This window comes from Gouania willdenowi, chromosome 20 (assembly GCF_900634775.1).
Source record: "Gouania willdenowi chromosome 20, fGouWil2.1, whole genome shotgun sequence".
NCBI classification, from domain to species: Eukaryota; Metazoa; Chordata; class Actinopteri; order Blenniiformes; family Gobiesocidae; genus Gouania; species Gouania willdenowi.
The window spans coordinates 27,337,588-27,409,676 of record NC_041063.1 but is presented as its reverse complement, the minus strand read 5'-3'; the positions used below and the strand labels follow the sequence as shown (position 1 = coordinate 27,409,676).

The 72,089-nt window shown below is 36.5% G+C and overlaps 2 long non-coding RNA genes across 2 annotated transcripts; both read left to right on the top strand.

The window, feature by feature from the left end:
* The first annotated feature begins 26,585 nt into the window (after positions 1-26,585).
* Positions 26,586-31,041, top strand: LOC114453994 (uncharacterized). Its single transcript, XR_003672502.1, has 4 exons — positions 26,586-26,653; positions 26,747-26,767; positions 27,256-27,357; positions 30,932-31,041. It is a non-coding gene; the product is annotated as an uncharacterized LOC114453994 (long non-coding RNA).
* Positions 31,042-48,398: 17,357 nt separating this feature from the next.
* LOC114453936 (uncharacterized) lies at positions 48,399-67,065 on the top strand. Its single transcript, XR_003672492.1, has 4 exons — positions 48,399-48,474; positions 50,147-50,304; positions 64,607-64,695; positions 66,936-67,065. It is a non-coding gene; the product is annotated as an uncharacterized LOC114453936 (long non-coding RNA).
* The last annotated feature ends 5,024 nt before the right edge of the window (positions 67,066-72,089 follow it).

The window sequence follows — 72,089 nt, the reverse complement described above, 5'->3', positions numbered from 1 at the left end:
AATATAATGTCTGTACATACATAAATATTGCAGGTATTACACACTGCCAAATATAAAAAATAAATCTATTTTTTAAATTTAAAAAAATCGGTTTAAAAGCGACACCCAAAAAATTGTGATGTTTCATGAAATTAATTTTTTCAACACAGACACAGGTCTGTTCACCCATTCCACCATGGAGTAGAAGCTGTGTGACCACCTGGAGCTGTAGGACACGCCCTTTATAACCAGGAGGAGGTGGTAGTAGCACTGAGCTAGGTTAGCATTAGCCGCTAATCACACCAGCTTTTTTCACTGGTGGTTTATGTTTATGCTTCAGCAGGAAGTGAAACTCACCGAGTTGGAGTTAGTTTGCATTAACTCATTCAGTTCAGCCATTTTTGAGCATTTTGACTGATTTTAAAGACCCACAGAATATTTTCTACTATGACTATCTGAAATCTGACACCAGATTCTGAAAGATTGAAGCCTCTACTTTCATTAAAAATATGTTTCTGGTTCGTATACACAACACAAAAAAGAGAAAATTAACTATAAACTACAAAGCAGAGCTATTCACTCGTCACTTTAGCATGTAAGGCATAGTACAACAACTTAGACTCTACTAAATATATCTATAATTACATATCTACAACTACACACATTTCAGTATACACACACAGATTTACACATTATTCTAGGTTTCTTTTAAAACACTAAATACTTCATAAATCCACAGAAACTGTCAATATAATCTGTATAACGTACAGCGACCCTTAAATGCAACAACACATGGATTTATTTTTTAAGCCATTTGCTTTTGTGTATATAGGATTTGTTCACAATTATAACTATGTTACAAACTAGCACTAGTACAGTGCCCGTCTGAAGTATGTATTCATATAGTGGGAGGAGCTTAAGTAGAGTTGTCATTTATGGCCAAAAGAGTTTGTGTTTGAAGGTTGTATGTACAAAGAGGTGTATTTACTCTGTAGTGTTATAAAGTGTTTATTTGTGGGTAAAATAGTGTGTGTGATTTATCTGGTTTAATTCTATGAGACATGAACATGATTAATGTCTTTGTTTTTTTTTACTCATTCTTATATTATTCTTGTTTGGAGTATTTTTCTGTAATGTATGTTTTTTGGAGTCATTTTGTGTATTTTTCTGTTGTGTTTTTGTGCATTTTTTGTACAATTAATGTTTTTTGTTGCCATTGTAGTGATTCTGGAGTCGTTTTGTGTATTTTTTTAATGTTTTTTGGTGTAGTTTTGTGCATTTCTATTGTCATTTTGTGTATTTTTTGTATAAATATTTAGTTTTGTGTATTTTGAGTCAATTTCATATTTTTGTTGTCGTTTGGTGTATTTTTCAATAATATATGTTTCCAAGTGAAGTGAAAATCTGACTATTGTTCTGGTACTTCCTGTGCACATGCTCAGTTCTGTCACTGCCGGACCTTTTTCTACATGAGCGTAATGTGACTGTGTTTACACTGTGTTACAATAGCTGAGTGGTGGACTTAAGGTCCTTTCCTTTCACTGATGTGGGTTCGAATCCCACTTCTGACATTTATATATATATATATATATATATATATATATATATTTCATTTCAATATGTTTAACACGGCAAATTCCACTTCTAACTCTGACTTTTTCTTTCTATCAGGTTTTACAGAGATCAACGTCTCCTGTGTTTACAACAGCATCTGCATCTTATCGTGTAGCTTCAGATATGAAGCAGATGTTCTCCACTGGGATTATATAACATGGACAGGACATGTCAATGTCCACTCTTATTATGAGAACAAAGACCAGTTTGAGGATCAGGACCCTCGTTTTAATGGTCGGACGTCACTGGTTGAGGATCAGGTCACTGGGAGGAAGACATCACTGATGCTGAAGAATGTGAAGGTTCAGGATGAAGGAAAATACAAATGTTTTGCTGACAGTGAAAAACATGGATATAAAACATCAACTGTGGTCCTGCAGGTGGACGGTAAGAAAGTGATCCAATAATCAATAGTGAGAGGAGCAGCAGTGTGGTCTCCAGCAGCTCTGTGTGACTCTCCTCTCTGTGCATGTGTTGTTTTGTAGCTCCAGTCCAAAGAGTGGACATGGTCAGAGCAGGAAACAGCGCCACCTGCAGCTCAGAGGGAGTCTACCCTAAACCTGAGCTCACCTGGTCCTCCAGCCCTCAGTCCAGCAGCACAGTCCAGCAGACTGAGGAGAAGCTCTACAACATCTCCAGCTCTCTGAAGCTCTCTGACATGGATGGAGATCTGCTCCTCAGCTGCACCGTCAGCACTCGCCTCAACAAGTGGACGACCACGACCACGTGGAGGAACCCCAGTGAGGAACACAACACCATCAAGTGTTAGGACAGGGCTGTCACACTCACTTTAGTTCAGGGGCCAAATACGAAGCAGTTTGACCTCTAGTGGGCCACAGACTTTATGTTGGAAAACCAGTCATTTCAACATTATTGTGCTCTAGTTTACACTTCTACGTATACATAAAATACTAAATATGTAAAAAACTGATCATATCCAATCAATAAGTGACAGATATCAGTCCCAACAGGATCTGTGACTAATTTATATTTAATTAAGTGAAATATTATGTCATCATTTGAGGAAAATTGAAGGATTTTAAGTTTTTTAATTAATTAACATGAAAAATTACTGTGTGTGTGTGTGTGTGTGTGTGTGTGTGTGTGTGTGTGTGTGTGTGTGTGTGTGTGTGTGTGTGTGTGTGTGTGTGTGTGTGTGTGTGTGTGTGTGTGTGTGTGTGTGTGTGTGTGTTTCAGTTGTAACCACCACCAGCAGGGCTCAGATCTCCTGCTCCTACACTAACACCTCCTTCATGGACTTCAACCTGCTGTGGAGGTTCAAACACACACACGTCATCATGAGGTGGAACAGGACTGATGGACAACACGTCTCAGCTCAGTGGAAGAAGCATGTTGAGGCTGAGAAGGTGTCAGACGTTCTCCATCTACAGGACTTGTCTTCAGATCAGGAGGGAACGTACAGCTGTGAGCTGAGCAGAGCTGAGGAGACCACAGCTACTCACACACTGCTCAGGGTGGACATCATGGACACACAGAAATGTGAGTCTGGAAACATCTTCTACAGTTTGAAAGAAATGTAAAGTTTCAAAGTGAGGAGCACATCATGAGCCTCAGATCATCTCCAGATCTTCATCTTAAAAGATCAAAGTTTCATTGAAACTGTTTGAAAAGTGACTTTTGAAGATGATATATTTGTGTAAAGAAACCATTGGAGCTGTGATTTTTTTAGTCCAGGAACATAAAGTAGTTTTGTTTAGACGTGTAGGGTTAGGGGTTAGGGTGATATCATTGATGTAAAATCAGTCTAACCTGGGACTGTGTCCATGGCTCCATCAGACCTTTGTTAGATAAAGCAGGTGTAGAACATGGACTCGTTTGGACTGACACTGTTTTCTATTCACAGACATAAAAGCTGATGTTTGGTCCGTGGTCGTTGCGATGGTGGTCCTTGTGATTGTATTAATCGTGGTCCTTGTTTATCGTTGTTGGAAACACAGTAAATCAGAGTAAGTCCAGCACTACTGCACTGTATGAAGTTACTAACAGGAGGAATGACTGGGACACATTCATTCACTCAGTTTTTGTTCCTTCTTATCTCTGTCATCTACACTAAACACCAACTGTTTTAAGATCAACTAGTGAATTGTCAGGTTTTTATTTGGTAAAATGTCTTCATTTGTTCATGATTTATTAAATTCTAACTGAAAGGTTTGAACCAATTTGTATTTGAACATCATTATCACATGGGACTGTTCTACCTGTATAACTTATCTGTGTTATTTCTCCTTCCAGTCCAATGAGAGGACAACCTCTAGAGAGGGGGCGTGTCCAAAACAAGTAAGTGTTCTTCACTCCAACACTGAGTCAAAGAAATGAAAGAACGTCTCCTTCTCTGATCAAAGCTGTGATTTAATGATAAATGTGCTGCAAACAGAGCTGGAGTCTGATGTGAACATGTTTATTATTCTATTCTTTTAGTGAACAGGAGATGGAGCCGATGAGGAAAAACAACAGTGAAAAGATCAATAAATATCCTGAAACAATGAAGGACGCTGTCTAGTGACACTCTGGGTCTGATGAACTCTGATTGGTCAATGCATGACATAATTAAAGTACAGTTACTATCAGTTGACGTCAGATGTTCTCAGGTCGGCTTCAAGAACCAACATTTGAATTCTTGGATCCAAAACAAGACTCAGAACTGAACCAAAACATTAATATTAGTTATTTTAATTTATAATTTAAAAAGCCAAAAATGTTACATTCTAGTGACATCATCCATCATCCAGGGATGTTCATCAGTGTTAGAACAGATCAAATGATGGTCCATCATATCTTCATATCTACTCTGTGTTTGATCCACTGTGTGTTTGTTTCAGGTGTTTTTCTTTGTCCTACAGCTTCCTGTTTATTCTCTTGATAGTGGAGTTGTTTTGATCCTAGTGTTACATTTAAATGAAAAGTTACTGTATTTTATGATCCCTATGTTCCTTGTATTGTATGTAATTCTTCTGTATATTGTTTCGTGTCCCGCCTTGTTTTATTGTTAAGTGTAATATTTTATTACATCAGCGTGTCTAGGGACAACAGATTATCCTATGGCTATAATCTGACATATTTATATTTTTTTGAATGTTCATTGATAAGTACTGTCGATACTTTTTTTTTTTTTTATAAATTATTTTTGCTCATGTATATTTATATTATGTTTATTTCTATATCTACCGTTGGGTCTTCTACACGTCACTCTTTAATTTTTCACACAAAGGTTTTATTTCATCATTTATTTCACTGGTTCTCAACCTTTTTTTGGTCGTGACTCCATATTTATTATTTTAAACATTACTTTAAGAATGGTGTGGCTGATTTCTTGTCTCGTTCCAATGAGGTCTGAATTTTGTAAGGGGGGGGGGGGGGGGGGGGGGGTGACAAAGTGAGTCTTAAACTCCACTTGTCCCTGTAGTTGAACAGCACACACTCTGTTCCACAGACACATTTACTAAACTACATTCATCCTTACCTGCTCCATGTGGCACCTTAAAGGGGAGTGCTGTCAACATTTCCTGGTTTTATACTCCAGACTGGTGAGGTCATTGGTGACCTCACCAGGAGCTACGCCCAGTAAGGGGAGGGGCCAATGGGTGGGCCTGAGAATAAAAGGCAGGTGTGTGCTTTGTTCAGGGTTGATCTATTTGTGCTTGGTCTTTGGAGGAAGACACATCATGGTACCAGCACTCTGTAAATATTTGGGAGGCACTGTAAATAAAATGGACACAGATTTTGCAACTTCCTGTCTGAGATGTCTCTTCATTCACTTTAAATAGCCACTGAAAGCCACACTACCTTACAATCATGTTTATGATAGTGTTACAAGTAGCTTTATGGTCAGCTCAGATACTTTTATACTGTATCTGTAAAAAAATATATAATTTTTACTTGTACTATTATTATTATTATTATTATTATTATTATTATTATTATTATTATTATTATTATTATTATTATTATTATTATTAATGAATTAACTTTTTATTTATTTTATTTTATACTGTATTTTTTATTACAAAAATATGATTTTATTCAGAACTTTGTTTAAAAAAAATTTACTATACATTTGAGGCGGCCCCATATGGGGTCACGACCCAAGGTTGAAAACCCCTTGGTTATTTATTAAGGTTTGAACACAAAGTGTTACTTTTATAAATACAAAATCTGTTTCACAACAAAACAATTAATTTACATATTTTCAAAGTGTGTGAAGATGCCTTTAAAAAAACAATAAAATTAAAATAATTGTGTTTAGTTTGTTTTTGTTTTGTTGTTTTTGTTCATCATAAATTGTTTGATTTTCAACTGTTGCTGAAGTGTAAACATCAGTTTTTAAAGTTTTTACCAGATTACATTTTAACACCAGAAACATTTACTGCAGATGTTCTCTGATGGTTCTGTGTCTCACCACTGATGGAAAAACTGATTTTGGTCAAACTAAAAGTATGATTTTTGGTCAGATATTATGACTTCTTTATTTATGGAAGGAATAAAGTAAAAAAAAAAATACAATACTTGTAAAATACTGCCTGGTAATAATATTCTCAAAGAAAAAATACATTAAATATTATAAAAATAATCTCCTCACAGCTTTTATCTGCTGCTCTGAAAACTCTGATGACAATTGTTGCAGCTGCAGGTCAGAATTAAAATTGTTGAAATATTCTTATATGCTTCCTAAAATCAAACACTTTTTTTTTTTGTTCTGCACTTTGTTTACATTTGCTAAAGACATTACTCAGATGTTGTATTCAGCACTTTTAAGATCAGGTCAAAGATTACTCTGATCTGTTCAACTTTTATTTTATATAAACTGTGAAGTTGTAACAAAATACTTTTGTCAAATAAAAATGTTGGACACAAATACGTCTCTTTCTTAAATCTGACAGTTTTTATGAGGTATTTCTTACTAATTTATTAAGTCATTTAGTCTTTCAAAACAAATCAATAAGATTGAGTGCATGAATTCATCCATATCAATTTCTAAATATATACATATATATTTGACTTTATTTAATTAATTATGATGGAGTTAAAAACTGACTGTTTTTTATGTTAATCAAACTCAATATTTTTTTACCTTTTTCTTCAAAGTTATCCTAGAAAAATTTAACATAGGAAAATTAAAAAAAATTAGGTTTAATATAAAATATGAGAATATAATGGTAATTATAAGAATAGCAATAACATTAATGCAGTAGTTGTACCAATAATAATAATTTGAATAATAATGGCAATAAAATAACATGAGAATTGATTAGTCAGCATGAAGGCTGTAAAAGGTTGTGTCTCTCATTTCTTCCTTTTACTTCATCAGACAAAGAGAAATTTAGTAGAAACATCATTTTGAGAGAGTTTTTATTTCTTTTTTTATTGATTGTGGAATGAGTGACAATAGTTTTTGTGAATTTTAAAGAAAGTTTTCAAGACTTTATCTTTTCTGACTTGTGACTTCAGGAAGTCACAGAGTAAGACAAGCATCCCCAACATTTAAAGCTTTCCATTTATTTGACTAGTCAGCATTAAACTACACTTCCAGTCCAGATTTTGCTCCAAGTCTGTATCAGCTGATGATGTCCATGATCAGATCTTTTACCTCCTCTGCCATCGCTTTGTCAGAAAGTTGATGAACCTCTTAAACACAGATTTCTTCTTTGGAGGATCTTTCTCAGGTTCACTGATGTTCATGCTGAGATTTCTTTTCAACAGTTCAGCTTCTACTTTAGCAGAGGCCTTCTTCTCCCTCAGCAGCATGATTTGAAAATGAAGGTTCTCCTGCTCTTTCATGGCCTGAACGTGTTGTTCCTGAAGTTCTCCTTCCTTCTTCTTCAGCCTGGTCTGAAGAAGGTGGATCAGCTCCTTGTCCTGTTCTTGGAAGTCGTTCAGTTGCTTGCATTCCTCTCTTGTTTCTTCAAGCTTTTCCTGTTCAGTAGTGAGACAGGCCTTCAAGGTGGAGATCATTTTTACATGTTCAGCCTCCAGATGAGCTTTATTTTCCACTTCCAGGACTTGGATGGAGACCGTACGCTCAGCTGTTTCCCATAAAACGCTGACGCGGGAGATTTCCTCTTCTTTGAGGTGAATCATCACATTGGTTTGCTGTTGTTGAGCATCTTTTTCTGTGGCCCACTGCTCCTTCAGCACCTTAAAGTCTTCTGATGATTTCTCCAGTGTCTGTTTGAGGTGGTCAATCATCTTTCGTTGCTGCTCAAAGATGGTCTCCTTCTCCTTCTGTGTGTCCAATAATCTGGCCTTGTCTTTGTCCCACTGGGTCAGTTGGGCCTCTAATGCTTGTTGTGACAGGTTCATAGACAGTTTGAGGTTTTCATTTTCCTCCTTCAGTTGGTCCAGGACAGAAGTATCATTTTGGACCTGAGAACATTGGAGGATGGACATTTCTATCGGCTGAGAGCCAAGGAGTGAAGTGTTCTCCTTTTCAGGACTCAAACCATGTATTTCCTGGTCCTGTTCGGTCTGTGTGTCCTTCAGATCCTCTGTTTCTACGTCCAGTGAAGGACCAAGCTGTGTGAGCTCTTTGTTCATCAGCTCCAGATCTTGTAGTGAGATGACTGTCTCATTTTCCACCGTGGAAATGTTTTTGTCCTCATTATCCAAGCACAGACTCTCTGTAACAGACTCTGGGTTGTGAGCCTTGTTGTCTGCTACTGATTCTTTAACTGGTTCCTGGTGTTTAGAAGATCCATCAGGACTTGGTGAAGGTTGTGAATCAAGGAGGGAAAAAAGCTTTGTCCAGTCAAAGTCTTCAGTGGGAGCCATCACTGGATCATCTTTCTTTTTTCTCTCAAAACGGCGCCGACCTTGTCTGTGAGCGTTCTTAGGCATTTTAGTAGTTAAAGTTTGAGGATTTAACAATGTAAATGTTGCTTCTCAGGCTTTGAACTGCTTTGTGTGTTCTTTCATCTTAACATGAAAGACTTACTGAGTTCTATTTAAAATAGAAGAAAGAGTCAACAAACATGTTCCAAAATCATCACCATAGCAACGATTCAGAGTGAAGCAGAATTTATGCTACTGCTAAGCTAATCTTTTTAGCATCTTTTGAGTCATGTTTTATATGAAATAAAGTGTCACAATAAAACACATAAATACCACTGAGTTTTGAAGACTCTCTGTTCACTTCAAAGAGCACAGATCATTTAATTCAGGCCGTTACTATGGAAACGTTGAACGTATCCATAAACTACCACTTTATGCATACGCAGCGCCCCTCATTGGCCGGTTTAGGTCACATGATAGGTGCACCACATGACTAAAAGTACAGGAAAGGTCAGGCAACGTCATCGGTTGTACCCATAGTCAGGGGGGCTACAATGTAAAAAGTTTTTCAACGATGTAGTTGGTATGACTATTTTAAAAAGAATATCTACTCAAAAAAATAAATTTCAATTTATTTTTGCGTTTGTGAAAGTTGCAGATAAGTAATAAGTGTGAATATTTACCAAACTTATCATTTTACTTTGTAAAATTAATTTTACTGAACTTCTCATAAAAATGATTAAACAAACTCATTTTTTCAGCGTTTACCAAACCTAAAACTATTGGACACGCCCACACTGGAGGGTAAACTTGTCTGGTGACGTCACCGACACCTGCACTGAATGTTTCAGTTGGACTGAGACTCAGAGACGACAATACATCACGGCAGACATGGAAGTAAGTGTTTTTATTTCTCTAAATCAGCTTTTATCTGAATGAATGAGTGTGATGCAATATTTAATCACAACTTTAATGCTAAAGCATGGCTTGTTCACCCCCTACTATTTTTTGTCCATGTGCGCGGGGCTAATGCTAACATGCTAGCTAGTCATTAGCCACACAGTTTGTGCTAAATTATTACAATATTCATTTATGCATGTTTTTATTTATACTTTTGGCAGGTTTGGTCCTCCATAGCGGGGGTTAATGAAGTAGAATTAAATAATGTTCTTTATTCATCAACATAGAACCAATGCTTCATCACTGTAGAGTAGAGCCGATGCACCGACGGGTGTGTGCATGGATTTCACTATTAATTGCGGTATTAAATCATTTTAATGTGTCCTAAATACCGTCAATTTGACTGAAAATATACAGGTGTTGTGCAAAAATCTGTGACCCGAAAAAATGTGACCTCTGCGGTAGAGAAGAAGAGTGTTAAACCTCTTGGTAGCTATTAAGGAGGTATTTACTCCCCCTTAAACATGACGCTCCGGTGGTTGAAGTAAATGCAGACTGTAGAACAATTACAAACGTGTTTAAGGGGGAGTAAATGTCCGCTGAGAAGCTGCAGGGGCTGGAACTGTCGCCACCTGCAGTCACAGATTTTTTCGGGTCACAGATTTTGGCTCTACACCGGATGGCGGACAACGGGGCAAAACCGGATCGGTGTCATAACGGAGCGGAGACGGATCTAGTGGAAACCCCCAGTCAGTCACGTGGGGCACCTATCACGTCACCTAAACTGACCAATGAATATTCTGGCAGTCTATTTATACGTTTCCGTATGAATAGCCACAGCCTTTACACATTAACAGTATCAGCAGCTTCCTGTCTGGGTTCTTTCATTCCTTACTTTACTGTAACAACAGTGTTGTTGTTGGTTTAGGTTTAGAACATATAAACTCCACACAGAGCTCAGTCAACTCTTCCACTGATACAAAGTGGTGGAGCCATTTTAACAGCAGAGGGCGCTCTAGCAGTGCCTCTGCCTAATTATCCATAAAGAGTCACTGATGAGCTTCAGGTGTGTGGTGCTGGAGAACAAATGGTTTTTAATGTGTGGAATGTGACCATCGTATGGACTTTACCGTGTTTTTTAAACCCTGCAGTAACTACATCATCCTGGTTTGTGGACATTACATCTGCTCATGCTGCAATAAATGGAGTGACATATCTGACCAGACATCATCGCTTTTGATATTTCACGTTATTTATTTTTGGTTACAATAGCATCCACTCTACACAGCACACGTAAACCAACAACAAAAGCACCACTACAGAAAGTTTAGATGCTGAGCTCTGATTGGTTGAAAAGCTGGTGATGGTTTCTCAACATTTGAATGTTAATATGAATCAGAATCAGAAATGTTTAATGTCCAAGTACAGTTTTAAGGACAGTACAAGGAATTTGTCTTGGTTGTTTACTGCCCTCTAGTGGACACACACACACACACACACACACACACACACACACACACACACACACACACACACACACACACACACACACACACACACACACACACACACACACACACACACACACACACACACACACTGTAATCTGATTAGAGACACTAAAAATATGAGCCAAAAAGCTGCGAATCTCAGAATTCTGACTGTTTAGGACAATTTTAGACTTTTTTGTATTAATTTGTTTTGCTTCTTTTTTTTTTTTTTTTTTTTTTAAACCTAAGTTGTTATTTTGGGACTCTAAGCTCCTCCCATATGGTTACAGGTGACTGTGTGAAGCAGGAAGAAGCTCATAAAAATGAACTCTGTATTTTCTGTGAGAATGACGGGGGAGAGACTTGGAGGGACGCCAAAATACAGTAAAATCATTCAAATCTGACATAGATTGTAAAGTAATAATAATGTTGCCATCAAAAAGCCTGGTCTCAGTGTTTTTGTAGTTTTATAGAAGGAAACAATGTTGAGGTGTCACTAAAGTTAAAAAAAAAAAAAAATGCTTCAAAGTCACTAATAGTTTTTTTAAGAAAAAGATGTTTTCTTAGCTTTTTGTCACAAACTGGTGATTTGTGTGAAACTTTCCTCTATTCAACTGATGATTACAGAAGAACAAACAAGCTGGAAACAAAATAATTTTTATGATCTAATTAGACTTTAATCTTTCAGAATTCAGATTATCATAGTACAAAATATTCTGTGGGTTTTTAAAAATCAGTCAAAATTCTCAAAAACAGCTGGCACTGAATGAGTATAGGGGTGGGAACCTCTGGGTACCTTAAGATACCATACGTTATACAAAGCTCACCATAACAATTATTTCACGATATGACGATACTGTGATTATTGATATATTGGTCAGAAATCCATCTATGATAATCTGACATAACAAGAAAAAAAAGATTAAGTGAAAAAATACAATTTTTATTAAATATTTCTGAAAGACAATTAATATAAAGTGTCCTATGAACAGTGAAACTATTTTAGTGCAACATTTCTGTAAATAAGTGTCAACATACCATGTAAATAAGTATCTCCAATAGTGATTTATGAAAACAATAAATAGGGTTTTTCTTACCAGTGACATCATTATAGTGAAATATTATAGTAAACAATATATTGGTTCCTTCAACAAACAGTGACAATTTTTCTGTGAAGACGTACCTGTACATTTTAGTGAAAAATCAGAAAAAGTTTTTTTAAATTTTTTTTAAAAAAATCGATACTTAGCGTGAGCATATCGATTATCTATCGAGATATCGTCACACTTCTAGTTTAATACTGTACATGTTTAATTAGCTAAGTTTACGCTAACTCTCTAGCTATCTTAATCAACTTGAACCACATGTAAAAACTTTGACAAATGTTTGTTGCACAATATTGAACATTTATTTTATTACAGTTTCACAGTAAACATTTATATCATATAATAAATTTAGGCTAATCCAGGAATAATCCTGTTATCCTGGATGTTTTAATTCTCCTTTGGTGAAATAATCCCTGGATTTGTCCTATATTTTAGAATTTATTTAAGATGCAATAAATCTGTTTTAACAGTAATAAAAAGTACATTTTAGAGTAATCTTATTTAAATCCTTTAAAGAGTTAACAACACATGAGTCACACGTGTCACTATCCTCTCCTCTCATTGGTCGATCTGCTTCAGCCTGTGAAATCCAGACCCAACAACATCCCTACACCTCCATGGACTCCATGAGTTTTTAAACTTTACAGAGGAAAGCTGCTCACTGACCTACTATACTGTGTTTGTACTACAACAGAGGTTCTCAACGTGTGGGTCCAGGTCCAGAATTAGGTCCTAGACTCATTTTCAGCGTCTCACAGACAAAAATAAACTAAAAACATTTTTTATTTTATTGTGACGTCTCTCTTCCCTCCTCTGACAGAAGTTCAGTTTCACAAACTATTGACAAAAGTTAAATTAATTTACTTTAAATAAGTTTATACTCATACTCTTAGTTTTTTATTATTATTTTTTAATTATTTAGTTAGAATTTATACAAACTGCACTTGTTTATTTATAGTTGTTGTTTTTTTCTCATATTTTCAGTAAAATGAGTGCAGACTGTTATAATAATGTGACTTATGATGTGATATTCTCTATTATCTATTAATCATTAAACAGACTGTGTTTCACTGCATCATTTATTGGGTGAACATAGATATATAATGTTAGTAGTTGATGCTCTCGTCCTCTGTTGGACGTTGTTTCTCTTTGTTTTATTCTTTATTCTATGCTAGTCCAGTCCAACTCTTCATCTGTTCACTGACGCTGAGAAAAGTCTTTGACTAAACATTCAAACGACATGTTGAGATAGTTTCAGAGCAGGAAACACAACATGTGATCATCACCAGTTCATCAACTCACACATTCCTCTACCAAAGAGCTACATTAGAGTTAACGTCTGAAAACGGCTCAAATCTGGATCTGATCCACACATTTATGTCAGCAGGAATAAAATATATAAATATAACATTATATTGGTTCACAGAAGTCATCCTGATTAATAATGAACTTCTGAACAAACTAAAGGAAATCTATTAATGTATGAGAGAGAATCATTCTATCTGTGTGATCACCTGACTTTATCACTTACATTATTATTGTTATGACTATTATACAGAATGTTTGGATGAATTATTGATTGTTGTATTTTATTGACAGAATGGTTCATATTTAAGGAGATTTCAGTTGACTCCTGATAGCGAGAGGATAAAAGACCACATGGAGTTTACTTAAAAGCTGAACAATGCACCGTGTCACGGTCTGAGTTTACCTTCGTACTGAGATTATAACCCTAACGTAATTGAATAAACAAATAAAACATGTCCGTTTATTAATATTGTATATATCTGCGCTCTTACTCTCTGACTGTATTGTAAAAGTTGAGTGTTATAGCACATGTTCTCCCCTTGACGGCGCTCTCGTACTGTATAGTGTTTAACACCGCAGTAGTTTTGTGTTCAGAGAATAAAGTGTATCTTCAGAGAGAGGACGATGATGATCAGACCTGATATAAGTGTCGTTCATGTGCAAACATAAATAACTCCTTTAAGCTCAAACACCTTAACACCGTTCACTTTAAATACAAAAATTAATTATCTTTTTTTTTTTTAGCTAAAATATATTTTCTGGTAGTGTGCATGTGCATATATGAGCATATACAATCTCAGTATGATGCGCACTCAGTACATGACACCGGAGTCAAGCTCGTCAACTACAGCAGCAGCCAGTGTTGGCCCACCTGACAAATTACAGTGAGTCCCACTCCCAGCGCTCCCAGTTTGTCTAACATCATCACAGATGATGTCATCAGCCTTTCCTCTAAGCAAACACGTTATTATTCAACATATGAACTATGTCTGTACTTCAACTCAGTGTCCACTGACTTTCTGTTTAACGTTAGGCTCATAACACGTTGTGTTTGTAAATTAAATGTTAAACTTAAGCTTTAACACCAGATTTAAAAAGTAGAGTTTTGTATTCACACAGGAACACAACAGATTGGTTAGCTCAGGGGTTTACTGCAACCTGTGGCTCAGGAGCCACATGTGGCTCTTTGACTCTTTTGGAATGGCTCCCTATAGATTTATAAAATATATTGAAATAAAGAGGTTTTTATTTTTATTTTTTTACAAAGGCTATTAATGATTAATAACAGATAAAATCATGACAATATTCATCTCCATTATTATATAGTTTGATACAATATAATATTTTGGCTCTGATGTTTCTCTTCTTTTGTTACCACAGATGTGGAGGTTTCCTGTGTTATTGCTACGAGCTGCATTTTACCGTAGCTTCAAGGCTTCCAGTGAGATCATCATCCACTGGTTACGGCTGGTGGACGGAGTTCACGCTCATTCGTACTATAACAATATAAACCAACTCGCACATCAAAACCCACAATTTGAAAACAGGACGTCATTGTTCGACAGACAGATATAAAAAAAGGAAACACTTAGCAGAACATTGGCATGTTACCAAGAGTCACAAAAACCAGAGCAGATAAACCAGTTGAGGACCAGGACCATGAGCTACAACCCTAAGACAGAATGGAAACATTGAGCAATATGCAAGCATATCGCGATATGATGAAGCGTTTTTCAAAAACTCAGATTATCCAATGATCAAAGAAGTGTTTTTAATCATTATCACCTGACCAGAGGTTATTGCTGATCTGTTTGTGTCATTACTAAATATGATTTATTATTTATCTTCTCACTGATTTGTCCTGATTTTCTATCTGTATCATTGTTTCCTGAAGAAGATTCAGTGATTTTTCATTTCTACCAAACATCAACATTGATTTCCTTCTAATGAAATCTGAAACCAAAGAAAATGCAGAATCTGACAAAAAATGAAATGAAAACTAAAAACCATGTGATGTAGTTTTGTAGGTTTTTAACTGAAAACTATCTAAAGAAAATGTGTGCATTAGTGTGCAAGAGAAAGAAAAGAACAAAGTCATGCATTTAAAACACAGTTTAGATGTGGTACGGTCATATCGCTAAGACTCAAAACTATGTACTAACATTTCTGACATTCTGCCATGAGAAACTCAGGACACTTTGAAACAGAAAACTGTAACAGTGCCAAAAAGTACAGCACAAACATAATCAGACTAGTTCATAACAGTTATTATGGTGACAGTGATTCTCACCAGTGAGCTGTAAACCACTGAACACTAGATGTTCTTTAACCAGTTTAAATGAGACCATTGAAATATTGATTATTTAAATATCATCAGTGTTTTAATGAATGTGTTCATAAATGCACTGAAACAAACACATTCTTTTCATTCTTGTTGTAAATGAGATTTAAACACATTTAGTTGATCTTTAAAGGATAAAGGTTTGTTTAGTTTAAATGTGAAGTAATGCAGTGATGATACCACAGCGTGTTGCAGATGTTCCACTAACCCAGGGGTCCCCAATCCTGGTCCTCAAGGGCCACTATCCAACATATTTTAGATGATTCCCTCTTCCAACACACCTGATTCAAATGATGAAGTCATCATCAAGCTCTGCAGAAGCCTGATAACCATCCTGGTCATTTCAATCAGGTGTTGGAAGAAGGAAACATCTAGAACATGTTGGATAGTGGCCCTTGAGGATCAGGATTGGGGACCCCTGCACTAACCAATCAGAGAGCAAAGTACAGAGCAACAGGGACAACATCACTAGATAACCTTAACCTGTTTCTAATAACAATAGAATGGTCACATGTTACTGGTGTTGTAGAGCAACTACAATCATTTCCAGTGACGTACAAAAGAAATAAAGGGAGGAGTTTTTAACCTGAGTAATTATCTGTCAAATCTGACAGGTTGATGAATCTGATCCAATATGTCATAAGAATATTTCCTGCAGTGACTCTGTTTAGTGCAGGTGTGGTTTGTTGATTTTTATTCCAATGATCTAAACTAATATTGATGATAAATGTTTAATGCAGCATTAAATGTATGTTTTTAAACTCTCTCCATGGCTTTGTTTCCCAGCATGCTTTGCTGCATATGACAGTGGGTTTCATCACTGTTGAATGTGTTGATGATATTTGTTCCATGTCTAAGTTCATCCCTTCACTGATGTTCTAAATACAGTTCTGATGTATTGAAACCATGTTTTTGTTCTCCAAGATCATCAACTAATTAAATAAAATTCTATCCACACGAGACATTTGTGTGAAGAATCTCAAGCAACAATACATGAAGTGGAAACAATAAACCAATAGAATATTTACATAATTACACAAATGTTCATATTATTAGTAATATGTTTTATTTTTTTACATTTTCAGATGAAGCTTTTTTTTGACAGTGTTATTTTTTTTAGTTTGCAATTCACAATTTTTATTTTTTACACATTTCTGATTCCATAAGGAATCAAACTCCTTCTTTCTACTCAGAGTTTACAAAGTTCCCTCTAAAGAACAAACATGTGATGAAGAACTTTCTGTAACATTGGATGAAAAATGTTAAAAATGACGTCAAACTTTACTTGAAGTTTTATACATAAAGGCTGACATTACGCTGTCATTATGACATGAACACCTGTCATTAGCATTAATAGGGTGTCATGAAGGATGTCATTAAGTGTTGTTTGTTACCCTAACCCTTTGTTACCCTAACCCAAAAAATGCCAACATAGCTCCAAAGGTGTCACAATTTAGCGAATAACACCTAATGACAGCCTTTATGACACCTTATTAATGCTAATGACAGCGTGACGTCAGCATTATGTATAAAACTTCAAATAAAGTGACCAAAAATGAACCATAGTCTAAGTTTTACAGAAACTGTGAAGATCATCATCTATCAGATCTGCTGCTCGTTCACATTCAGGATAAAGATCAGTTTCTCTGTATTTGATTGATTTACTCTGTAAAACGCTGAGTCACACAGAATGAGTTTATACAAACATTCCAAAGCCAGTTTGTCCTGCTCTAAGAGTTGGTTTTGTTCCAACTCACAATACCAAGCAAACAAATCAGTCCGTGTGAATATAATCATAGAACAGTTTAAGTTTTACTCAGACGTTTGAAGGTAACTCCATGTCCAGTGAAGACTGAGATGTTCCTGGGAACCATCATGGATTCTAAAGTGACTTTGATTCTTCATCAGGATGAGGTGAGTGAGATACTGAGATATTTATAGAGTTGATCAACTGTAGCTTCTTTAAAACGCTGAACCATAAACACACCATGGTCATCTTCACAAGATGATGTTTAGTTTCCATAGGTTTCTCTGTGGGTCTCCTCTTCCTCTGGTTCTTCTAAAGACCCCCCAATATAAGTCCTTCAACAGCATATTTGTTGTTTTTTTGATTCAGATCTTATAATTCATATCTATCCTACAGTTTTTATATTTTGGTATTTACAGAATTATTGTTTTTTATTGTGTTGCTGCAGCAAATAATGATCATGTCTGGGATCAATAAAGCAATATTCTGTTTATTTATAGTCAAAATTAAGACTGATAACTTTTGTCTTTTTTTTTTTTTTTTAGACCTCTGTCTCTTTTTTTTTTTTTCCTTTTTTTTTTTTTTTTTTTTTTTTTTTTTGAGCTAGAGTTGATGTGTTACATCATCACTCTTCATCACTCCTGAGATAAGCCCCTCCCACATGCTGCTGGTTCTTATCCAGGACTTAAAGCTCAGATGATGAAGTTCTGGATCAAAGATCTGCTGCTCATCGTCCTGAACATCTGTGCAGTAAAGGGTGAGTTACTGGTTTCCAGTGTGTGGAGCAGATGTTGGTCCTTTGTTGACTGTAAATAATCCTCAGTGACTGTAAGAAGCAGAGAAACAAACTAAAGATATTCAGCTACTGACATAACTTCATCACTTTTCCATTCTCCACTGCTTCCATCACGTCTGTCCTCTACTCTTTAATTATTGTTGGACTATCAAACTACAGCAGAGGACTGAGATGTGCTGTGGACATGTTGGAAGTTCTTGGTTCAGGAGCTTCTAACAATTAGTAACAACTGAAGTTTAATATGAATAATAATAAATAATAATTTAACAGTGAAACCAACCTGTGATCATAGATGCAGCTCTGCTGCCACCTAGTGGTGACTGAGGGTAATTACAGGTGATTGGCTGAAGAACAGAGAAGATCAAACAGATCTCAGAAGTTTCTAACTCTGACTTTTTCTTTCTATCAGGTTTTACAGAGATCAACGTCTCCTGTGTTTACAACAGCATCTGTATCTTATCATGTAGCTTCAGATATGAAACAGATGTTCTCCACTGGGATTATATAACACGGACAGAACACATCAATGTCCACTCTTATTATGAGAACAAAGACCAGTTTGAGGATCAGGACCCTCGTTTTAATGGTCGGACGTCACTGGTTGAGGATCAGGTCACTGGGAGGAAGACATCACTGATGCTGAAGAATGTGAAGGTTCAGGATGAAGGAACGTACAGATGTTTCATCAGTAATGATGATTATGGAGCTCAGACGTCTTATGTGGTCCTGCAGGTGGACGGTAAGAAAGTGATCCAATAATCAATAGTGAGAGGAGCAGCAGTGTGGTCTCCAGCAGCTCTGTGTGACTCTCCTCTCTGTGCATGTGTTGTTTTGTAGCTCCAGTCCAAAGAGTGGACATGGTCAGAGCAGGAAACAGCGCCACCTGCAGCTCAGAGGGAGTCTACCCTGAACCTAACCTCACCTGGTCCTCCAGCCCTCAGTCCAACAGCACAGTCCAGCAGACTGAGGAGAAGCTCTACAACATCTCCAGCTCTCTGAAGCTCTCTGACATGGATGGAGATCTGCTCCTCAGCTGCACCGTCAGCACTCGCCTCAACAAGTGGACGACCACGACCACGTGGAGGAACCCCAGTGAGGAACACAACACCATCAAGTGTTAGGACAGGGCTGTCACACTCACTTTAGTTCAGGGGCCAAATATGGAGCAGTTTGACCTCTAGTGGGCCACAGACTTTATGTTGGAAAACCAGTCATTTCAACATTATTGTGCTCTAGTTTACACTTCTACGTATACATAAAATACTAAATATGTAAGAAACTGATCATATCCAATCAATAAGTGACAGATATCAGTCCCAACAGGATCTGTGACTAATTTATATTTAATTAAGTGAAATATTATGTCATCATTTGAGGAAAATTGAAGAATTTTAAGTTTTTTAATTATTTAACAAAAAAAAATGACTGCAATTGTGTGATTTAAGCACCGAGAAATTGTGTGTGTGTGTGTGTGTGTGTGTGTGTGTGTGTGTGTGTGTGTGTGTGTGTGTGTGTGTGTTTCAGTTGTAACCACCACCAGCAGGGCTCAGATCTCCTGCTCCCACACTATCACCTCCTTCATGGACTTCAACCTGCTCTGGAGGTTCAACCACACACACGTCATCATGAGGTGGAACAGGATTGATGGACAACACGTCTCAGCTCAGTGGAAGAAGCATGTTGAGGCTGAGAAGGTGTCAGACGTTCTCCATCTACAGGACTTGTCTTCAGATCAGGAGGGAACGTACAGCTGTGAGCTGAGCAGAGCTGAGGAGACCACAGCTACTCACACACTGCTCAGGGTGGACATCATGGACACACTGAAATGTGAGTCTGGAAACATCTTCTACAGTTTGAAAGAAATGTAAAGTTTCAAAGTGAGGAGCACATCATGAGGCTCAGATCATCTCCAGATCTTCATCTTAAAAGATCAAAGTTTCATTGAAACTGTTTGAAAAGTGACTTTTGAAGATGATATAATTGTGTAAAGAAAGGCCAGACGTTGGGTCAGAATTCACAAAGTAATGATTTATTTTTCTTCATTATTAATCTGTGAACAAAAACCATTGGAGCTGTGATTTTTTTAGTCCAGGAACATAAAGTAGTTTTGTTTAGACGTGTAGGGTTAGGGGTTAGGGTGATATCATTGATGTAAAATCAGTCTAACCTGGGACTGTGTCCATGGCTCCATCAGACCTTTGTTAGATAAAGCAGGTGTAGAACATGGACTCGTTTGGACTGACACTGTTTTCTATTCACAGACAGAAACACTGGTGCTTGGTTCCTGGTTGGAGTGATGGTGGTCAGTGTGATTGTAATGATCATGGTCCTTGTTTATCATTGGAAACACAGTAAATCAGAGTAAGTCCAGCACTACTGCACTGTATGAAGTTACTAACAGGAGGAATGACTGGGACACATTCATTCACTCAGTTTTTGTTCCTTCTTATCTCTGTCATCTACACTAAACACCAACTGTTTTAAGATCAACTAGTGAATTGTCAGGTTTTTATTTGGTAAAATGTCTTCATTTGTTCATGATTTATTAAATTCTAACTGAAAGGTTTGAACCAATTTGTATTTGAACATCATTATCACATGGGACTGTTCTACCTGTATAACTTATCTGTGTTATTTCTCTTCCCAGTCAATCATTTTTCCACTGGTTGTGTCCAATGAGAGGACAACCTCTAGAGAGGGGGCGTGTCCAAAACAAGTAAGTGTTCTTCACTCCAACACTGAGTCAAAGAAATGAAAGAACGTCTCCTTCTCTGATCAAAGCTGTGATTTAATGATAAATGTGCTGCAAACAGAACTGGAGTCTGATGTGAACATGTTTATTATTCTATTCTTTTAGTGAACAGGAGATGAAGATGATGATGAAGATGATGATGAAGACGGAGACAGAGATGATGAAAAACAACAGTATAAAGATCAATAAATATCCTGAAACAATGAGGGACGCTGTCTAGTGACACTCTGGGTCTGATGAACTCTGATTGGTCAATGCATGACATAATTAAAGTACAGTTACTATCAGTTGACGTCAGATGTTCTCACGTCTTCTTCAAGAACCAACATTTGAATTCTTGGATCCAAAACAAGACTCAGAACTGAACCAAAACATTATTATTAGTTATTTTAATTTATAATTTAAAAAGCCAAAAATGTTACATTCTAGTGACATCATCCATCATCAGGGATGTTCATCATTGTTAGAACAGATCAAATGATGGTCCATCATATCTTCATATCTACTCTGTGTTTGATCCACTGTGTGTTTGTTTCAGATGTTTTTCTTTGTCCTACAGCTTCCTGTTTATTCTCTAGATAGTGGAGTTGTTTTGATCCTAGTGTTACATTTAAATGAAAAGTTACTGTATTTTATGATCAGTATGTTCCTTATATTGTATGTAATTCTTCTGTATATTGTTGAGTGTCCCGCCTTGTTTTATTGTTAAGTGTAATATTTTATTACATCAGCGTGTCTTGGGACAACAGATTATCCTATGGCTATAATCTGACATATATATATGTGTATGTGTATGTATATGTATATATATGTGTGTATGTGTTGAGGATTGATACCTCTGATTGCTGATTTTAGCCTAACTGACCACTGCATGGCTCCGGTCAGAGAGCACACGAGACATCAGATGGATATTAACTGTTTACTGATGAACTGTATGTGCACAGCGATGCATCTGGTACAGAGTAGCAGTTTCTAGAAATGTACAACAAGAAATAAAAGACTAAATTAACATTGTGTACTACATTATGTACTACTATAAATCAAAATGCTGTAAATAAACACTCACAATAAGTAGAGATTACATTTGTCAATATTAACCTCATAATATATATATATATAATGAAACCACACAGCATCTAAATGTAAACTGGAAACAATCTGAGGCTAACACATTTACCAACCAACTCTGTTAGCTTATTTATTTATTTATTTATTTATTCAGTTCATTTCCGACATGGTTGCATTCACAGAAATTCATTTGACATTCAGAGCAAAATCACATCATTGTTTGTTTTTTTTTTTTTTTTTTTTTTTTTGTCCTTTTTCATGCCGGAAAGGGCGACGGAAAAAAGCATAATGCTTATCTCGATCCGTCCCCTAATTTGAACACAGATAATTTTACATCCAACCTCGTTTCTTCCCTTTTTTTTTTTTTTTTTTTTTTTTTTTGTGATGTGTTCTCGTCTGCAGTCATTGTTCCTTAAACATTAATAATCTAACAATGAGTCTAATAAAAACCATAACAGCTGAAATAACCCCACCATTAACATATATAAGTAATCTATCATTCAAGAATGGGGTTTTCCCAGAAAAAATGAAAATTGCAAAAATCAGACCGATTTACAAGGGTGGAGAAATTAATTATCTAATTATCGACCAATATCAATATTACCACAATTATCAAAAATTCTGGAAAAACTGTTTATGAACAGACTCGACAAATTTATAGAAGACAATAATATACTACATGAAGGACAATATGGGTTTAGAAAAGGACGTTCAACAGCAATGGCTATAATTGACATCACGGAGAATATAAGAGAAGCATTAGAAAAAAAACTATTTGTATTCGGAATTTTTCTGGACCTAAAAAAAGCCTTTGACACAATTAATCATGATATTCTAGAACAAAAACTTCAAAATTACGGAATAAAGTACAACGCCTTAAAATGGATTAAAAGCTATATGACAAATAGGAGACAATATGTTGACTTTGAAGAACACACATCAAAATGCCAAACCATACAATGTGGTGTTCCACAGGGTTCAATTTTAGGGCCAAAACTGTTCATTCTATACATAAACGACATTTTCAAAGTCACAAATTGCCTCAAACTAACGTTGTTTGCAGATGACACAACCATCCTATGCTCAGGTAAAGACATTAAAACTCTAATAGAGTCAACAAATGAGGAAGTATTAAAAATTCAAACTTGGTTAGATGTAAATAAACTAGCCCTAAACGTCAGTAAAACAAAATTCATTAACTTTGGAAAGAGAAAAAAAACAGGAGATATAAGACTGAAACTAAACATGGAAATAATAGAACAAGTAAAAGAATATAGGGTACTTGGAGTGTGGATGGACGACAAGCTGACCTGGAAAAAACATATACAAATAGTCAAAAACAAAGTTGCTAAAAGCAGTTACATCCTATGGAAGCTTTAACAAATCCTACATACCAAATCACTTAAAACAATCTATTCTTCACTCATAGCATCGCACCTAAATTACTGCTCCGAAATATGGGGTAATAACTACAAAACGTATCTTGAACCACTATTTAAAATACAAAAAAAAGCTATAAGAATTTTACATAAAGTACCACACAACACACACACAAACGATTTATTTGAGAAGTCAAAATACCTAAAACTGCAAGAAATAATACACTACAACACACAAATACACGCATTTAGGGCTTCATCAAAAATACTACCACATCAAATACAAAAACGTTTCACATACAATCAAAATCCCTATGAATTCAGACATAATAATGTGTTTAGACCAAACAGGATCATATCAAACGTTGGCAAACATAGTACTGTGTATAGAGCCATGAACCTCTGGAACAGCCTTGACAAAGAGACACAACAGTCAGATAATCTGAAACAATTTAAGGACAAAACGAGGAGGACATTTTTACACACATACAGATCTCAAGTCAACTCTCCATTGAACTCTACAGCAACGACATGGAACTCATCAACTGGTCATTGAGCGCCATTGACAAAATCTTCTCAACGAGGCAATTGCTTCAGCACGAAATACCGTGTCCAAAGGACACATACCCAGGTGGATATGTCATGGATGCACGAGGGAGAAGCCTGATGCTCTGTCTCTCCCTGCTGACAGTAGAAGATGTGGAGGACATCTATCTGCTAGGGGTCATGATCTTTGGCCTGCTAATAACGTGGGTATGTGTATGTGCATGTGCCTTTCTGATGGATCGTAAGCTGAGGCGACTTTCAGAGGATATGAAGGTTCTCCGAAAGAAGAAGAACTTTACGTTTGGAGAGTTGGAGGAACGTAAACAACGACTGGAAAAGTAAGCTCGAGGAGATACGGAGAAAAAGGACAGTGAGGAGGAGTAACAACAGGAACAATGACTGCAGACGAGAACACATCACAAAAAAAAGGACAAAAAAAAAAAAAAAAGGGAAGAAACGAGGTTGGATGTAAAATTATCTGTGTTCAAATCAGGGGACGGATCTAGATAAGCATAATGCTTTTTTCCATCGCCCTTTCCAGCATGAAAAAGGACAAAAAAAAGACAAAACAATGATGTGATTTTGCTCTGAATGTCAAATGAATTTCTGTGAATGCAAGCATGTCGGAAATGAACTGAATAAATAAATAAATAAATAAATAAATAAACAATGCTAAATCACAATCCTGCTGAAGAGTGAGAACTCACATTTTAAAGAATGCAAAATACACACCAGGAACTAAACAACACTATCAGAAGAAGTAAGTAACATGTATATATTCATTTCCCATCACTATGAACATAACTTACATCATCAGTGACTGCTGCACCACTGCAAACATTTCCACAGTCCAACGTAGTGGGAAAAGGGGAAACACAACATAGACACCTTTCAAAATAAGAGCGCACATTTCAAAATAAAAGCATCAGTGCACATTAGTCTACAACTTGAAGAATTCTTAACAGTATGTATATATGTATATAAATGTGTGTATGTATATATGTGTATATATGTGTGTATGTATATGTGATGGGACACAAGTAGGGGATTTTATTTTTGTTTGGGTTTATTGTGGTGTGGCTTTTGATTGCATGTTGTGTGCTTTTATTGTGGCTTTTTGGTTGCATATTTTGGACACCGCCCCTTTTAGCCCGTTGCCCCTAGCAACCCCAACAACTGTCACTTTTGGCTAATCAATGCCCCCCTGCAATCAAACACACCTGCGACGCATCAGACCAGACAATAAAGAGGAGGGCACGGAAGACAACGGGAGACGCGGACAACAGACGTGCCTTGCTGAGGGAGGACGTGGACGTACACCTGATTGGAAGCCCTGGAGCACACAGCAGACCCCGCGAGCTACCGACGCGAATCTACAGTAGAGGCAGGGGAGACCCTGCCTTGCCTGTTATACAGACGCCCTAGGGGCGTGTCGGCTGTGGGTTCGGGGGGACGTGGCGCTGTGTGCTTGCTGTGTCATTCTGTGACGGGGAGGATCGAGACCCAGGGGCTGCGGTAGTCCACCAGAGCGGCCCGGAAGTGCAAGCGGAGCGAGACGGAGACCGTACCCCGACGCGAATCTACAGTAGAGGCAGGGGAACCCCTGCCTTGTCCTGAGAGGTCCCTGAAAGTGGATGAGCTGCGGTATTTACGCCCGGCGCCCGGACTGGTCTATACCGCCCTCTCTGGACAATATTTTAGATTGGTGTCCTATGTTTGTTTTAATAGTGTTGTGCTAGCCTTTTAGGTTTTCAAATATTAAATGGTTAACGTGCATCCACTGTCTTTTTATTGGGCCAGTTGCTCTCACTACATTGAGTTTTAATGTTTTATTGGTTTGACCAATTTAATCAATTTAGTATTTCTAAAACCCTCTCGGTACCATTACAAATATGTGTATATATATGTGTGTGTTTTTGGTCATGTATATTGTTATGTTTTTCTCTATATCTACCGTTGGGTCTTCTACACTACACTCTTTAATCTTTCATCTTTAATTACTTTTCGATCATGTTTATGATAGTGTTATGAGTACTATGGACAAATTATTTTTTTTAAATTACATTTTTACCTGCATCATTATTTAATTAACTACTAATATTTATTTCATATTGATACTGTTTTTATTTTTAATTACAAAAATATAATTTTAATCAGAACTTTTTTTCTTTAAATAATTTACTACACATTTGAGGCGGCCCCATATGGGGTCACGACCCCAAGGTTGAAAAGCCCTGGTTTATTTTGTAAGGTTTGAAAACGAAGTGTTACTTTTTATAAATACTAAATCTGTTTCACAACAAAACAATTAATTTACATATTTTCAAAGTGTGTGAAGATGCCTTTAAAAAAAACAGTAAAATTAAAATAATTGTGTTTAGTTTTGTTGTTTTTGTTCATAAATTGTTTGATTTTCAACTGTTGCTGAAGTGTAAACATCAGTTTTTAAAGTTTTTACCAGATTACATTTTAACACCAGAAACATTTACTGTAGATGTTCTCTGATGGTTCTGTCTCACCACTGATGGAAAAACTGATTTTGGTCAAACTAAGAGTATGATTTTTGGTCAGATATTATGACTTCTTTATTTATGGAAGGAATTTAAATACAAAGAACAAATTATTAGATTAAGTTTTTGGGAATCAAAGGGCTTTGTTTATGTTATATATATATATACACAGTATGTTGGCAGGTGAAGGGGGCGTGGCTTGGCTGCTAGTACAGGTGTTCCTAATCAGATACTTTATGTGATAGTGAGCTGCAGGAGGAACACAGGGTTCTACTGGTTTGGGGCTGGTGGGGTGAGGCAGGTGTACCCCTCATTCTACATGGATGTGCAGGTAAAGCTGGAAGGAAATGTTGTTTTTATGTGTAAATGGTCTGTTGTGATGTCGTGTGTAGCGCATTACATTTAATGTCTTTATTCATTTCAGACCTGATTCCTGACGGACCAGGTATTTTAAAGTTTGTAGTTCATATTTTAATTATTTTAATACATTTTGTAATAAAGTATTTTTTATGATTATTAATGTTGTTTTCCCTGCAGAGCATCGGGGTCTACACGCTGCTCTATAGGGAATATTTTGTGTATGAGATATTTATTTATTTTAGTTTGATCAGCTTAAGCAGGGTTTAAATGTTTTATATATAGACTTGTACACAATGGTGGTAATAGTTTAATGATAAAGTCTGGTCTGTAATGTAGTGAGACTGGATTAATTACATTTAGACTGAGGTTAAAGTCATTTATCACATCTACTTAAATTAGTTAGATTTTTTTTAAGGTACTTGTACTTGATGTGTTAGTGTATGTGTGTGTTTTGCTCTTTGGGCTACTAACATCCCTTAATGTAATACTGTAAATAAAAGCAGTTATTATTGAGGAGTTATAAATAGTGCTATAATACATACTAATGTTATACTATATTTTTCATTTGATCAGAAAACATCAAACAATGACAGACTTCATGATGATAAACACATGATGTAACCACAGAGAAGCTGTAACTGAGAACATCTTCTACATGATGATCACTGACATGAGGTCTGTGTCCATGGTTGAAGATGAAGCTTCACTACAATCATCTTCACCTTTAATCCAGGTCACATTCTGTCCTCAACCACACATTTTATATTTCATATTTAACATTTAACAAAGCTCATGGAGAGAAAATATGAAAAGACTTAAAATAAAGTGAAGAATGCAATGAACACAAATATCAATCATGCTGTAACTGCTGATATATGGACACGTGTAGCTAATGAATCTACCTTAGGGTGACCTGTCTCTACATTTACTATGAGACCAATAAAGAGGCTGAAATTAAAAATGTGGAATAATTTATTGAGCGATTAATGGATTATGAAAATAATAATTTGTTGCAGCTGTAGATGAGAGGGAGCTGGAAGACAAATCATCTGAACTCAGACACATGCCTTGATGTCCAGTTATTAGGGGTGTAACGATACACAAATATCACGGTTCCATACGTACCTCAATTCATTTTTGGTACAGTATGGAAATAAATGCAAAACATACATTTGCTTGTTTATTCAAAACTTTAGGAAACCAACAATGTATTTAACATTATACACAATATGAAAATAAAGTAAAAAAAAAATACAATACTTGTAAAATACTGCCTGGTAATAATATTCTCAAAGAAAAATCCATTAAATATTCTAAAAATAATCTCCTCACAGCTTGTTAACAGCTTTTATCTGCTGCTCTGAAAACTCTGATGACAATTGTTGCAGCTGCAGGTCAGAATTAAAATTGTTGAAATATTCTTATATGCTTCCTAAAATCAAAGACTTTTTTATTTGTTCTGCACTTTGTTTACATTTGCTAAAGACATTACTCAGATGTTGTATTCAGCACTTTTAAGATCAGGTCAAAGATTATTCTGATCTGTTCAACTTTTATTTTATAGAAACTGTGAAGTTGTAACAAAATACTTTTGTCAAATAAAAATGTTGGACACAAATACGTCTCTTTCTTAAATCTAACAATTTTTATGAGGTATTTCTTACTAATTTATTAAGTCATTTAGTCTTTAAAAACAAATCAATAAGATTGAGTGCATGAATTCATCCATATCAATTTCTAAATATATACATATATATTTGACTTTATTTAATTAATTATGATGGAGTTAATCAAACTCAATTTTTTTTTACCTTTTTCTTCAAAGTTATCCTAGAAAAATTGAACATAGGAAATTTAAAAAAAATTAGATTTAATATAAAATATGAGAATATAATGGTAATTATAAGAATAGCAATAACATTAATGCAGTAGTTGTACCAATAATAATAATATGAATAATAATCCCAATAAAATAACATGAGAATTGATTAGTCAGCATGAAGGCTGTAAAAGGTTGTGTCTCTCATTTCTTCCTTTTACTTAATCAGACAAAGAGAAATTTAGTAGAAACACATCATTTTGGGAAAGTTTTTATTTCTTTTTTTATTGATTGTGGAATGAGTAACAATAGTTTTTGTGAATTTTAAAGAAAGTTTTCAAGACTTTATCTTTTCTGACTTGTGACTTCAGGAAGTCACAGAGTAAGACAAGCATCCCCAACATTTAAAGCTTTCCATTTATTTGACTAGTCAGCATTAAACTACACTTCCAGTCCAGATTTTGCTCCAAGTCTGTATCAGCTGATGATGTCCATGATCAGATCTTTTACCTCCTCTGCCATCGCTTTGTCAGAAAGTTGATGAACCTCTTAAACACAGATTTCTTCTTTGGAGGATCTTTCTCAGGTTCACTGATGTTCATGCTGAGATTTCTTTTCAACAGTTCAGCTTCTACTTTAGCAGAGGCCTTCTTCTCCCTCAGCAGCATGATTTGAAAATGAAGGTTCTCCTGCTCTTTCATGGCCTGAACGTGTTGTTCTAGAAGTTCTCCTTCCTTCTTCTTCAGCCTGGTCTGAAGAAGGTGGATCAGCTCCTTGTCCTGTTTTTGGACGTCATTCAGTTGCTTGCATTCCTCTCTTGTTTCTTCAAGCTTTTCCTGTTCAGTAGTGAGACAGGCCTTCAAGGTGGAGATCATTTTTACATGTTCAGCCTCCAGATGAGCTTTATTTTCCAGTTCCAGGACTTGGATGGAGACCGTACGCTCAGCTGTTTCCCATAAAACGCTGAGGCGGGAGACTTCCTCTTCATTGAGGTGAATCATCAGAATGGTTTGCTGTTGTTGAGCATCTTTTTCTGTGGCCCACTGCTCCTTCAGCACCTTAAAGTCTTCTGATGATTTCTCCAGTGTCTGTTTGAGGTGGTCAATCATCTCTCGTTGCTGCTCAAAGATGGTCTCCTTCTCCTTCTGTGTGTCCAATAATCTGGCCTTGTCTTTGTCCCACTGGGTCAGTTGGGCCTCTAATGCTTGTTGGGACAGGTTCATAGACAGTTTGAGGTTGTCATTTTCCTCCTTCAGTTGGTCCAGCACAGAAGTGTCATTTTGGACCTGAGAACATTGGAGGATGGACATTTCCATCGGCTGAGAGCCAAGGAGTGAAGTGTTCTCCTTTTCAGGACTCAAACAATGTATTTCCTGGTCCTGTTCGGTCTGTGTGTCCTTCAGATCCTCTGTTTCTACGTCCAGTGAAGGACCAAGCTGTGTGAGCTCTTTGTTCATCAGCTCCAGATCTTGTAGTGAGATGACTGTCTCATTTTCCACCGTGGAAATGTTTTTGTCCTCATTATCCAAGCACAGACTCTCTGTAACAGACTCTGGGTTGTGAGCCTTGTTGTCTGCTACTGATTCTTTAACTGGTTCCTGGTGTTTAGAAGATCCATCAGGACTTGGTGAAGGTTGTGAATCAAGGAGGGAAAAAAGCTTTGTCCAGTCAAAGTCTTCAGTGGGAGCCATCACTGGATCATCTTTCTTTTTTCTCTCAAAACGGCGCCGACCTTGTCTGTGAGCGTTCTTAGGCATTTTAGTAGATGAAGTTTGAGGATTTAACAATGTAAATGTTTCTTCTCAGGCTTTGAACTGCTTTGTGTGTTCTTTCATCTTAACATGAAAGACTTACTGAGTTCTATTTAAAATAGAAGAAAGAGTCAACAAACATGTTCCAAAATCATCACCATAGCAACGATTCAGAGTGAAGCAGAATTTATGCTACTGCTAAGCTAATCTTTTTAGCATCTTTTGAGTCATGTTTTATATGAAATAAAGTGTCACAATAAAACACATAAATGCCACTGAGTTTTGAAGACTCTCTGTTCACTTCAAAGAGCACAGATCATTTAATTCAGGCCGTTACTATGGAAACGTTGAACGTATCCATAAACTACCACTTTATGCATACGCAGCGCCCCTCATTGGCCGGTTTAGGTCACGTGATAGGTGCACCACATGACTAAAAGTACAGGAAAGGTCAGGAAACGTCATCGGTTGTACCCATAGTCAGGGGGGCTACACTGTAAAAAGTCTTTCATCGATGTAGTTGGTATGACTTTATTTTAAAAATAAATAATAAATTTCAATTTATTTTTGCGTTTGTGAAAGTTGCAGATATAATATTTACCTAACTTATCATTTTACTTTGTAAAATTAATTTTACTGAACTTCTCATAAAAATGATTAAACAAACTCATTTTTTCAGCGTTTACCAGACCTAAAACTTTCGGACACGCCCACACTGGAGGGTAAACTTGTCTGGTGACGTCACCGACACCTGCACTGAATGTTTCAGTTGGACTGAGACTCAGAGACGACAATACATCACGGCAGACATGTAAGTACAGTAAGTGTTTTTATTTCTCTAAATGAGCTTTTATCTGAATGAATATGAGTGTACTGCAATATTTAATCACAACTTTAATGCTAAAGCATGGCTTGTTCACCCCCTACTATTTTTTGTCCATGTGCGCGGGGTTAATGCTAACATGCTAGCTAGTCATTAGCCGTACAGTTTGTGCTAAATTATTACAATTTTCATTTATACATGTATTTATTAATACTTTTGGCAGGTTTGGTCCTCCATAGCGGGGGTTAATGAAGTAGAATTAAATAATGTTCTTTATTCATCAACATAGAACCAATACTTCATCACTGTAGAGTAGAGGCGATGCACCGATGGGTGTGCGCATGGATTTCACTATTAATTGCGGTATTAAATCATTTTAATGTGTCCTAAATACCATCAATTTGACTGAAAATATACAGGTGTTGTGCAAAAATCTGTGACCCGACAAAATGTGACCTCTGCGGTAGAGAAGAAGAGTGTTAAACCTCTTTGTAGCTATTAAGGAGGTATTTACTCCCCCTTAAACATGACGCTCCGGTGGTTGAAGTAAATGCAGACTGTAGAACAATTACAAACGTGTTTAAGGGGGAGTAAATGTCCGCTGAGAAGCTGCAGGGGCTGGAACTGTCGCCACCTGCAGTCACAGATTTTTTCGGGTCACAGATTTTGGCTCTACACCGGACGGATCGGTGTCATAACGGAGCGGAGACGTATCTAGTGGAAACCCCCAGTCAGTCACGTGGTGCACCTATCACGTCACCTAAACTGACCAATGAATATTCTGGTCTATTTATACGTTTCCGTATGAATAGCCACAGCCTTTACACATTAACAGTATCAGCAGCTTCCTGTCTGGATTCTTTCATTCCTTACTTTACTGTAACAACAGTGTTGTTGTTGGTTTAGGTTTAGAACATATAAACTCCACACAGAGCTCAGTCAACTCTTCCACTGATACAAAGTGGTGGAGCCATTTTAACAGCAGAGGGCGCTCTAGCAGTGCCTCTGCCTAATTATCCATAAAGAGTCACTGATGAGCTTCAGGTGTGTGGTGCTGGAGAACAAATGGTTTTTAACGTGTGGAATGTGACCATCGTATGGACTTTACCGTGTTTTTTAAACCCTGCAGTAACTACATCATCCTGGTTTGTGGACATTACATCTGCTCATGCTGTAATAAATGGAGTGACATATCTGACCAGACATCATCGCTTTTGATATTTCACTTTATTTATTTTTGGTTACAATAGCATCCACTCTACACAGCACACGTAAACCAACAACAAAAGCACCACTACAGAAAGTTTAGATGCTGAGCTCTGATTGGTTGAAAAGCTGGTGATGGTTTCTCAACATTTGAATGTTGATATGAATCAGAATCAGAAATGTTTAATGTCCAAGTACAGTTTTAAGGACAGTACAAGGAATTTGTCTTGGTTGTTTACTGCCCTCTAGTGGACACACACACACACACACACACACACACACACACACACACACACACACACACACACACACACACACACACACACACACTGTAATCTGATTAGAGACACTAAAAATATGAGCCAAAAAGCTGAGAATCTCAGAATTCTGACTGTTTAGGACAATTTTAGACTTTTTTGTATTAATTTGTTTTGCTTCTTTTTTTTTTTTTTTTTTTTTTTTAAACCCAAGTTGTTATTTTGGGACTCTAAGCTCCTCCCATATGGTTACAGGTGACTGTGTGAAGCAGGAAGAAGCTCATAAAAACGAACTCTGTATTTTCTGTGAGAATGACGGGGGAGAGACTTGGAGGGACGCCAAAATACAGTAAAATCATTCAAATCTGACATAGACAGTAACGTAATAATAATGTTGCCATCAAAAGCCTGGTCTCAGTGTTTTTGTAGTTTTATAGAAGGAAACAATGTTGAGGTGTCACTAAAGTAAAAAAAAAAAAAAATGCTTCAAAGTCACTAATAGTTTTTTTAAGAAAAAGATGTTTTCTTAGCTTTTTGTCACAAACTGGTGATTTGTGTGAAACTTTCCTCTATTCAACTGATGATTACAGAAGAACAAACAAGCTGGAAACAAAATAATTTTTCTGATCTAATTAGACTTTAATCTTTCAGAATTCAGATTATCATAGTACAAAATATTCTGTGGGTTTTTAAAAATCAGTCAAAATTCTCAAAAACAGCTGGCACTGAATGAGTATAGGGGTGGGAACCTCTGGGTACCTTAAGATACCATACGTTATACAAAGCTCACCATAACAATTATTTCACGATATGACGATACTGTGATTATTGATATATTGGTCAGAAATCCATCTATGATAATCTGACATAACAAGAAAAAAAAAAGATTAAGTGAAAAAATACAATTTTTATTGAATATTTCTGAAAGACAATTAATATAAAGTGTCCTATGAACAGTGAAACTATTTTAGTGCAACATTTCTGTAAATAAGTGTCAACATACCATGTAAATAAGTATCTCCAATAGTGATTTATGAAAACAATAAATAGGGTTTTTCTTACCAGTGACATCATTATAGTGAAATATTATAGTAAACAATATATTGGTTCCTTCAACAAACAGTGACAATTTTTCTGTGAAGACGTACCTGTACATTTTAGTGAAAAATCAGAAAAAGTTTTTAAAAAAAAATAAAAAATTTAAAAAAATCGATACTTAGCGCGAGCATATTGATAATCTATTGAGATATCGTCACACTTCTAGTTTAATACTGTACATGTTTAATTAGCTCACGGCTAAGTTTACGCTAACTCTCTAGCTATCTTAATCAACTTGAACCACATGTAAAAACTTTGACAAATGTTTGTTGCACAATATTGAACATTTATTTTATTACAGTTTCACAGTAAACATTTATATCATATAATAAATTTAGGCTAATCCAGGAATTATCCTGTTATCCTGGATGTTTTAATTCTCCTTTGGTGAAATAATCCCTGGATTTGCCCTATATTTTAGAATTTATTTAAGATGCAATAAATCTGTTTTAACAGTAATAAAAAGTACATTTTAGAGTAATCTTATTTAAATCCTTTAAAGAGTTAACAACACATGAGTCACACGTGTCACTATCCTCTCCTCTCATTGGTCGATCTGCTTCAGCCTGTGAAATCCAGACCCAACAACATCCCTACACCTCCATGGACTCCATGAGTTTTTAAACTTTACAGAGGAAAGCTGCTCACTGACCTACTATACTGTGTTTGTACTACAACAGAGGTTCTCAACGTGTGGGTCCAGGTCCAGAATTAGGTCCTAGACTCATTTTCAGCGTCTCACAGACAAAAAGAAACTAAAAACATTTTTTATTTTATTGTGACGTCTCTCTTCCCTCCTCTGACAGAAGTTCAGTTTCACAAACTATTGATAAAAGTTAAATTAATTTACTCATAAAATAAGTTTATACTCATACTCTTAGTTTTTTATTATTCTTTTTTAATTATTTAGTTAGAATTTATACAAACTGCACTTATTTATTTATAGTTGTTTTTTTCTCATATTTTCAGTAAAATGAGTGCAGACTGTTATAATAATGTGACTTATGATGTGATATTTTCTATTATCTATTAATCATTAAACAGACTGTGTGTTTCACTGCATCATTTATTGGGTGAACATAGATATATAATGTTAGTAGTTGATGCTCTCGTCCTCTGTTGGACGTTGTTTCTCTTTGTTTTATTCTTTATTCTATGCTAGTCCAGTCCAACTCTTCATCTGTTCACTGACGCTGAGAAAAGTCTTTGACTAAACATTCAAACGACATGTTGAGATAGTTTCAGAGCAGGAAACACAACATGTGATCATCACCAGTTCATCAACTCACACATTCCTCTACCAAAGAGCTACATTAGAGTTAACGTCTGAAAACGGCTCAAATCTGGATCTGATCCACACATTTATGTCAGCAGGAATAAAATATATAAATATAACATTATATTGGTTCACAGAAGTCATCCTGATTAATAATGAACTTCTGAACAAACTAAAGGAAATCTATTAATGTATGAGAGAGAATCATTCTATCTGTGTGATCACCTGACTTTATCACTTACATTATTATTGTTATGACTATTATACAGAATGTTTGGATGAATTATTGATTGTTGTTGTATTTTATTGACAGAATGGTTCATATTTAAGGAGATTTCAGTTGACTCCTGATAGCGAGAGGATAAAAGACCACATGGAGTTTACTTAAAAGCTGAACAATGCACCGTGTCACGGTCTGAGTTTACCTTCGTACTGAGATTATAACCCTAACGTAATTGAATAAACAAATAAAACATGTCCGTTTATTAATAATGTATATATCTGCGCTCTTACTCTCTGACTGTATTGTAAAAGTTGAGTGTTATAGCACATGTTCTCCCCTTGAGGGCGCTCTCGTACTGTATAGTGTTTAACACCGCAGTAGTTTTGTGTTCAGAGAATAAAGTGTATCTTCAGAGAGGACGATGATGATCAGACCTGATATAAGTGTCGTTCATGTGCAAACATAAATAACTCCTTTAAGCTCAAACACCTTAACACCGTTCACTTTAAATACAAAAATTAATTAACATTTTTTTTTTAGCTAAAATATATTTTCTGGTAGTGTGCATGTGCATATATGAGCATATACAATCTCAGTATGATGCGCACTCAGTACATGACACCGGAGTCAAGCTCGTCAACTACAGCAGCAGCCAGTGTTGGCCCACCTGACAAATTACAGTGAGTCCCACTCCCAGCGCTGCCAGTTTGTCTAACATCATCACAGATGATGTCATCAGCCTTTACTCTAAGCAAACACGTTATTATTTAACATATGAATTATGTCTATACTTCAACTCAGTGTCCACTGACTTTCTGTTTAACGTTAAGCTCATAACACGTTGTGTTTGTAAATTAAATGTTAAACTTAAGCTTTAACACCAGATTTAAAAAGTAGAGTTTTGTATTCACACAGGAACACAACAGATTGGTTAGCTCAGGGGTTTACTGCAACCTGTGGCTCAGGAGCCACATGTGGCTCTTTGACTCTTTTGGAATGGCTCCCTATAGATTTATAAAATATATTGAAATAAAGAGGTTTTTATTTTTATTTTTTTACAAAGGCTATTAATGATTAATAACAGATAAAATCATAATATCAATATTCATCTCCATTATTATATAGTTTAATACAATATAATATTTTGGCTCTGATGTTTCTCTTCTTTTGTTACCAGAGATGTGGAGGTTTCCTGTGTTATTGCTACGAGCTGCATTTTACCGTAGCTTCAAGGCTTCCAGTGAGATCATTATCCACTGGTTACGGCTGGTGGACGGAGTTCACGCTCATTCGTACTATAACAATATAAACCAACTCGCACATCAAAACCCACAATTTCAAAACAGGAAGTCATTGTTCAACAGCCAGATATAAAAAAAGGAAACACGTAGCAGAACATTGGCATGTTACCAAGAGTCACTAAAACCAGAGCAGATAAACCAGTTGAGGACCAGGAGTGTCCATGAGGTACAACCCTAAGGCAGAATGGAAACATTGAGCAATATGCAAGCATATCGCGATATGATGAAGTGTGTTTCAATAACTCAGATTATCCAATGATCAAAGAAGTATTTTTAATCATTATCACCTGACCAGAGGTTATTGCTGATCTGTTTGTGTCATTACTAAATATGATTTATTATTTATCTTCTCACTGATTTGTCCTGATTTTCTATCTGTATCATTAATGTTTCCTGAAGAAGATTCAGTGATTTTTCATTTCTACCAAACATCAACATTGATTTCCTTCTAATGAAATCTGAAACCAAAGAAAATGCAGAATCTGACAAAAAATGAAATGAAAACTAAAAACCATGTGATGTAGTTTTGTAGGTTTTTAACTGAAAACTAAAGAAAATTTGTGCATTAGTGTGCAAGAGAAAGAAAAGAACAAAGTCATACATTTAGATGTGGTACGGTCATATCGCTAAGACTCAAAACTATGTACTAACATTTCTGACATTCTGCCGTGAGAAACTCAGGACACTTTGAAACAGAAAACTGTAACAGTGCCAAAAACTACAGCACAAACATAATCAGACTAGTTCATAACAGTTATTATGGTGACAGTGATTCTCACCAGTGAGCTGTAAACCACTGAACACTAGATGTTCTTTAACCAGTTTAAATGAGACCATTGAAATATTGATTATTTAAATATCATCAGTGTTTTAATGAATGTGTTCATAAATGCACTGAAACAAAGACGTTCTTTTCATTCTTGTTGTAAATGAGTTTTAAACACATTTAGTTGATCTTTAAAGGATAAAGGTTTGTTTAGTTTAAATGTGAAGTAATGCAGTGATGATACCACAGCGTGTTGCAGATGTTCCACTAACCCAGGGGTCCCCAATCCTGGTCCTCAAGGGCCACTATCCAACATATTTTAGATGATTCCCTCTTCCAACACACCTGATTCAAATGATGAAGTCATCATCAAGCTCTGCAGAAGCCTAATAACGATCCTAATCATTTGAATCAGGTGTGGTGGAAGAAGGAAACATCTAAAACATGCTGGATAGTGGCTCTCGAGGACCGGAATTGGACACCCCTGATCTAGAACATGTTGGATAGTGGCCACTGAGGATCAGGATTGGGGACCCCTGCACTAACCAATCAGAGAGCAAAGTACAGAGCAACAGGGACAACATCACTAGATAACCTTAACCTGTTTCTAATAACAATAGAATGGTCACATGTTACTGGGTGTTGTAGAGCAACTACAATCATTTCCAATAACGTACAAAAGAAATAAAGGGAGGAGTTTTTAACCTGAGTAATTATCTGTCAAATCTGACAGGTTGATGAATCTGATTTAATATGAATCTGATCCAATATGTCATAAGAATATTTCCTGCAGTGACTTTCTGTTTAGTGCAGGTGTGGTTTGTTGATTTTTATTCTAATGATCTAAACTAATATTGATGATGATAAATGTTTAATGCAGCATTAAATGTATGTTTTTAAACTCTCTCCATGGCTTTGTTTCCCAGCATCATAAATGCACTGAAACAAACACATTCTTTTCATTCTTGTTGTAAATGAGTTTTAAACACATTTAGTTGATCTTTAAAGGATAAAGGTTTGTTTAGTTTAAATGTGAAGTAATGCAGTGATGATACCACAGTGTGTTGCAGATGTTCCACTAACCAATCAGAGAGAGTTTCTAATCATAGAATGATCACATGTGACTGGATGTTGTTGAGCAACTACAATAGTTTCCATGGACAGTAACGTACAAAAGAAAAGGGAGGAGTTCTTCACCTGAGTAATTATCTGTAGAATCTGACAGGTTTGTTGATTTTTATTCCAATGATCTAAACTAATATTATTGATGATAAATGTTTAATGCAGCATTAAATGTATGTTTTTAAACTCTCTCCATGGCTTTGTTTCCCAGCATGCTTTGCTGCATATGACAGTGGGTTTCATCACTGTTGAATGTGTTGATGATGTTTGTTCCATGTCTAAGTTCATCCCTTCACTGATGTTCTAAATACAGTTCTGATGTATTGAAACCATGTTTTTGTTTTCCAAGATCATCCAGTTAAATGTTTAAACTGGTTCCATAAATTAGATTAGACGTGAAAAAACTAATTCAATTAAATTTTATCCACACGAGACATTTGTGTGAAGAATCTCAAGCAACAATACATGAAGTGGAAACAATAAACCAATAGAATATTTACATAATTACACAAATGTTCATATTATTAGTAATATGTTTTATTTTTTTACATTTTCAGATGAAGCTTTTTTTTTTACTGTTATTTTTTTTTAGTTTGCAATTCACAATTTTTATTTTTTACACATTTCTGATTCCATAAGGAATCAAACTCCTTCTTTCTACTCAGAGTTTACAAAGTTCCCTCTAAAGAACAAACATGTGATGAAGAACTTTCTGTAACATTGGATGAAAAATGTTAAAAATGACGTCAAACTTTACTTGAAGTTTTATACATAAAGGCTGACATTACGCTGTCATTATGACATGAACACCTGTCATTAGCATTAATAGGGTGTCATGAAGGATGTCATTAAGTGGTGTTTGTTACCCTAACCCTTTGTTACCCTAACTCAAAAAATGCCAACATAGCTCCAAAGGTGTCACAATTTAGCGAATGACACCTAATGACAGCCTTTATGACACCTTATTAATGCTAATGACAGCGTAACGTCAGCATTATGTATAAAACTTCAAATAAAGTTTGACCAAAAATGAACCTTAGTCTAAGTTTTACAGAAACAAACTGTGAAGATCATCATCTATCAGATCTGCTGCTCGTTCACATTCAGGATAAAGATCAGTTTCTCTGTATTTGATTGATTTACTCTGTAAAACGCTGAGTCACACAGAATGATTTTATACAAACATTCCAAAGCCAGTTTGTCCTGCTCTAAGAGTTGGTTTTGTTCCAACTCACAATACCAAGCAAACAAATCAGTCCGTGTGAATATAATCATAGAACAGTTTAAGTTTTACTCAGACGTTTGAAGGTAACTCCATGTCCAGTGAAGACTGAGATGTTCCTGGGAACCATCATGGATTCTAAAGTGACTTTGATTCTTCATCAGGATGAGGTGAGTGAGATACTGAGATATTTATAGAGTTGATCAACTGTAGCTTCTTTAAAACACTGAACCATAAACACACCATGGTCATCTTCATAAGATGATGAAGATGTTTAGTTTCCATAGGTTTCTCTGTGGGTCTCCTCTTCCTCTGGTTCTTCTAAAGACCCCCCAATATAAGTCCTTCAACAGCATATTTGTTGTTTTTTGATTCAGATCTTATAATTCATGTCTGTCCTACAGTTTTTATATTTTGGTATTTACAGAATTATTGTTTTTTATTGTGTTGCTGCAGCAAATAATGATCATGTCTGGGATCAATAAAGCAATATTCTGTTTAATTATAGTCAAAATTAAGACTGATAACTTTTGTCTTTTTTTTTTTTTTTTTAGAGCTCAGCCTCTTTTTTTTTTTTCCTTTTTTTGTTGTTTTTTTTTTTTTTAAGCTAGAGTTGATGTGTTACATCATCACTCTTCATCACTCCTGAGATAAGCCCCTCCCACATGCTGCTGGTTCTTATCCAGGACTTAAAGCTCAGATGATGAAGTTCTGGATCAAAGATCTGCTGCTCATTGTCCTGAACATCTGTGCAGTAAAGGGTGAGTTACTGGTTTCCAGTGTGTGGAGCAGATGTTGGTCCTTTGTTGACTGTAAATAATCCTCAGTGACTGTAAGAAGCAGAGAAACAAACTAAAGATATTCAGCTACTGATATAACTTCATCACTTTTCATTCTCCACTGCTTCCATCACGTCTGTCCTCTACTCTTTAATTATTGTTGGACTATCAAACTACAGCAGAGGACTGAGATGTGCTGTGGACATGTTGGAAGTTCTTGGTTCAGGAGCTTCTAACAATTAGTAACAACTGAAGTTTAATATGAATAATAATAAATAATAATTTAACAGTGAAACCAACCTGTGATCAGAGATGCAGCTCTGCTGCCACCTAGTGGTGACTGAGGGTAATTACAGGTGATTGGCTGAAGAACAGAGAAGATCAAACAGATCTCAGAAGTTTCTAACTCTGACTTTTTCTTTCTATCAGGTTTTACAGAGATCAACGTCTCCTGTGTTTACAACAGCATCTGCATCTTATCATGTAGCTTCAGATATGAAACAGATGTTCTCCACTGGCATTATATAACACGGACAGGACACGTCAATGTCCACTCTTATTATGAGAACAAAGACCAGTTTGAGGATCAGGACCCTCGTTTTAATGGTCGGACGTCACTGGTTGAGGATCAAGTCACTGGGAGGAAGACATCACTGATGCTGAAGAATGTGAAGGTTCAGGATGAAGGAACGTACAGATGTTACATCAGTAATGATGATTATGGAGCTCAGACGTCTTATGTGGTCCTGCAGGTGGACGGTAAGAAAGTGATCCAATAATCAATAGTGAGAGGAGCAGCAGTGTGGTCTCCAGCAGCTCTGTGTGACTCTCCTCTCTGTGCATGTGTTGTTTTGTAGCTCCAGTCCAAAGAGTGGACATGGTCAGAGCAGGAAACAGCGCCACCTGCAGCTCAGAGGGAGTCTACCCTAAACCTGAGCTCACCTGGTCCTCCAGCCGTCAGTCCAGCAGCACAGTCCAGCAGACTGAGGAGAAGCTCTACAACATCTCCAGCTCTCTGAAGCTCTCTGACATGGATGGAGATCTGCTCCTCAGCTGCACCGTCAGCACTCGCCTCAACAAGTGGACGACCACGACCATGTGGAGGAACCCCAGTGAGGAACACAACACCATCAAGTGTTAGGACAGGGCTGTCACACTCACTTTAGTTCAGGGGCCAAATACGGAGCAGTTTGACCTCTAGTGGGCCACAGACTTTATGTTGGAAAACCAGTCATTTCAACATTATTGTGCTCTAGTTTACACTTCTACGTATACATAAAATACTAAATATGTAAGAAACTGATCATATCCAATCAATAAGTGACAGATATCAGTCCCAACAGGATCTGTGACTAATTTATATTTAATGAAGTGAAATATTATGTCATCATTTGAGGAAAATTGAAGGATTTTAAGTTTTTTTAATTATTTAACATGAAAAATTACTGCAATCGTGTGATTTAAGCACCGAGAAAGTGTGTGTGTGTGTGTGTGTGTGTGTGTGTGTGTGTGTGTGTGTGTGTGTGTGTGTGTGTGTGTGTGTGTGTGTGTGTGTGTGTGTGTGTGTGTGTGTGTGTTTCAGTTGTAACCAACACCAGCAGGGCTCAGATCTCCTGCTCCTACACTAGCACCTCCTTCATGGACTTCAACCTGCTGTGGAGGTTCAAACACACACACGTCATCATGAGGTGGAACAGGACTGATGGACAACACGTCTCAGCTCAGTGGAAGAAGCATGTTGAGGCTGAGAAGGTGTCAGACGTTCTCCATCTACATGACTTGTCTTCAGATCAGGAGGGAACGTACAGCTGTGAGCTGAGCAGAGCTGAGGAGACCACAGCTACTCACACACTGCTCATGGTCACACAGAAAGGTGAGTCTGGAAACATCTTCTACAATTTGAAAGAAATGTAAAGTTTCAAAGTGAGGAGCACATCATGAGGCTCAGATCATCTTCAGATCTTCATCTTAAAAGATCAAAGTTTCATTGAAACTGTTTGAAAAGTGACTTTTGAAGATGATAGAGATGATTTATTTTTCTTCATTATTAATCTGTGAACAAAAACCATTGGAGCTGTGATTTTTTTAGTCCAGGAACATAAAGTAGTTTTGTTTAGACGTGTAGGGTTAGGGGTTAGGGTGATATCATTGATGTAAAATCAGTCTAACCTGGGACTGTGTCCATGGCTCCATCAGACCTTTGTTAGATAAAGCAGGTGTAGAACATGGACTCGTTTGGACTGACACTGTTTTCTATTCACAGACATAAACACTGCTGTTTTTTGGTTCATGGTTGGAGCGATGGTGGTCGTTATGATTGTAATAATCATGGTCCTTGTTTATCATTGTTGGAAACACAGTAAATCAGAGTAAGTCCAGCACTACTGCACTGTATGAAGTTACTAACAGGAGGAATGACTGGGACACATTCATTCACTCAGTTTTTGTTCCTTCTTATCTCTGTCATCTACACTAAACACCAACTGTTTTAAGATCAACTAGTGAATTGTCAGGTTTTTATTTGGTAAAATGTCTTCATTTGTTCATGATTTATTAAATTCTAACTGAAAGGTTTGAACCAATTTGTATTTGAACATCATTATCACATGGGACTGTTCTACCTGTATAACTTATCTGTGTTATTTCTCTTCCCAGTCCAATGAGAGGACAACCTCTAGAGAGGGGGCGTGTCCAAAACAAGTAAGTGTTCTTCACTCCAACACTGAGTCAAAGAAATGAAAGAACGTCTCCTTCTCTGATCAAAGCTGTGATTTAATGATAAATGTGCTGCAAACAGAGCTGGAGTCTGATGTGAACATGTTTATTATTCTATTCTTTTAGTGAACATGAGATGGAGATGATGATGATGGAGATGAAAAACAACAGTATAAAGATCAATAAATATCCTGAAACAATGAAGGACGCTGTCTAGTGACACTCTGGGTCTGATGAACTCTGATTGGTCAATGCATGACATAATTAAAGTACAGTTACTATCAGTTGACGTCAGATGTTCTCAGGTCGGCTTCAAGAACCAACATTTGAATTCTTGGATCCAAAACAAGACTCAGAACTGAACCAAAACATTAATATTAGAATTATTTTAATTTCTAATTTAAAAAGCCAAAAATGTTACATTCTAGTGACATCATCCATCATCCAGGGATGTTCATCAGTGTTAGAACAGATCAAATGATGGTCCATCATATCTTTATATCTACTCTGTGTTTGATCCACTGTGTGTTTGTTTCAGGTGTTTTTCTTTGTCCTACAGCTTCCTGTTTATTCTCTTGATAGTGGAGTTGTTTTGATCCTAGTGTTACATTTATATGAAAAGTTACTGTATTTTATGATCCCTATGTTCCTTGTATGTAATTCTTCTGTATATTGTTTAGTGTTTCACCTTGTTTTATTGTTAAGTGTAATATTTTATTACATCAGCGTGTCTAGGGACAACAGATTATCCTATGGCTATAATCTGACATATTTATATATATATATGTGTGTGTGTGTATTTTTGGTCATGTATATTGTTATGTTTATCTCTATATCTACCGTTGGGTCCTCTACACTACACTCTTTAATCTTTCATCTTTAATTACTTTTCGATCATGTTTATGATAGTGTTACGAGTACTATGGACAAATTATTTTTTTTAAATTACATTTTTACCTGCATCATTATTTAATTAACTACTGTTTTTATTTTTAATTACAAAAATATAATTTTAATCAGAACTTTTTTTCTTTAAATAATTTACTACACATTTGAGGCGGCTACATATGGGGTCACGACCCCAAGGTTGAAAAGCCCTGGTTTATTTTGTAAGGTTTGAACACAAAATGTTACTTTTTATAAATACTAAATCTGTTTCACAACAAAACAATTAATTTACATATTTTCAAAGTGTGTGAAGATGCCTTTAAAAAAACAATAAAATTAAAATAATTGTTTAGTTTTGTTGTTTTTGTTCATCATAAATTGTTTGATTTTCAACTGTTGCTGAAGTGTAAACATCAGTTTTTAAAGTTTTTACCAGATTACATTTTAACACCAGAAACATTTACTGTAGATGTTCTCTGATGGTTCTGTGTCTCACCACTGATGGAAAAACTGATTTTGGTCAAACTAAAAGTATGATTTTTGGTCAGATATTATGACTTCTTTATTTATGGAAGGAATTTAAATACAAAGAAAAATTATTTGATTAAGTTTTTGGGAATCAAAGGGCTTTGTTTATGTTATATATATATATATATCTCTGTATGTTTGATACTAATATTAATCTAGGGCTGCACCTAACGACTGTTTTAATAGTCGACAAGTCATTGATTATTGAAACGATTAATTGACTAATCAGATGACAAATCGTACAGTTATTTGCTTTATGTTGCTACAATTTTTTAATTTTGGCATTGGGTCAAATTACGACAAATAAAAACAAATAAGGTGTAAACAGGTTCCTTACAAACACAAATTACTAGAATGTGCTTCAGTAATAATATTTACACATGAATAAAAGCTCCAATAACTGCTGACTCATAGAACTCATGAGCTAGTATTTTATAAAACATGTTTGTGCATATGGGTCACTATTAGTGTTATTGTATGCAATTTATTTACTTCCTCATTTCAATTAAATTATTTTCTAAAAATATGAAAAGCAAAAGTAAGTACAATAGTGTTTTTACTACTTATCCTTCCATTAAAGTGTTAAATCTGACTATAAGTACATCTGTGGTCCTTTGTGGTTTAATGACAGTAAGCTGTGTACTTTTTACTAGACTAGTCTCTTTCATGAAGTGGTTAGCGTTAGCTCTTAGCCCAGTCTTATGTGTCAGTGGGTTAGCTTAGCATGCTTTAGTAGAGAACCGTCAACGTGTTTGTGGAACTTTGGGTGGATCTGATGGAGGAACTGTTTTTAAGCTAACTCTCATGTTCAGTACCTGAGATTTCATACAGACACAATCAGAGGTTTTGATACTACACATAACCGTGACACAGTTATCATGAAACACACTTAATGAAACATTTTAACTTCATGTGTTGTAGTTAATGTTTTAAGGTATTCACAATGCTGTGAATTATTGGATTTATCCTACATTTATCCCCGTTTTAAGGTTAAAACACAGAGGTTGTGATTGGACTGCAGCACAAATAAAACGATTGTGTCTCTTGAGGAAATCAAAACGGTCGAAATCATCCATGGAAATGCTGATCAATTCATATGTTGTTGATGAGGTGCATTATACTTTGTTTTTTTTCAATGTAACACTGCTGAGGAATCTGGTTAACATAGGTAATAAAACGCAGAAAAACCGTCCGTAAGTGCTTAGCCAACGTGGATCTGCTATCTGTTTTATTTTGTATTTTTTAAACTTCATATCCTGACATCACTACCGGAGCTCAGTGCACAGGGGCTGAGCGGGCAGGTCTGCAGCTGGACCCCTCTCCGTTGTTTTTGAATACAGTAAACCTGATATTTTATTATGTGTCTGTGCTCTACTTACTGTTCCGCACGTGCTTATCTTTGTTGATTCTATACAGCACAGCTCCAGCATCTGTTCTGCGTATCTGCTCCAGAGGGCTCCGGCATGACGGGGCAGATATGCATCCGGTGGAAACTGGCACATTGACTTTAATGTAAATGTATCAGCTCTGTTGCGGTTCCGCAGCAGATACGGAGCAGTTACGTAACTGGTGAAAATTGGAGGTTATCTTTCCTGACATCATCACTTCAGCAAGATCTCAGATTATTATGACGTCCTTTGGTGTTTGAAATATAGATCGATAGTAGATAATATACCAGTGCAGATTGGCTGGAATCTGCAAAATGGCAACACCAACATTTAAAGGGATATTGCATGTTTGAAGGCTAAAAGATAATGCTACAATAAAAAGACTGATTGAGTCATACTTTATACTTTATCGTTTCCCTAAACAATCAAATGCAAATTTCCACTTTCACCAAATGAAATCAATAAAACAGAAGTGATTTTACAGGTGAAATTTATTTGAAAATGTTTCTTTCTGAATAGAAAATTGCTCTGAAATTAAAATTCTGTATCCATTTAATCAATATTTTGTATTGTGAGCAGTATGTTAATGCTTTGCATCCTTAATAAGGCAAATATACAAGAAGGAGAGCATTGGATCAAGCACAAGGTCCCTGGCCCTGGCTAGGAGGCCATTATGATATACTCCCATGTCAAGGTATTCAGTCAGATTTAGGCTTGCCTCAGGAAAGAGGACACGCCCCCTGCCTTGCATAGTCCCGTGGGCTGCGCCAATGAAACCGTAATATTGTAGTTTCCAGTAAAATCCTATATTTCCCACAATTCTTAACTCTTCTCTGTAGTTCTTGTACTCTTTCCAGGGCGTGTTTCAAAGGTGTGTTATTTTGTAGCTCGTCTGCCAGTCTCTCCTCAAAGCTCGTTGTCATCTCTCCTGTTGTTTCACTAGGCGGTGAAATGCTGGTCGGTGTGAAAAATACATGCCTTAAAATCTGAGCTTTGCACCTAATTGGTTCCGTGGATGTCCGCCCGAGTATGTTTTATCCTTATGAAGATGGTATACAACACAGCCCCTCTAAACACTGCCATCCTGACGATGCTTGCTTCCTCATCGTCCATCACTTACTATAGTTGCTGATGTCTTTGTCGGATATTTGATGGAGAACTTTATGGTGCTCCAGCTTATCGAATGCACTATGTTATGAAGGAAGTTGACTAACCTGAAACTCAGCTTGGGGCCTTCATAATGGTTGGAACATTCCTCGTGAATCTTCAGAAAGCTAAAAAAACACTTGACGATTGGGTGGAGTCTTCGCAAAAGCTCTTGGTAATGTTTGCGCTTGGAATTACCGGAGTTGAACAGGAATGTAGCAAACGGATAGTCTGCAAGAATCGAGAGGTTGATCACGACATTAGAATACCTCCTGTTGGCCATCGGGGAGCCGTTTATCAAAGTGGAACAAAGCAGTGGCATACTAACTAAAGTGGGAGGTTCCGGAAAGAACGTTTCAAGTAAATTAGAATCAGAGTCCTCGCTCTCTGACGAGTCCTCGCTTTCTGACGCATCCTCGTTCTCTGACACATCCTCGTTCTCTGATGCATCTTCGTTCTCTGATGCATCTTCGTTCTCTGACGCGTTCCCGCTCACTGAATCGTCCTCCATCTCTGACGCGTCCTCGCATTCTACCTCATACAGTAAATTGTCAACACCCTCTAACTCTTCCGCGAATGAGTATGCGTACATTAACCAGTCTTCGTCCTCTAGCCAGTCTTCGCCCTCTGACTCACACAGTGACCTGTAAATTTCCCCTAATTCTTCCGCTAACATGTACTCTCTCACTAACCAGTCCTCATCTAGTGGCTCTTCCTGGCCCTCTGGTTTGTCCTCATCCCCTTGCTCGTCCTCCCTCTCTGGACTGGACCAGAACCAGTCCTCATCTGATCTCCAGAACTCAATTGTTATCTCACCCCCATGCACTAACTCGTCCTGCAACTGTTCCACTATAGGCTCGAGGAGCACATGGTCATTTCTGGGATTTTCCAAGTCTTCAGTGGATAGGGCTACTGTGTCTTTCTTCTCTCCAGAGTTTTCATCCAAGTCTTCAGTGCGATTATCTTCAGGACCTATCTTTGAGGACACATCTGATTTTAGAACTTGTTTTTCCATGAATATTGTGTTGTTACTTTTGCGTTTGAAAATCTTCTGAGAATGCAGACGAAAGCCTTATCTCGGTAGCTCCATTGTTTTGGAGTTCCGTAAATGACATCATCATAGCCACATGGCAGCCATGCTTGTGGCTATGATGACGCGGTGCAGGCAATCACAACAGATTATTATTATTATTATTATTATTATTATTATTATTATTATTATTATCAATATTACTATTATTGACATTATTGATAATATAATTAATAATGTTTTATATTATTTATTTATTTTTATCCCCTCAAGCTTTAGCACTGAGAATATACTTTGTTTATGGTGTTACAGCTTCATCTAGTGGTAGAAAATAATAGTATTTTGGTTTCCCGCCCTGACCTTTTAATACGGGTCATTTCCTGTCAAACCGGAAGTACTCCCTGACGCGGTCAATGTCATTTTAACCTCCATCCTGTGAGCTGAAGCGATGTTTGTAAGTGTTTTCACTTGTAAAAAGCATTTATGATGTGTTTCAGTTTTTTTTCCCCACTTTGTTGCATTTTTTGTACATATTTACTAACTTACGGCTAAGCTAACGCTAACTTGCTAGCTATCTTAATTGATTCAAACTCTAACAAATTGTATACATGTAATGTTCATTGCACAGTATTGAAAGTTTATTTTATTCTGTATTGTTCCACTTTCACAGTCAAACATCAAACACTATTTGTTTGTTGTGTTGTGGACATTTTTCATCACTGAAGTTGAATAAGTTTGTTTTATGTTACACAGATGATGTTTATATGTTAAACTCTCTCAGTGAACATCACATTAAAATTAGGCCGTGGTTACGGGTATTTAAACGTATCCGTAGACCGACACCCTATGGATACGCAGCGCCCCTCATTGGCCAGTTTCCTGACTTAAAGTTTCATGTCGCTCATATTTATTTTTAGCTACCCCGCTAACCCTTTTAATTTAGCCCTAACTGTAACTGAAACTTTATTCCTAACCCTACAATGTTTACGTATTTTTAGAAATTAAATTTGCTGTGTTAAATATGTTAAAATGAAAAAAAACAAAGTAAAACGTGTAATGCAAAGCCACGTTAGCGAAACCCACGATAGTTGCGAGTGCAACACCTTAGACCAGTGATTCTCAACTGGTGGGTCGGGACCCAAAAGTGGGTCACGGAACAGTACTGGGTGGGTCGCGGACAGCTGGTCAATAATAAATAAATACTTAATGTCGGACTTGTGCTTTATTTTGAAAGAAAGTTTTTTTTTTTTTTTTTTTGACAGGCATGCTGTGAAATACATATTGCACACGAAAATGTATAGGTTTATGTTTTAAAAAAGATTGTGTATGTGTTTTCAACAGATATTTTTGAAAAACTACATTTGGTCTGAAGAATTCTAAAAAAAAAAAAAAGTGGGTCACGAATTAATGACCGTGGCAAAATGTGGGTCCCAGGGTGAAACCAGTTGAGAACCTCTGCATTAGACCTCTCGACTATCCTTTTACAGAGGTGACACAGGCACGTTGCGCTTATATAAAGAAGCTCCAGAAACGTAGCTATAGTCCCAGAAACTTTCTTAAAAGTAGGATTAATCTGTTATTTAATTATTATATAATGTCAGCTAAAAGGGAGGGGTCTATGTGTGTGTGTGTATATACTGTATATCTATATATATATATATGTATATGTTAATTTTATTTATTAAAGGTGCTGGAAAAAATTGATTTACATCCGAATCGTGATTTTTTTTTTTCTGAATCGATTCAAAATTTTCAAAAATCCAAAAGAAGCCGAACAGCTGCTGTTACCAACTCAACAACACACTATCATTTTACTAAACTACCAAACCAACTCTGAATGGGCTCAAGGTCTGTGGGCCAAGTTCAACCCGCCAGTAAATCTGTAATATATTCTGTTATTTAAGTATCATGTGGTGCGACTGTTGTTTATTTTATTCTCTGTTTGCCATCATTTCTGAAGCGTTTTGAAGTCCTGTATTAATTTAAAAATGTTTTTATTTTTATTTCCAACATAAATCTCATCCAAACGTTGTCCAATAATACACATTTTATGAAATATCATGCGGTGAAAGTCAACATTTGAGTTATTTGATGATTATTTGTGTTTTTGCTCCACCTACCGTCAGTGAGTGGTTGTAGTGGTGGGCGGTGCCGCTGTAGCACCTGTGGGTGGCCTCATCCTGAACCTGCACCTCCAAACATCTGCATCTGCAAACACACACATCTGCCCTGAACCAGGAGCCCAAGAAGGAAGGAAACGGATCTTTGTCCTCGTACATAGAAGGTGGGTTTAACTTTAGATTTATAGATTATTGAGGTTCTTTTGTGTTGTTTTATTGTTAAAAACACAAACAAATATTGTCGTCTTGTGAAGAAGATGGTCTTCCTAAAACGTCTTCAAAGTACGTCATATTTACCAAAGTTGAAGCTTGTAATTTCTAAATCTGATCAAATATTATATATATATGAAGCTACAGACTCTATTGTGCTTTAAAATTTGTTTTTTTTTGTAAACTTGTATTTATTTCGTGTTTATTTGCCATTTTTTAATCATCCCATCACTCAATACGTAATGAAGCCACAAGGCCACTAGATGGTGCTATACTGCCGTTTATTACAGTATAAAATAATTAAAGTGTTAATGCAAACATTTAAAGAATATATCAAGTTCAAACTCAAATGTAACTAAGTTATTTTAGTAATAAAAATATTAAAGCACTTTCCATAACTACAAATTAGTAAAACTAAACCAAAAAGTGAAATTTTAACACAAAAGATGTAGAAAAGTAACACATTATTATTATTATTATTATTATTATTATTATTATTATTATGTATGATGAGAAGGTTTTGCTCTAGAATATTTAAGTTCCTGTTTTAATTTAAAGTAAAGTCACTGGTACATGGTGGAAAAGATGTCCTTCAAAATGAAAACACAGCATTTTATTTTGACCCAATTATAGGTCTCTTCCCACGAGTTGAGAAGCCATGCTGTATGGTAAAATATTCAATCATTAAAAAAGACAAGTTTCACTACAGCACCACACCCTAACCAATAAACAAATAAAACAGAACATTTCACCCCAAATTATGACTGACTCAAGCAGCTTGGGTTCTGTTCCTCACACGTGTTCCTCCAAACCTTTGGACATTGATTCCAGAATAAAAGACACACTTTACTTTCATCAGAAAACAGGACCATGGACCACTGACCAACAGTCCAGTCCTTCTTCTCCTCTTTTTTCTGCAAAAACTGAAAAATAAATGGTGATTTCTTCACAGTATTCTAATTTTTTGAATTCCCGTTTTCGTGTGTTTTATGAGCTGGAAGCCCAAATTATGTAAAAATAAACAAATAAACACTTGAAATTGTTTAAATTGTGTGTCCTGAATCTATAATCTATAAAAGTTTAACTTTTTGAATGGAATTATGGAAATTAAACAATTTTTCCCATGATTCCCGGCAAGAATCTCAAACTCCGCCTATAAATCCTGTCCAGTGTGTAATTATAGAAGTTTCTGTTGTGACGTGTCACCAGATAAACTGATCACCAGTTGAGCTAATACACCATCAGACAAACCTGTGTTTGTACCAGAGCTTTTTAACTCATAATAATCTGATCATCACTCAGTACAGCTGGTGTTATTCATTAAACAGAAACACACATTCACTCGTTAATCTCATCTTATTTATTTACACTTTATTTTATTCAAGTTAAAAGTATAAAAACATTTGTATTAAACTTCAATAGAAATAAAAAAAAACACATGCTACAAAGGTTAATATTCAACAATCTGTGAGTTTCACATTGTACGTTGCATTGCTTTAATTCAAAATCCTTCATAATAAACAGCTTCAAAAGGCTTGTTTCCAACAAAAACATAGACACGTGCATCGATCAGCCATTACATTATGACCTGTTTTGTTTATTGTCATTTACTGTCATACATTTACTGTGATTTGATTTGTTTTGATTTTTTATTTATTTTATTTGTATTTTATTGTATTTATTTCCACTATTAAACTTATAAATAAAATAGGATAAAATAGTGTTTTTTAAAATCATAGATATTTGTGAAAAATATGTGAAAATATTAATTCATGTTATTATTATAATCTCAGAATCATTTCTATTAATAAAATCGTTCTAACTGTGAGAATTTACTTCATTTGTGTCCTTTGATTTAAAACCAACTTAAAAAAATGTTATATGATAAAATAAAGTTATCTTGTAAAAGTACAATTATTTTCTGTATATGACTGAATTTAATGAAAGAAATAATAATAATTAATAAATGTGTAAAAAAAAAAACTGAAACAACTGATCCAACCTTTCAAAATAAAATGATAAAAAATTATGATGCAGTATTTTAATCATTTTGTCAAATTTGAATGTGATTAACTATTTATTCTTTCAGTGTAAAATACACTTTGAAATAACTCTTCCATTCTATTTATTATGTATAATCACATTTAAAGCTACATAAAAGCATGAGCTACTGAGGTCATAATGTTATGGCTCATCAGTTAATGCTAAAAATCCATCATCAAAGGCATTTTTTTGTTGCTCTACATTCTTCATTGTGTTAAAGAAATAAAAAAAATACATCAGTGTGAGAAAAGATGGTCACATGATCTAATATTTTACCAGAAAAGTTAAACATCTTCAATCCTCGCTCTCCCACACATCACCTCGTATCCAAAAAGCTTTGTGATATTTACCATTTGACATATTTTCATGACTTTTTTGTGCAAAAGTACAGTTTTGTTAATAATATAACTCAGTTATAAATGAACCAAAGTGAAATTCAAAACAATAATAATAGTAAAACATGTAAAATATTATACAAAGTGTCTATAGTTCTGGACATCAGAGAAATCTGACTATTGTTTCTGCACTTCCTGTGCGCATGCACAGTTCCATCTAAGGTTCGAATCCCACTTCTGACATTTTTTTTCTTTCATTTTAACATAATTTAACACGATAAATTTCACTTTTAAAAATACTGTAGATATTTGAAAAAAGAGAAACATTTCCTGGGTTAAGGTTAGTGCTAAAATAAAACTGATGAAACTATAGCTAGTAGGACACGGGTCCAGCAGTGACGTAACTACCGACATTCTTACTTACTGCGCATGTGAACTCATGTGTACAGGAAGTGCTGGAGCTATAGTCAGAATTATCTGAGTTTTGGGTCCGAACCAATAGCAACAGCCAATATTATATTATAATATAGTTGTTTCTGGTAAATGCTGAGGAATACTTAGTTGGTAATCGGCTCGTATCACTTTTACTAAGTATGGAGTGAAAGAATAATCCCTTAATTCTGTAAAGTGACTTTGAGTGTCCAAAAAAAGCACTGTTTAAAATTGATGCATTATTATTATTGTATTATTATTTTACGCTTTGGGAATCGACTCGTACCACTTTTACTGGTTAATGATTGGCTCGTACCACTTTTACTGGTTAATGATTGGCTCGTACCACTTTTACTTTATGGGGAATCAGCTTGTACCACCTTTCAGTGTACCTGTGTTGTACTAATACACTAGAGCAGCCTTTACATTAAGACTTCCTGAACTTAAAGAGTTCTTTCACACTCACAGTGTGAATTTACACTTCGGCTTCGTCCGTTGGTTTCCAAATGTCTTCAGTTTCTTCACCAGACGTGATGAAGAGACATTTTGACAAATCCATCAGTTTAAAACTGTGATTGCAGCATGTCCAGGCTCCAGTGCTCATGGTGGGTAAATAGGGTCTGTTTGGTGCAAACGTCAAGGATTCAAAGGCTCTAAAGTGTTCTTTCCATCTTCAACTTTTTGTGCTTTTTCTGTAAACAAAAATACTGATGTGATTAGATTTCTGATTCATATCAACGTCAGGCAGAAATCAAAGAAATCCTTATTCTCTGAACACAAAAACACCTCCGGGTTAATTCCTTAGACTAACTACTGATTGTATCTCTTGGTCATTGATTGTTCAGAGGAAATGCTAAATGGTCGCTAGCTTGTTTTTGTCTTGTTTCCATGGTAACTTTGGTGAGCTATGGGAGAGTTCCGTTATCACCTCGGCTTCTAACGATTAACACACGAGTTACTACAGAAGTATATTATACTTTCTTTATATTTGTATTATTATATTTAAATAAATCTATTATTGTTATTGATAAAGACATAAAATAAAAACATTATTACACTTTCTCTGTTATTTTACCTTGTTTTTGTCGTCTTTTCCTTAAACAAAAGATTACCGCTGCTAATGCTAGTAATGCTGGTACTAACACTCCCAACACCACACATATGATCATCACCAGATTCCCTGAAACAGAAGATGAATAAGGTCAGATGTTCTTCTCACTGATCGTTTCCATCCGTTGCTGGATGTTCTTACCTGAACGTTTCTCCATCTCCACTTGTGTCTCAGTGATCAGCGTCTCCTCAGCGTTACTGGCCTCACACACGTATGTTCCTTCGTGCTGTGAAGAAATGTCCTTCAGGGTCAGATTCTCTGACTCGCCCACCATCACGTGCGGCTTCCACTCCTCTGAGATGCTGAGTAGATATTGAGCTGGACTCCACTTTAGGATGTTCCTGTGGTTGAAGCTCCAGCTGAGGCTGGTCAGAGGCGTTGGGATGGAGCAGGAGAGTGGTGCTGTGGAGCTGCTGAGCTGGACAGAGGCTGAGAGCAGAGAACAGGCTTAGAAGCTGTGGCTCTGGAGCGACATGGGGCTCTTTGGCTCCTCTGCTGAGGCTCAATCACTGACTCCACCAGATGGATGAAACAGGGTTGTGGGAAGTTTGCATTTGATGAGAACTGTAGCAAATACTCACAGCGTTGCATCAGCGTGGTTTTCTTCCTGTTGCCGCGTGTTTTCACGGAGCAGCTGACGCTGCTGTGCGTGTGTGGGAGCCTCAGAAAGCTGCTGACGCTGTAGAGTCCTCCTGGACTGATGTGGAAGTCTGCTGAGCTGAGGTTGTGGAGGTGTTTGGATGGAGGCCTGGTGGACCAGGTGAGCTCAGGTTGAGGGTAGATTCCCTCAGAGCTGCAGGTGAACCCCCCATCAGTGAGGGACACGCCCACTCTGCTGATTAGAGCTACACACACACACACACACACAACTTGAAATATGACTATTATGGGCTATCATAATAAGAGATCAGTCCCTGCAGGGTGGCATACAACACAATTTGACAGATAAAATAATAATAATTAGATTTACGGGTCCTCTTTTTTAAAACAGAACTCAGAGAGAAATACAAATAATTAAATCAAATAAACCTTGAAAAACAGAATAAATATTTCTTCCATTGAGGGTCAATCACTCTCTTTTCTGTGTAGGTTTCAAATTTAATATAATTAAAGAAAATAAAAGTGTACATAGTTTTATATATCAACAAACATACCCATACACCATAGTCAGACTCAACGCAATTACAAATTAAGCCTTTTAAATTTCATTTGATTTTGTAACCAATTTCTATTTAATTTGGGGAAATTATGTTCTTTGAACAATTATTTAAAAATGACAGCAGCACAATCATGTGAAAATTGCGATCCTCCAAATTTTGTGGAGTTTCATTGAATTTGTGTTTTTAGATACCTGAATTATTTGGTAATTTAGACAATGATTTAGTTTTTTTTCTATCTTTTTAACTTTCTCCTGTGGACCGAATTGGATGGTCTATAGGGCCGGATTTGGCCCCCCGGGCCTCGAGTTTGACACATGCATTAAAGCGTTGTCTAACATCTATTGAATCTTAAAGGTCGTGTTTGTGTCCTTCAGGTGGACCATTTGCACCGTTATCTATGGAGATGCTCTCCAGCTGTGCCTCAGGCTGTTTTTCTGTAATCTGGTTGTTTTCATTTCCCAGTATGAGCTCCAAGTTTGGGAAACTCTGGTACATTTGCTCCAGCATGTGTTTCTCATTATCTGAGAACTTTGTTTCTTTAACTCCCATCAGGAGGAGGAATGTGCACTGACGTAAGCGCTGCTTGTTTTTCTCTTTTCTCTGTTGCACACACGTTTAGTTACGCTTGGAGACCAAAGTGTGAAAGTTTTTCTCATGCATTAAACATTGAAGTCTATCTTTGGTTAAAATTTAGTGTAAGCCCACCCTAAAACCACTTTTTTCTTCTGAATACATACGATCAGGTATGAAGTAATGTAGTTTATTGATTCCAGTCCCACTCTTCACATTTTAGTTAAAGACACCCTAACCGTAAATATAGGGGCGGGGCTGCTGTTACTGGGTGTGTCTTAACTACTCTTGGAGCCACGCCCTAATCAAGGCATTTTTCTTTTTTTATTTCCCCCTAGTGGTAGATCAGCAGAAACCTGGGTGTGATCACACTTTAAAGTATTTTTGACTATTCTTGGTCGGTATCCAAATTTTCATACAGTCAAACCTCCCTATTTTACCACTGTATACGATATTACCATGACTTATTAAAAATGTTGACGAAAGTCTCAGACAGCGTCATTAAACTGTTGACTTGTGCCTTCACCGTTCAGTAACTGAATACCAAACGCTTTAGCGTTCACACTGCTAGCCTTAATGCTAGCCTTAATGCAAGCCTTAATGCACAATTTTGATTTTTTTATTCATCTGCACACATGACCATTTAAAATGGGACCTTATCAGACTCCAGTGTGAACGGTTTGTGGCTCCAATCTGACCCGTATACGCATTGACGTGTTTGTCTCAAAGTTTTTGTGCAGCCGGAGAATGAATGAGAAGGTGGAGGAGGACGAGGAGAAAGAAAGAGAGACAAATATTTTATTTTAGTGTTTTGTGATGCAGATTATGCAGATTTGCCTTTAAACACAGACCATTTATGATATGAACCTTAGTCAAGCTTTGAACTGAACACGACGGAGCAAAAGTGAAACCTACAGGCCTGACAGACGTTAGGTATTTATATCAGAGCCCGACCTGAAACCGACAATTAAAACCTATCTTTTTTCTCATACAAATGACATATTTACACTAGTTTTAGTGGTGAACCTGCTTTTATTAACAGACAACTGTTAATGTCAGCATCACATCAGCGCACGGGGAAACATTTATGCATGTCAAACACTCACAGGTGCGCTGTGTGTGCATGAGACAGTCAGTGGATCTATTTTAATCTACGTATCAAATATAAGGATAATCCATGTTCTTGTGCAGAAAAATGATTGATTTAACAGTGGATGTTTCAAGCCTGTCTTACTTCTGTTCTGATCAGAGAACAGATCACCTTTTTTTTTTGCAGTGCAGCACTCACTCACTCACGCAGCTGTTACTGGACATGGAATCATGTTTAAGCATTAGATACATTATATTTAATATTTAATCCTTATCTTCTATATAAGTGCATTGCATTGTTTTTTAAACGGTATTGAAACGGAAACGTTTCTATTTTTATGAGCCCGTGGTGTACGGTATTACCGCCCAAGCCTACTTTTGACATAACCCTTCTCCAAATGATAAATAAATAAATTAAATGACTTTTATGCTTCTGTGCAGTGATGCTAACTCTTCTTTCTCTAGCATGCAATTACAGGAAGTTATCTTTAACAGGTTGGATGACAATCACATGACTAAAAATAGTTCAGGAATGTATCCAGTCTGGTTTAAATGACTTCTCATAACAGCTCAAAAACATTCATGTCTTCTTACTACTGTAGATGTTTTTTGTTTCTTTTTTCCAGACATTAAGTGTAGGAGTAGATGTTGCTCTTTACCTTCTGGCACACGTGACGGCTGACACGTGTCACGCTGTCAGTGAGACGCTTCTGAGGAAGGCGAGAGACATCGGCAAAACTGTCAAGAAAAAACATCTACTCCTACTCTTAATGTCTGGATAAAAAAAAATAAATAAAAATACGTCGACCTCTCATAACATTAGGTTTGTGTTAGTAATTTGTCAAGCTCATACCTTCCTTCTGTGAGTTACTGTTCTTCTATAAAGTACCTATGGCACCAACATTCTCCAAATATTAAGTGACAGATATCAGTCCCTGCAGGATCTTCACTTTAAAATTTCTTGATTTTTGTAACAATTTTTTGTGTAATTCAGAGGATTTTTGTGGGTTTGAAACACACTTTATCATATCGTGATATGGCGTTGCTCAATGTTTTCATTCTGTCTTAGGGTTGTGGTTCTGTTGCTGGTTTTTGTGGCTCTTGGTAACATGCCAATGTTCTGTTTGGTTTTTCCTACCGTTGACTTGAACGTTGACCATTGACTCCTTGTACCCGAGGGTCGTGCTGGTGTAGCACTTGTAGCGTCCGCTGTCTTGAATCATCACATTCGTCAGCAGCAGTGACGCGTTTCCTTGGGATATCTGGCTGTCGAACAATGACGTCCTGTTTTCAAATTGTGGGTTTTGATGTGCGAGTTGGTTTATATTGTTATAGTACGAATGAGCGTGAACTCCGTCCACCAGCCGTAACCAGTGGATAATGATCTCACTGGAAGCCTTGAAGCTACACGGTAAAATGCAGCTCGTAGCAATAACACAGGAAACCTCCACATCTGTGGTAACAAAAGAAGAGAAACATCAGAGCCAAAATATTAGAGATGCTTCTGCTGGGACGTGTCACCAGGTAAACCATACACCAGGTAAACCAATACACCAGGTAAACCAATTCACTGCTGCTGTAGTTGACGAGCTTGGCTGAAATGAGGCACTGAAATGTTTGTTCTTATTCGGTCTGGTTACTATCGTTTACGGTACCGAGTTTCGGTACCCAACCCTAGTCAGCAGGCCGTCAAACTGGGCACGGGAGAGACAAAAGTAGCACTGAAAGCAACATTCGTCTGAGCGCAGCTCTGAACTCCAAACTTTATTCTCCATCCAACCTCACTTCTCTTTAGCCCTCTAACATCACAGTGCACACACTGAGTCACACCAAAACACATCCGACCGGAATCACCGCCTTCTCAACACAATAATGTCTCCACCACTAAACAGTCACTGGGTGAATTATGAAAGTAACTGATCGCCACAATATCAGCCATTCTATGAACACCACCGGCAACAGAGAAGCCCCTCCCCAAAACGTGCTCAACGTGCTCTCTTATCAACTTGTTTGGACGTGCGTCCAGGGCGTCTTTGACGCTGGTGATAAGCGTCTGATTAATTGAGCGCAAGAGTCCAACTAGGGGCGTGAGGCACAATTTTGACGCCTGAAACGCGCTTGGTGTAAAATAGTTGAGTGTCATCAGCATAGCAAGATAACGCAGATCTGCTTCAATCTGCTTCAAACTGGGATGGAATAACCAGAATAGTTTGTCAGCACGCTTTGAACCAAATCCACCCCGTAGATTAGCGTTATCACCATGGTGATCTCTTAGTTTTCACCATGCTCTGTGGGGAACAGTTTATCCTTGGTCTGAATCTGAACTCTTACACAGACGACAGCACTCAGAGAACACAAACCTCCACCAATCACCATTAGGTGGTGCTGCAGAACCAGCCAAACATGCACATTATGCTCCAAAATGTGTTCTGGATTCTTTATCCACAATATCTGCAGAATCAACACCAACATCTAACTCGCTTTATCTTCATTGTCTCTCAGCTCAACACATTACATTTAGTAACAACGCAAATAAATTCCTGTGTGTTGGCATGAGGTTTTACAACATTTCTGCACTGAGTGCCAAGAACTGTTCTAGTCAACAGGAACAACTTTTTCCATAACTCATTTTCAAAGTCACATGTTGAAGCTAACGCTGTGCAATAAATCAAAATTCAATTACGATTTCAATTATTACACTCAACGATTACAAAAATAACATTAAAATAAATGATTAAAAAATATTTTATTATATCTTTGTTAAAATTTGACAATTGTGTGTGTGTGTTTGTGTGTTTGTGCTCTCAGTGTGTGTCCTGTGTGTAGCAGCAGAATGACTCATAAATTTTAAATGTAATAGTCACTAACAGACTGCCAATTCTGTCAGTTTCATATTATAGACGTTGCCTAACTTTGGACTTAGCACTTGTTTACAGCTCTAGAGACAGATCTTAGGTCATGTCTCACAGTCTAATTATTTCTAACCGTGTATATATAACTTGCACTTAGTGATCTTTGCATTTGTAAAAAGTAGGTTTAAGGTTTTCTGCTTTAACTGAAAGGCTGCAGGAACATTTAATTCAAAGTCTGTATTAAAGACAGTTAAAGTTCCCAGGAGAACAGAGTGGAGGTTTCTCTCCTACCTTCCTCAGATGAAATCAGAGGAATGATGAAGACTATCCAAAGTAAAGTCAGCTTTCCTCCTGACATCCTGCTTTTAAATCCTCTGACCAGCTTTATAAGAAGACGTGAAGGAGTGAACATGTCCAGAGGAATCTCACAGAGGATTTTTTTTAACCTCAGCCCTCTGGTTTACAGCCAATGGGAGCGGCCTATCAAAATAAAAGCTGGGTTGAACGGTAAATGATTCAGTAAAGGCTTGATGAAATATTGTAGATACTAACTAGATATGTAGATACAGAAACTGTTGAGACATATACCTTTTAAAGTGTAAACCAGTAGAAACTAAGCTAGCCTCTGTGGGCTAATGCTGAGGGCGTGATTGATGACGTGCTAACAAATCTGTAGCATGAGACTGCACGGTTTAATCTGTCCACAGAAAACAATAGCTTTTTGTCCTGTCACGCAGACAAAAGGACACACAGTGTTTAACAGAGTAGTGTTATTAACACTATGATTAAACATCACATATAATGAATTACACACACCCAGTGTCACTCCCAACACCAGTAGCCACAAACACAAGAGAGCAGTGACTGACAGAGGGTAAAAACAAAATAAGTGTTTTGATTTTTTTTCCAGTATCAATGTATAAAACACATTAAACAAAAGCAAAAACATCAGTTCCAGTTGACCCTTACTTTTCTCAGCATTTAACAAAAAACACAGCCAATAAATTGAAATAAATGGTAAATGGACTTGATTTATATAGAGCTTTATCACCACTGAAACAGTCTCAAAGCACTTTACATATCAGTTCATTCACCCATTCACTCTCACATTCACACACCAGTGGGACAGGACTGCCATGCAAGGCGCTAGTCGACCACTGGGAGCAACTTAGGGTTCAGAGTCTTGCCCAAGGACACTTCGACACATAGTCAGGTACTGGGATCGACCAGAACCTCTCGATCAGAAGACGACCCTCTACCGCCCCAAATAAAACAACAACAAATTATATCCACCAAATAAATAGATCCCGTAATATATAGACAATACTTTCAGAGTAAGAGTTCAAGTTAAATATTGATATTCATGTGATTAGTTCTGTGTGTTTCCTGTAAAAGATATTGTGTTAATGTTTAACTGACAATACAAGGAAGAATCTAGATATCCTGTATCTGTAGACTTTTGCGCTTAGAAACTTCCTGATGATCCTGAGTCATTAAAAACTCCCTCACACATTTTTCTAAATTCTTTTTTTTACGTTTGTAAGCTGATGTTAAATGTCAGTTTTAGCTTTAGATTTTGTGAGTTTTTAAACAGGTTTTAAACATAGATTTTATGTCAGATTTTATTGTAGGAAGAATGAATCAACAATAATATTATTATTTTTATTATTAGAGGAGCAGCAGAGTTAAGGAACAGAAACTGAAAAACTGTTTGTTCATTTCAACTGATTGTTTTGTCTCTTTTATCTATATCTTGTATTGATCTGTTTATTATTCATTTGTTTGCTTGTTTTTGCTAATGATGTTTGTTTTCATCAGATCATTTTCTTTGCTTCCTTTGTTAAAACACTAGGGATGTAATGATTAATCGTAAGCCAGTTAAAAATCGATTCATAGGTATCACGGTTCACATCGATACTGTGAAAATTGAATCGCAGTACTTTTTTAAACAGCAGAGGGCGCTATATATTTATCCTTCTCTTGTCCAAAAGTGTTGGCGGCAGGCGTAATCTGCTACTACTTTCTTTCTGGCCGCCTTCTACTCTTAAACATGTTCATAAATGATTCCTTACCCCTTTAGCACCGAAAGAATATCTGTAATATTACGTGAATATCTGTAAGAGTCACGTTTTTCTATTAGCTCTGTCTGCTAGCTTAGCATCTCTTCTTCACTGCAAGAACATCTGCATGCCAACCGACCACTGGGTTGCCAGCGCCCTCTGCTGGTCCAAACAAATATCTGACGTAAATACAGTGAAATTACTGTTTCTTTTAAAAAAAAAAAGTCCAATTGTTAAGGCACGAAATACATTATCAGTTGCACTTTTAAAAAGAAAAAGAACTATTATGCAGTTTTGCATTGTTTACTATAGAAACAGAATTTAAACTAATAGGCTTCTTCTTCATTTGTATTATTCCTTTATTTATTTCATTCAAGATTTATTTTTAGTTAAATTGCATTGTTTTGAAAATAATACAGTATTTTCCCAAAAAAAATAAAGGAATATTTTTCAGTCATTTGTGTACAGTGCCATTTTGTAAAATAAATCGTGAGAGAATCGTTTCGTGAACTCAGTATCGTGAATCGAATCGTATCGGGAGTTGAGTGAATCGTTACATCCCTATGAAACACACAAAAATCTGATAAACCCATAACATGTACTTACTGTTAGGTATTGTAATATATTTACTTATTCTGTTTTGAGTCCTCGTCATTTTATGACATGGTGTGAACTTTTTAGCACGTGTGACGATAAATTAATGCTCCTTTGTTTGATTTCTTTTTAACACTTTATAAAATGTGATTTTTTCTTTTTTTGTCACAAATTTAAAAATAAATAAATAAATTTTAATGTGCTTTTGAAATAAGAAACAACAGACGGCTGACGTTAATGGTTAGTCTTTTTATTAAAATACAACAAACGGCCACAGATGGAGTGAAATAGTACAATTCTGTGTTTTTTTTTTTTTTTTTTGTTTTTTTAAAAAAAACATTTATGTGTCTTTTTATTTAAGGCCACAAAGTTTGAAAACAGTGTTTTCCTGTGAGCAGATCAAGACGTAGACATTCCATTCAATCGGGTTTGAGTCTTTGGTGTAAATCTGAGATTGTCTGAGGCTAAAACTGAAAAATACAAGATAACTCAACTTCTTTAACATCAGTTTATCTCCAGCAGCTCATAATGTTTCCCTTTAAAAACGTGATCTTAATTAGAATTTCTATAAATAAGTTCTATATATTTATTTGGGTTTCAGTCTCGTTGAGTCCAGAAATGTGTCAATAATACAAAAAAAAAAAAAACTTTTCTAAGCTTCACTTTGTAACATTTAAAAAAAAAAAAAAAAATCATTAAATTATATTTTATATTATATTTAACCTATTTAAATTAATGAAACAATAACATCAGAGGCATTAAACACAATGCTGGATGATCTGAGGGGAAGATTTCATAATATGTTCCTAACAAACAAACTTACATTAAAATGTGTTCAAAGTCACACGTTCTCATTTCATTTAATGAAAACTTCCTCCAAACATTCACTCGTCTTCTCCTGCTTTAAATTGTTTTCCTCAGTGCTCAGTAACCCCCCCTAAAGGCCTCACACGTGAACTGATGATGAGGAAGAAAGTAAGGGGAAGAAATGGAAAAAAGGAAAGAAAAATAAGAAAAAAAGTATTTAAAAAGAAAAGGGAAAAATAATATATATGTATAAAAGGAAAGAACAAAAACTAAAGGAAATGAGAAAATGGAACTAAAGCGCAGGTTTAAAAAGTTAGAGTGAAGAACAGTGGCAAAACTGGATTTATGGAATTGATCAGTTGGTCTCTCCATGCAATCCATCACATCTATTTGACAAAAGTGGTGAACCCGCGTGTCCAAGCAGGACGTTTGCAGCTGGATATGCAATGGAACCTTGCAATAAGTGGCGAGTTGTGTGTCTGTTGATACATTAGCCGTCTGTCCGCCCTCCCTCCCCTCCGAGCTACAGGGAAGGTGCAGTGGAGCCCCCAGAAGAGGTTGCACGCCCACGCCCCCAGCAGCTGGAAGTCCTTAACTATTCTCCGCCCTGGACCCCACCCTCAACACTCCTCTCCCAGACCCACCCCCCATGCCCTTGTGCTATGTTCTCGAGCTTTGTTGTGACTGTGTCTTGTTTTGGTGCATGTATTCTGAGGAGGTTTTTCCCTAGTTTTATACTGTGCTCCCTAATAAGGAACTCAGTTTAAAACATGCCTTTTCCCCTACACCTCTCCTGTTGTTCTCCTATTTTTCACCTTCCATGTTATGTGATTGTCTTTTCATGTTTTCTTGGACGTGATGAAGCTGAAATTAAATTTTGTTGCTCTGTAACATGTGCAATGACAAATAAAGTTGATTCTGATTCCGACTGTTCCTGCTCTGCTAAACTGTTGCTCTGATGAGGACCTGAAAGCTCCAGGAAAACAAAACAACAAAACAAACAAAAACACTTAGAAGTCGGACTGCATAGTGTAGTTTAAAAAGGTTCTTCATCCATAGTTTAACACGTCACTCACACCGATAACGGGCCAATCAAAGGCTGTCTTTCATTCTTCAGGAGTCACAAAGTTTGTTCATGTGTGTTTGTGTGTTAGTGTGTGTTAACGTGTGTGTGTGTGTGTGTGTGTGGTTGACGTTGCTCAGGTCAGCTGACTGCCATTGGTCCCGCTCTCACTCAGCCGAAGGTCGGTGGCGTCTGCAGCAGAAGGAGAACATGCAACTTCAGCTCAGAGGTTGGTGAGGAGAATGTGCTGAGTCATGAAACGCACAATAAATATCCTTCTGTTCACCCATTGGTAGATTATTGGAAAAGTTTCTCCCTCTTTTTTAAAATAATTGTATGGGTTATTTATTTTATTTTGTTATTTTATTCATCTGTTTTTCATTATGTTATTATTCACATTATTGTTAATTAATTAATATTTATTTATACTCTATTCATCTATTTTATTATGTTATTAGTATTACTGTTATTTAATTAATATTTATTTATATTCTGTTATTTTATTCATCTATTTCAATATAAATTATAAAAAAATTTCAGCATGTACAAAAAAAAAAGAATAACAAAACTTCTGTGAATGCAACCATGTCGGAAATAAACTGAATAAATAAAATAAAATAAATCATGTTGTTAGTATTACTGTTAATTCATTATTTAATTAATATTTATATTCTGTTATTTTATTCATCTATTTTATTATGTTATTAGTATTACTGTTAGTTAATATTAATATTTTGTTATTTTATTCATCTAATTTTATTGTGTTATTGGTATTACTGTTGATTATTTAATGAATAGTTTTTATTAGTTTTTTTCACATATTTGCTGATTTATTATTGCTTATTAATCATAATTTATTTTGTTGTTAATTATATATTTGGTTTGGTTTTTAATTGTAGTTATTTCTTTATTTATTTGTTGTTTTATTAGTAATAATCCCATTGCTTCTGAAAGTAATTTCTGAAATTTTCTCATTTACATATTATTTATTCCTTTAGTTGTTGTTTACATGTTTGTGTAGCAACTATTATTCTCATGTTTATATATTAACATTTACTATATGTTTATTTTATTTTTTTGTGTGTGGTTTATGTTTGTAAATAAACAGTGATATACATAATAATGTATAATAAGATGAAGTTTGATTTCCTTTATAATGATATTTAGCTGTTACTTAAATTTTATGTATTTATTTGTTTTGATACTCAACTTAAACTTTATTTTTTCTTTACTCATTTTTAGTGTTTGAATTTTCTTTTATTGTTTATTAATATAATAATGATTATTTATGGATGTTATGGAATGTTTTCCCTGCTGTCCTGGCTGACCTTTGACCCCGTGCAGCTCTGTGGTCTCCTCTGGGTCTCTCCTGGACATTTGTCTTTTCCCTGCACACATATTAAATATGTATTAAATAGTTACATAGATTAAATTAAAAAAAAATGGATAAAATATGAAATTAATAAATAAATGAGAAGATACTAATGTAGATAAATGAGTAAAAATAGATGTATACAATCATAGACGTATTAAAAAGTGACATAATGGACAGTAGAATCATTAGATAAATAATGTTTACCTCTGAGCTTCATGTAGAGCAGACCTGCACCCAGACCGAGAACCAGCAGCAGGATCAACACACCTAAGATCCACCAATGAGACGCTCCAGATTCACTGCGCTGACCTGCATCAACAAATATTTAATATATGTTATAGAGAATAAATTACACAAAGGAAAAGACCAGAACTGACCAGCAGGTGGCAGCAGAACATTATTATTAATGGCTTAAAGCAGAGACAACTTTAATCACAGCAGGGCCACAAAGCATTATTATTATTGCCATTTTAGAATATCTTTGTCATTTTGTGTATTTTTGTTTATTTTATGTATCATTTTGTTTGTTTTTCTCTCTTTTTACGTGTTTTTGTTGTCCTTTTGTACATTTTCCTGTTATTTTTCGAGTAATTTTGTGTGCTGTAGTTGTTTGTGTGTTTTAGATAGAATTTTGTTAGTTTTTCTCTCTTTACGCATTTTTGCTGCTTTTTTGTTTTTCTGTATGCATTTCTCTCATTTTGTGTGTTTTTGTTGTTTATTTGTTTTTTATATCATTTTGTAAGTTTTTCTCTTTTTTTGCTGTTGTTTTTCTGTTGTTTGTCTTGTTTTTGTTGTTGTTTTGTCTGTTTTTGTTGTCGTTTTGGATATTTTTGTTATCATTTTGTGTAGTTTGTTTTTTCTTTGAATTATTTTGTATGATTTTTTTGCCTCACTGCATGTCGTGCGACCATTTGCCCATGTCTGGCTTAAAGTATTAGATCATTTGTAATTAACAAATAAATTAAAGAAATAGAAAATTAAATATGTAAATAGTTGGATAAGTAACTCAAATATGAAACATAAATATCAGAAGTGTATTGTGACCTGCAGGTGTGTCGAAGGTGACCAGGTTGCGTTCGGTGTGTGTGCTGCAGGGCATGGAGAACACACAGGTGAAGCTGCCGGTGTGCTCGGCGTGTTGGGGGTCCATCAGCCGTAAGGAGCCGTCCCCAAACGGGACCCTGAACCCGTCCAGCTCCACGCGGCTGTCCCAGGGCGCCGTGGACACGCTGCTGCCCGAGCGGCTGTCGTAGGTGAGGATGTGGGAGGAGTCGTCTCCATTGGAGAAGGACCAGCGCAAGATGGGGTTGCTCAGGTAGGACGGGGCGCTGCAGGGGAGGCTCAGGTCTTTACCTTCAGAGCCTCGGATTTCTGCACACAAACACAACAACACACAACTGCCTTAGATCAGCTTAAAAAGTACACAAAAACGCCAAATAAATGAAGCTGATTAAGAATATGAAAGAGCCGCTGCACAGACTGTCAGAAAGATCTGGAAGAGACGTTTCAAACACTCTCTGCTGCTCCGTTAACTTATCTCTCGCATATAATACCCAATATTCCTGCTGAGTTTAACGCAAATTTTTGAAAAAAATGGTCACAAAATCAAAGCTGCTACAGATGAATCCATAGTGTGGGAATCAGATCAATAAATACAACGAAAAAATATGTAAAAGGTGTGAATTGCTGCTCTTTTGAGACAATTTTTGCTTTTTTTTTTTAACCCTTTTTCTGCAACTAAACCAAACTTGCCATATATTAACCTCTTTTCTTGCCTAATTTTTGCTCCTTTAAATTAATTTTTGCTGCGTTACTCCCATTTCTGAGACTTTTATGTCACATTTCAAAGCCTTTTCTACACATATTTTCCATATTGTGGCCGTACCAGCCTGTCATTGCCTGATCCCTTTAGCTCTCTGAAGCTAAGCAGGTCTGGGTCTGGTTAGTAGTTGGATGGAAACCACTGAGAATTCCAGGTGCCACAGTGGGGTGGCAGTCACCTCAGTGGATCTGTCATTGTGTCCTTGGGCAAGGCACCTCACCCACATTGCCTGGTATGACTGTAGTGTGTGAGTGAGTGTTGGTGGTGGTGGGAGGGGCTGGTGGTGCACTTTGGCAGCCTCGCTTCCATCAGTCTGCCCCATGGCAGCTGTGGCTACAATAGTAGCTTACCACCACTCAGTGTGGAGTGACAGAATAATCCCTTAATTCTGTAAAGTGACTTTGAGTGTCCAAAAAAGCGATATATAAAATTTATGCATTATTATATTTTCAGCACTTTTAAACCCTTTCCACCTAATGTTACACATGTTGACCCATTATTATCAGTTTTAACCTCTTTTCACCATATTTAATGCTTATTTTTGCCAATTTAACCACATTCACCATTTGTCTTGCCGATTATTTGCCAGTTAACTATATGGACACCAAACCATTTTTACCAGTTTTTCTGTCTGTTTTTGCCCACTCTATTTTGCAACTTTTAACCAGTTTCTGTATTTTTTTTTTAAATCCCATTTCACCACCTTTTCCACCATTTTGGTCACTTTGAACCCATTTTATTTTGGGCTGAAAAGGTTGAGAACCACTGCTTTAAATGGATGCATTGAGGTGTTTTTACTTTTTTCTTACTGCATTTCTTCTCCAGAAAATGAGGACATGATGGGTTCATTTTAGTTCTGGTTTGTTCCCAGTATTCCACACATTTAATTTCAGCAGGATTCACATCTTTTTGTGTAAACTCCAAAATAAACGTCATTCATTTTATTTCTGCAACTTTCAGTGAAAACACCAGAAATGTGTTGGAATTCCCTTTGGGACAAACGCAAGAAATCTCTGTAACAATGAAGTAAAAACACTTACATGCATCCGTCAGGACTCCACATCCCACAATGCAATGCAACAAACTTTTTCTGGAGCAAATAATTGTGAATTTCATTTTCTGATAAAAAAAATAATGATAATTTCCAGCAGATTAAAGATGTTTGACTGGAGGAGCACAACATTTATCACACCCATAACCAAATATGTCTTTAATTACTTCAGTTAGTCCAAAGAATTCCCAGAGGAGGTAAAACATGTGGATCTTTATTGCGTTGGGATGGAATATGAAATGGTCACTGCTCAGACTGTCATTAAAAAGCCCTTTGATAGTAGTTCTTATTTCTTCTGAAACTATTCTGAGGTGTTTGGTCGTGTGTGAGGCGTTGTTCACCTCTTTCCTGGAGCGAGGCGGTCCACGTCTCGTCGCTGTATGACGTGCTGACTCTGCAGATGTAGAGCAGGTTGGGCTGCCCCCCCAGCTTCCGTAGACGACTGTCCACCGTGTACAGCCCATTCTTGTCGGCCAGCATCCTGGTGAGGGGGCGGAGTCTCTCGAACGTGGGCGGCTCCGTCACCCAGGTGACCCGAGGAGGCGGGAAAACGTCCCGCACCACGCACTTCATCTCTTCGTAGCCGCTGAGACGGGACGTCTCCAGGAAGAGGCGTCTGATCGGAGCTGCAGAGACGAAGAGGAGGAGCTGAGTTAATCGAAATTGTTGCCATGGAGACGGCACAGGTGCAACGAGTTTACCACGTTAGCGTTTCTGTAGCTCTCCGGTACAAAAGAGCAGAATTTAACACTCACTCCATACAAATCTGCCTTTTTATTCTACTTTTTCAGCTGCAATTTAAAAAAAAGACCAAATTAATGAATGGATGGTTTCATAGATAGTTAATAAATAACCCAATAAATACATATAAATAAGTCAAGAAGTAAAGGATACATTTTGATGAGAATTAATAAAAAGAAGTTAAATAGGTACATTTATACATAAATTGTTCTTGAAATCAATTTGTATGTGTTTGTCTCAATTTTTGTGTTTCATTTGTTTTGTGCATTTTTGATATTTTTCACATTTTTGTTGCCATTTTGTATATATTTTGTTGTTGTTTGTGTGTTTTAGGAATCGTTTTGTAAGTTTTTTGCTCATTTTATGTGTTGTTGCTGTCATTTGTGTTCGTTTTGTATATTTTTCTGTATTTTTGGAGTCATTTTGTGTATATTTGTTGTTTTTTTGTTGGTATCAGATAAAATAAATAAACACAAAAATAAATGAATTTGAATAAATTCATTATGTAAATAAAAACTAAAACTTAAAAATAATAAACATTGAAGTAGATGCATGACTGTCTATAAATGAATGAATAAATAAGAATGAATGAATGTGTTCAATTAAAAAAACTAAATTATTGTGTAAATAAATACCAGATGAAGTATATAAATGAATGAATAAATAAGTAATAATTAAAAAACTCGATGAGTCTCTCGAGGTCTCACCTTCGACCTTCAGGACGACCTTGGCCTGGTGTTCTCCCGCGGCTGTTTGGACTCGACATGTGTACGCCCCGCGGTCCTTCAGGATGCTCCGCCTGATGATCAGCGTGGCGTTGCCGCGGGTAACCAGGTGAGGAAAGAGCTGTGCCCGCCCACTGAGCTGCTGGTGCACAAACTCCCGCCCCTGGTCCAACCTGTAGACCAGTACTCCCAGTCGTAGCCACTCCACCGTCTCATTGCTGCTGGGCTGGAAGCTGCAGGGCAGCACGCACTCCTCAGAGATCACACAGCTCACCAACACGTCTGCAACACCCAAAGGTCATCAACAAGGTCACGACACCTACAGCAACTCTCAGCATTCATCTGGAACTTCTATTTCCTACTATTCAAACACAGCAGCCCAATTACTTGAGTATGACTAGTGTGTCCACCGTGCATACTTAAAAAATGTCCCCATATAGTATATATCCCGGTATTTGTCACCTACTCAATCTATTCATACTATCTAATGTGAACGCACTACATACTCATTTAGATGTCACACTTCGTACAAGTAGTACGTTAGGACGAGTAGTACGAGTAGTACGTTAGGACGAGTAGTACGTTAGGACGAGTAGTACGAGTAGTACGTTAGGACGAGTAGTACGTTAGGACGAGTAGGACGAGTAGTACGTTAGGACGAGTAGTACGTTAGGACGAGTAGTACGTTAGGACGAGTAGTACGTTAGGACGAGTAGTACGTTAGGACGAGTAGTACGTTAGGAGGCCAGGTTGGGTTTATTTTACATAAAAAGAGATTTTGGGAAGTATTTAACTTTAGCTTTTACATGTACTGTATGTTCTCAAAGGACAAGCTTTACTAGTGTATTGGTCAAACTGTGGTCCATTCAATGCAGTGCTTCTCAAAGTACGGGGTGTGGTCTACTGGTGGAGAATAGAGGTATGACAGGTGGGGCGTGACAAACAGGAGGGAATTTTCAAAAAAACATACATACTGCAGCTTTAAAGGATCTTAACAGAAACAACTTCCTGATACTTCCATCAATATGAATAATCGTTAACTCCCTGCTGAATGAATGGGAATTTACTCAGTTTCACAATTACTGTTTGAGGGAAATGACTAATCGTTGACGTGCAGCTGTTTCACGGAACCATGAGAAACGTCTCGTCCACTTCCTTCAGGTGAAAGATCAGAAAATGTGAAGAATAAAAAGAAATTACAGCAACATATTAGTATAATACCATGTGTTCCACTGGTTCCCAGTCTGACCAGTTGAACCACTTGATTAGGACTGGTGCATTGCTCCGCCCCCTCCTGAGAGCTGCACATGTTGTTTACAGGGGTTCAGGACAGGATATGAATCCCTGTGAGTTGTTTATTTATTTACTCCTTCATTCACACACAACAATGATCAAACACTTTTGGAGGAAACGTGGAGCAGACCATGATTGGCTCGTTGCTCCACAGAAGCCCCTCCCCTGTCTAAAAGTGCTGCAGGTTAGGATTACCTCAGAGAGGTTCAGCTCAGGCCAAAGTCTGAGTTTCACACACAAAGAGACGCTTTTAGAGTTTTTCAACAAAAACTGGAGCCGTAGGGTCTCATTTTTGCTCTGCGGCTTGCCCTTACTTCCACTGTTGAACCGTTGCCATGGTTACCCTAAGAAGCATTGAACAGCGGCTGAGCGCTCGCGAACTAGCATCAAAAGTTTACCAAAGACGGTGAGTGTGCACGTTGTGTGCTAGGGCTGGGCAATATAAACCAATACTAATAGCTCAGTATTTTTTTCTTACAAAGGACGATGTACGATTTAAATCTGAAGATTTAAAAAGTCTTTTCTTTTCTTACTCTCCTTTTTTTCTCTTTTTTTAAAAAAAAAAAAACAAACAAAAAAAGTGAATAAAGTCTGACCAGAAATACAGTTCCGGATT